The 63313-nt window shown below is 39.4% G+C and overlaps 1 protein-coding gene across 18 annotated transcripts; it reads right to left on the reverse strand.

The window, feature by feature from the left end:
* Positions 1 to 1740: 1740 nt before the first annotated feature.
* Positions 1741 to 59100, reverse strand: LOC100415299 (uncharacterized). 18 transcript variants are annotated; one of them, XM_078353321.1, is made up of 7 exons: positions 58274 to 58837; positions 29997 to 30225; positions 29586 to 29642; positions 14510 to 14611; positions 13023 to 13149; positions 12453 to 12548; positions 1741 to 5440 (listed from the first exon to the last, which is right to left on the reverse strand). In XM_078353321.1, exons 5-7 carry the CDS (start codon positions 13054 to 13056, stop codon positions 3915 to 3917), a joined length of 1656 nt encoding a protein of 551 aa, XP_078209447.1. In that variant the 5' UTR covers positions 13057 to 13149; positions 14510 to 14611; positions 29586 to 29642; positions 29997 to 30225; positions 58274 to 58837; the 3' UTR covers positions 1741 to 3914. The 18 variants fall into 18 exon arrangements, with proteins under 18 accessions (XP_078209447.1, XP_078209436.1, XP_078209490.1 ...); XM_078353310.1 differs by having other exon boundaries at positions 14510 to 14678; XM_078353364.1 differs by lacking the exons at positions 29586 to 29642; positions 29997 to 30225; positions 58274 to 58837 and adding exons at positions 13575 to 13661; positions 15304 to 15363; positions 28223 to 28374.
* Positions 59101 to 63313: the final 4213 nt, after the last annotated feature.

Consider the following 63313-nt stretch of genomic DNA (forward strand, 5'->3'; position numbering starts at 1 on the left):
TTCCTGATTTTGCTCTCAGCTTGGATGTTATTGGTGTATAGAAATACTATCATTTGTGCATGTTGATTTTGTATTCAGGCTTTACTTATTTTTTAGGCTCCGTGTTTTGGTGAAATCTTTAAAATTTCTTAGGCAAATTATATAATCACTGAAGATAATCTGACTTCCTCTTGTTCTATTTGGATGTCTTTTATCTATCCTGTTACACTGCTCTGGCTAGGACTTGCAGAACTATGTGAAATAGAAGTGTTTAAAATGGATATTCATGTCATTTATTGAAATGGCTTGTCTGGGATATATACTCTGGTTCTTTGGCATGGTCGAGAAAGAATCAGGACATGGACACACACACAAGGAGTGGGTTTAGGAGCAAAAAGTTTAGACAAAAAAAAAAGGAGCAAGAGAAGGCTTCCTCACACTGGGAATGCAGGTCATCTAAGAGGTTCTCACTTCATGTAGGAATGCAATCAATTTTGTACAGAGGCTTGAGGGGGCTGTGATTAATTTGCATAGGACCCAAGGGATTGGTTTGACCAGATGTGTAATTTACACAGCCACCTTAGTCTTTATTATGCAAATAAGGTCCCCACTCTGCAGCAGCCATACTTGTACACATGGTTTCACCTGAAGACTGCCGTGACCCGAGCACGTGATGACTGGAAGGAAGAGGGTAGGAGACGCCATATTGAATGTAACTGGCTTCCAGGTACATAATTTCTTAAACACAATTTCTTAATAACTCCTGTACTATTATGGAGAATTCATTTAGCTTTTGCCTGTTCAGTATGTTCAGAATTTGTCAGATTGTTCCTATTATTTTGACATGTTTCTTCAATGCCTTGTTGAGAATATTTTTATGAACATTGAATTTTCTTGAATGACTTTTCTGCATTTATTGTGATAATCATAATTTTTTGCTTTTATTTTTACATGAAGATATACAAAACAGAAGAGCTGTGATGCAAACATAGTCGAAATACACATAAAAAGGCAAAACTGAAGATAATTAGAAAGAAAAAGCAAAATCTCTCTTTAAATTCAGCAAGAGTCAGCTTTGTATGCTGGAAAAATGTCCTCTCCACATGAAGAGTCAATATTATTTCTTCACCATTGATATTTTCTTTGACTTGAAGTTACAAACTCCAGGAGGAATACTTACAGATTATCATTAAGCACCTGTTATACAACAAGCACTGTCATGTTTGCTTGCTGCATTTATATATTTAAAAAATCATCCTGACTTACGAAGCCTCCCCTAGTATATACTTGAACAAACTGCAATAAAAATACTATGTCAATTAAAAAAACTGAAAGCAACAATAATTAAAGTAGTCTTATATAGGATTCTCCAAGCAAAATAAATTTCCAACTAAAAATACAAATTAAAACACTAATGGTGAATTACATCTAAAAATTGTGTGCACTACTAAATTTTATAAACTATTATAATCTTTGATGAGCTCACATAATGAATACTTCAAAAACTATAAAACAAAATAGTTATAGGAAACAAAAAAAAATTATGGATCTAGCATGAATACCAGGCAAGCAAAACAGAAATTACCAAAGGAGAGTCTGAAGCATAAGCCCTAGGATCTTATAGTCATGAATTAAATACAAAGCAGAGTGTAGATCTGCTTTACACATATTGAGGTTTTCAGTTTTCTAGTTAGTCACCTTATTAAAATTATTTTTTGTTCTCATTATTCTTCTGAAAATACAAATTCATAGACAAACATAATTTCCTCACACCTTTTATTTGTAGAGCAACATATGTATATCTTTATGTACATCAAAACCAAAAGTATGTGTTTGCCGGAAGAGAGATCATATGTTCAAAGAAAAATTTATGACAAAATTTTAAAAATAAAATTTAGGACTCAGAAATATAGATTTTATTTGTACTTCTATACAATTTTATTGTGATCGTAAAAATGACCCTGTAGTAACAATTGTACATTTCAAAACAACTAAAAGTGTACACAGAACTGGATTGTCTGTAATATCAAGAATAAATGCTAGAGGTGGTACCTCATTTACCCTGATATGATTATTACACATTGTATGCTTGCATCAAATTATGGCATAAATATATATACAATGTACTGACAAACACTTAAAAAATAAATTTAAATTTTAAAAAGATAATTTAACCTATGGGAACAATATTCTTTAATGTATTTGCAGTTTAAGCCACTGGAAAAGATTATTAGAGCTGTAAGTCCACTATGTTACCATATAATATGTTGTTACCATTTTTCACCCCACACCCTTGAGTAAGGTGGAATAGGTTCAAGTTAGTGGCATAACAACATTTAATTGAATTAAGACACGAGTCTTAACATGTTAAAAATAATGTTAATTAAAAAATTAAGTTCACACATAATCTAAATTTTTAAAGTACTGCATTTTGTTACATAAAAGCACAATCAACAAAATGATACATTACTAATTTTGATTTAAAATTTAAAATTTTTCTCACTATAATGCAAAAGAATATTAGGCTGAACATCTACCTCAAGCAGCACTTAAGATTCTACGTTAACCACAAAGAGCATCTCTACTTAGATTCTCCTCATGTGTCTTATCATTTTCTCACTCTTCCATAGAAAGGGTCATAAATAATGCCCACTTAGAAAACAGAATCTCTTATCTCTGATGCAGCAACAACTGATCACTGCTTTCACATGAGAATACAACAGGAATGAAGAAAAACATAAATTTGAGTTAAATTACATAATTGCATTTCAAAAAATCTGTAATTTTCTTCAAGAAAAAGGATACTTTGAAAGTAATTATAAATCTCCAAACAATCTTTGTCTTTTAAAGTTACACATAAATAACTTACCTAACAATTTTACTTGTGGATTATTTCCTACTCAACACTCTAGTGTAATATCTGAAGTGTCAATGCCGTTTGCCTTATGATTTCTATGATGAATTCTCTGCTATTTACATAGACTTAATTTTAGATTAAACATTTATCATATTTACTGCATCTGCAAAAATATATTTTAGTATGAACTCTGTTTTCCAAGCTGTTTTTGGGGGAAAACAAAAACAAAAACGTTTTTTCATATTTATTACATTTGCAGGGTTTTTCTCCAATAAAAATTCCCTGATGCTGAACAAAGTTTGAGCAACTGCTTTAGGGTTTTCTTCTAGTACAAAATGTGTACAATAAGATCTATCATAAAAGTGAAACTACTACAACCTTCTACAGTCGTAATGTTTTTCTTAAGAATACTCTTCTTCGCCGGACGCAGTGGCTCAGGCCTGTAATCCCAGCACTTTGGGAGGCCGAGGCGGGTGGACCACGAGGTCAAGAGATCGAGACCACCCTGGTCAACATGGTGAAACCCCGTCTCTACTAAAAATGCAAAAAATTAGCTGGGCATGGTGGTGTGTACCTGTAATCCCAGCTACTCAGGAGGCTGTGGCAGGAGAAATGCCTCAACCCAGGAGGCGGAGGGTGCGGTGAACTGAGATCGCGCCATTGCATTCCAGCCTGGGTAACAAGAGCGAAACTCCATCTCAAAAAAGAAAAAAAATACTCTTCTTCATGTTGAAGACCTATATTTTCTGAATCTTTTGAAAGTAATTACATTTTATTGAGTATGAACTCTCTGATGATGCTGAATAAGATGTGAGCAGATATAAATGGCTTTTCCACATTTATATAGTTTTTCTCAAGTATAAGTGCTTTCCTGTGCAATAAGGTGTGAGCATTGGTTAAAAGTTTGCCACATTCTTCACACTTGTAGGATTTTTCTCCAATATAAATTATCTTACCTACAATCAAGTGTAACAACCATTTAAAGGTTTTGTCACATTCCCACATTTCTAGGGTTTCTCATCAGTACGGTTTACATTTAGAAAAGTTTGAGGTGTAGTCAAAATCACTGTCACATCTTTCAGGTTTGTAGTTTCTCTTGAGTATAATTTGAGGATTTGTTAAAGGGTCCACCACATTCTTCATGTTTGTAGGGTTTCTCTCCAGTATAAATTATCTGATGTGTAATAAGAGTTGAGAAGTTGTTAAAGGCTTTGTCACATTGTTCATATTTGTAGGGTTTCTCTCCTGTGTAAATTATTTTATGTGTACTAAGGTTTGAGGACTGGTTAAAAGAATTACATCCTTCACATTTGTAGGATTTCCCTTCAGTATGAATTATTTTATGTTTAGTAAAAACTGAGGACTGGTTAAAGGCTTTGCCACATTCTTTACATTTGTGGGGTTTATCTCTAGTATGGATTATTTTATGTTTAGTAAGAGTTGAGAATACACTAAAGGCTTTGCCACATTCTTCACATTTGTATGGTTTATCTTCCATATGATTTCTCTTATGTTTCGTAAAAGCTGAGGACCAGCTAAAGGCCCTGCCACATTCTTCACATTTGTAGGGTTTCTTTCCAGTATGAATTATCTTATGTTCAGTTAGGGTTGAGGATTGTTTAAAAGCTTTGCCACATTCTTCACATTTATAGGGTTTTTCTCCAGTATGAATTCTTTTATGTTTAGTAAGGGTTGAGGACTGGTTAAAGGCTTTGCCACATTCATCACATTTGTAGGGCTTCTCTCCAGTATGAATTATCTTATGTTTAGTAAGGTTTGAGAACTGGTTAAAGGCTTTGCCACATTCTTCACATTTGTAGGGTTTTTCTCCAGTATGAATTATCTTATGTTTTTTAAGAATTGAGAATACTCTAAAGGCTTTGCCACATTCTTCACATTTGTAGGGTTTATCTTCCATATGAATTCTCTTATGTTTAGTAAGAATCGAGAACTGGTTAAAGGCCTTGCCACATTCTTCACATTTGTAGGGTTTTTCTTCTGTATGAATTCTTTTATGTTTAGTAAGAGTTGAAGACCGGTTAAAAGCTTTGCCACATTCTTCACATTTGTAGGGTTTCTCTCCAGTATGAATTATTTTATGTTTAGTAAGATTTGAGGACCGGTTAAAAGCTTTGCCACATTCTTCACATTTGTAGGGTTTTTCTCCAGTATGAATTATCTTATGTTTAGTAAGTGTTGAGGACCAGTTAAAGGCCTTACCACATTCTTCACATTTGTAAGAATACTCTCTAGTATGAATTTTCTTATGTTGAGTTCGTGGTGAAAGCATGCAAAATGATTTGCCATGGTTTTTACATTTGAAATGTTTCTTTCTAGTATGTCTTATCTTACTTCTATTTAAATTGGAAAATTTATGTAAGACTTTCACAAATTTATCACACTGAAATATTTTGCTCTCAGTTGTCATCATACATTGGTTATAACCTCCTTTGTACACCTTACATGCATCCACGCTTTTACAGTCTTTTCTTAGCTGTAAACTCTCATGTCCATATTTTCCATATGTTCTCAATATCCCTTTTTGGAAGGAATCTTTTATGCTCTTCTCTGGCCAAAGGTCTTGGACAAAATGAGAACAAATAACTGGAAAAAGTAAAAATAAGTTACTTCACTTACCAGACTCAGATGAATATACTTGACAAATTTAACCCATAAAAGTATACAAACTACATAAGCAAGATGGCAGAGCAATATACCACAGGCCCTAATTCCTTCACAGACATATAAATGTAACAAAATCATACTGACCAAAATACATTTGTGGAAAATTTATAAGTGAGTTCAGTGTGTGCAGTGCCCCAGGTGAGGACAATGTAAAGCCACAAAGAAGAAAACTGTGTTATGTTTACACAAAACAGCTCTTTCTGCTCTCCAATAAAACCTATTGCCTTTAGAAGTAAATTGCCAACTCCTGCTTTCTATTTTAAAAGGCAAGAAAAATACTGGCACATGCATCTTTATTTCTAGCCTTTCCAGTGTGACACTGGTTTCTGTTTACCATGTCATAAAGTGCTGAAAGAAATGGTGGTATACGAGGCCGGGCGCAGTGGCTCACGCCTGTAATCCCAGCACGTTGGGAGGCCGAGGCGGGTGGATCACGAGGTCAAGAGATCGAGACCATCCTGGTCAACATGGTGAAACCCCGTCTTCACTAAAAATACAAAAAATTAGCTGGGCACAGTGGTGCATGCCTGTAGTCCCAGCTACTTGGGAGACTGAGGCAGGAGAATTGCCTGAACTCTGGAGGCGGAGGTTGCAGTAAGTCGAGATTGTGCCATTGCACTCCAGCCTGGGTAACAAGAGCAAAACTCCGTCTCAAAAAAAAAAAAAAAAAGAAATAGTATACTTTGGAATGACAGTTTGAGTCTGTTGAGACCAAAGGTAAACATTACAGCAGCAGAGAGAATGCAGTACCAGACAGGGAACATGTGTAGCAAGTGATTACTGACTTAAAAAAAAACACAAATAAACTCATTTAACTAAAAAGTAAACACAAAATTTCAGACAAGATGCAGCCTAAGAACATGTCTGAGAGACTCCCAGAGTCCCCAGCCAAGACAATTGGTTTAAGATTATATGCAGGACAAAGCTACATAGTAAAGATTGTAACAGGCAGCTTTTTTTTTTTAAGTCAAAATCTCAAAGATTACAATGTATATAAAATATTAGGGCAACATGGCCCCATCAAAAAAATTATAAAATTTTTAGAAAGCAACCACAAAAAATAAAAATTTATAAAGAAATTTGAAATAAATTGAATACTCAATGAGTGAAACAGAAGCACAGATAATTTTTGAAAATCAGATAAATGAGGATAACAGAAATATTCAAAATATCAACCCCCCCCCAGAAGCTGTGGAAGCAAAAAATACAAAATCAATAACTGAAAAATCATAAAAATGAAGAAGCCAAACAAAATAGGATACACAAAAAGATACTTATGGCAAACACATATTTAAGCACAAACTTCAGAGGTTAGACAAGAAGAGAACCTTGAGAACTGCAAAATAAAACAAAAAATTTTCCCAACAAAAATTTTGCAGACCAGAAAGGAACTGTGTGATATAGTTAAATCCAAAACAAAATTAAAACATGGAATGTAAAACTTATTGGGGGCCCAGGTACAATGGCTCATACCCAATGGCTCAATCCCAGAACTTTGGGAGGCTGAGGTGGGAGGATCACTTGAGGCCAGTTTGAGACCAGCCTGGGCCAAATAGCAAGACCTCATCTCTATAAAAAATAAGTAAATCATCAACAAATAATAAATATTTTAAAACTTACTGGACACCATCAAGTAGATCAATATATTCATGGAAGAAATCTTAGAACACAGAAAAATAGTAGTACAGCGGATACTTGAACAAAAAAGACTGAGAACTTTCCAAATTTTGATGTAATATGAGAAAAAATATTCCCTCTCAGTAACACTTGGTTAGAAATTATTTTACTTTAAAAACAAAACACTTTCCAAAATAAAAGGTAAGCGTGTTCATTATCCCTGGCACAGTTCTAAAAGAAATGTTACATGATGGCCAAGCACCATGGCTCATGCCTGTAGTTCTACAGCTTTAGGAGACCAAAGCGGTCAGATCACTTGAAACCAGTTCGAGATCAGCCTGAGCAACATCGTGAGATGCTGCATATAAAAAAATAATAAATGCTAAAATGAGTCCATTATGTTGAAAAATAAAATAATGCTGGACAGTACCATAAAACCATATATAAATATAAAACTCTCTATTAAATGTAAATAGAGACACACATAGAATTCTTTTTTTTTTTTTCTTTTGAGACGGAGTTTCACTCTTGTTACCAGGCTGGAGTGCAATGGCGTGATCTTGGCTCACCGCAACCTCCACCTCCTAGGTTCAGGCAATCCTCCTGCCTCAGCCTCCTAAGTAGCTGGGATTACAGGCGCGCGCCACCATGCCTAGCTAATTTTTTGTATTTTTAGTAGAGACGAGGTTTTACCATGTTGACCAGAATGGTCTCGATCTCTTGACCTCGTGATCCACCCGCCTCAGCCTCCCAAAGTGCTGGGATTACAGGCTTAAGCCACCGCGCCCAGCCTAGAATTCTTTACTATCATAATGATGGGGCATCAAACCTTAAAGTTCTTCTACAGAACACAAAAAACAAAATATAAATCTGCATGAATCTGTTAATAGAAACACAATATAAAATAATTTGTAATATTAGTAACAAACTGCAAAGTGTTTTAAGATGTTTTATATAATCTTCATTTTCAAGATGATTACAAAGATATTTATAGAAACTATACAAAACAAAAAATAAAGCATGACACTAAGAGATTAGAATAAAACTTTAAGCAGTGAAGCAGCAAATGAGAAAAAACATATCTAAAAAACACAAGAAACAGTAACAATGAAACTAGTAATAGTAATATCATTTCTTTAAAAAATTATTTTAAATATAAATTAATTAAACTAAATAAAAAGAAATGTAATCTCTGGACTTTAGGAGGTCAACGTGGGCTGATCATTTGATTCCAGGAGTTTGAGACCAGCCTCAGCAACATGGCAAAGTCCTGTCTCTATAGAATATACAGGTAGCAAGACACAGCACTCTGGGAGGCCGAGGCGGGCAGATCATGAGGTCAAGAGATAAGAGACCATCCTGGCCAACATGGTGAAACCCCGTCTCTACTAAAAATACAAAAATAAGCTGGGTGTGGTGGCACGTACCTGTAGTCCCAGCTACTTAGGAGGCTGAGGCAGGGGAATCACTTGAACCTGGGAGGCAGAGACTGCAGTAAGCCGAGATTCTGCCACCGCTCTCCAGCCTGGAGACAGAGCGAGACTTCGTCTCAAAAAAAAAAAGTCTGTAGATATGGGTCTACATATGCTGCCCAAGCTGGCCATTTGGGCTCAAGCAATCCTCCTGTCTTGGCCTGCCAAAATCTGAGGATTACACATGTGAGCCACCACCATGCCTAACCTAAAATGTAAATTTAAATAGATTTAAGATGGTAAATTTTAGGTTATGTGTTTTTGCAATTATTTTTTAAATAGAAAAACTAAAAAATACAGAATTATGAATCTCTCCAAAAATTACCTTCAAATTACAAAAGTGTTTCACAAAAAGGAAATATATAATATTTATCATTAAATGCATGATGGAAAGAAGACTATTTCCATGACTACTCACTTAGACAAGATAAAACAACCATTGAAAATCAGCTAAGAAAGAATATACACAAGATAAGCCATAACCAAAATTAAGGTCATACTTATAGATAAAAACACACATATATAATCAGACTGTGATGGACATACAGTTGACTTATTTCTTAATTAAACCCCACATTCACTTAAAGTGCACAAACAGAAGTACAAATTGCTAAAATTGTAAAAACAAAAAACAAAATAAACTTATAAAAAACCTACACTAAAAACAACAATGACAAAAACAAAATACTAATATGGAACTGTAAAACAATAAGAGAAATGTTTACTCATAAAATCTGGTTTGCAATAATGATGTACCGTTAAAAAGAATTTGTCACCAGGTGCGGTGGCTCATACCTATAAAGCACTTTGGGAGGCCAAGGCGGGTAGATCATGAGGTCAAGAGATTGAGATCATCCTGGCCAACATGGTGAAACCCCTTCTCTACTAAAAATACAAAGATTAGCTGGGCATGGTGGTGCACGCCTATAGTCCCAGCTACTCAGGAGGCTGAGGCAGGAGAATTGCTTGAACCCAGGAGGCCGAGCTTGCAGTGAGCCGAGATTGCGTCACTGCACTCCAGCCTGGTGACAGAGTGAGGCTCTGTCTTAAACAAAACAATAAAATAAAAAGAATTCATCTAGATAACTGCAATATTTGACTCTAACTGTGTACTCATGGAAGACAAGTATTTGAATCATTGGCATGCACTGTATGGCAGTAAAATTTCACAGAAAATGCAGTCTAATCATAAGTAGAAGATTCTAATGAAAATCTTTTAATAAGTATTTTCAAAAAGAGATAATTTTTATATTTTAAATATATGCGATTCTTACACAAGATGAAACTGCTGCAATCCAACTTTAGAAAAGAATAGCCTTATATTACCAAATAGAGAAAAAATTTATATTTTACAGAATATGGTTAGTGTCTCTGATATAAAAACAAGCATTTTGGGGATACATTATGTTATAATTTAGATATATGCTAAAGAAAGTGGGTGAAAATCCTATTTCTTTTTGCCTGCAGCAAATTTAAATTTATAAATAACTATTTTAGTAATTACGGAGTGTCTACTAATTATCTAACTTACTTCAGACATAACATGTAAATTCTAGCACATTGTCCTAAAGGTCTGAATCTAAAATTACAGACAAATTTAAAATAGAAAATAGAAAGTAAAAATGTACAGGAAGAGTGACATCAGGAAGACAGGAAAATAAAAGGTGTATTTCAAGACCAAAATGGTTTGTGAAACAAGAGCCCCATCTCAAAAATAAGTGCATTTTAATAGAGTTTTGAGATCCAGGGAGAAATTGTGAAACTGCTAAACCCAAGACTGAGGAGTGTTTTTTTCAGAAGGTAGGCCCTCATTTAGGTGGCAACTACAGGACTCCTGTTCTTGGCTACCGTCCAGAAAATGGCCCACTACCCTTTACTATCCAGTAAATAGAAAGTTGCTGTTTATAGATTACATAATCTTATACAGAGAAAATCATAAACATTTAAACCTGTCTAAATTAATATGCAGTAAATTAGCACAATATATAAGTTGTGGCTCTATACACTTAAACTACCTGATATAATAGATTTTTTAAAAATCTAGGGACTCCATGTTTGGGTCCCCTTCCACAACACTCCCTTTGTGGAACTGTTTTTCTCTCTCCTGGATTTCCCCTTTGGGGTCCCCTTCCACACTCTCTCGTGGAAGCCTGTCTTCCCCTCCTAGACTCCATCTCTCTCTATTCCCTCCCTTACGCTCAGTGTGGAAGCTGCTTTCCTCTCCTGGATTCCATCTTTCTGGATTCTCTCACTCAGTGTGAGAGTTAGCTGTTTCTTTCTCTCTCCTTCTCCTGTTTCTCTCTCTAAATAAATCACTTTCTACAAACAAACAAAAAAAATCTATTTGGTCCCACTGAGAATTCTGAACTTACTGTGTAACAATCCCAAACTTCTCCCAGCCACCATCTGGAAGAGGTCCTGCCCTTCCAGAGGTCTGGAGGAAGACACACATTTGTAGCCATGCAGGAGGCCTGCAGACCTTGGCCTTTACTGTGGTCCCTGAAGCAGTTTAATGACCCAGTTCCAACTCCCTAAGCCACAGTTTACGGCCAGTTCTATCTACTGAGCAACCTACAGAGGGGCCTGGGGAAATCCTCTCTGGTACTTAGTGAAAGCCATACTTATCCACATATAAGGTCCACCATATGCAGATTCGACTACAGAAACCTGCTCTAGAGTCTGCCCTATAGAGCAAAGTCCTGGAGGATATTCAGTCTGTCAAAAAATGGAAATTACAAATACCCAAGCCCCTTGTAACAACCCAACTAAAGGTGGACTCTAGTGCAGACCCAGCAGCCTTGTGAACAAGCTACACCCATCTCTACTACAAACTCACAGGACATCCCATCACCCTGGGAACCCAACAAAAGAAGATATTTTACCTTCTGAAACCAGTTTATAAAAACTTAAAGAGATGTTTGTTCCTTCAAATTTATAGACACCAATGCCAAACTATATTGTGTCAATGTCAATGCTTTTAACATAGCACTGGAAGTATATGACAAAAGAATTACTTAAAAAAAATGTAAAAGCCATTGAAATTGAAGACAGGTAAGTAGAAAGTTGCTGTTTATAGATCACATAACCTTATACAGAGAAAAATCATAAACATTTAAACCTGTCTAAATTAATACTCAGTAAATTAGCACAATATATAAGTTGTGGCTGCATACTCAAATTACCTGATATAAAAGATTTTTTTTAAATTTTATTTATGATAGCATTAAAATACATGTTTCTGGGCTGGGGGTGGTAGCTCACGCCTATAATCTCAGCACTTTGGGAGGCTGAGGCGGGAGGATCACAAGGTCAAGAGATCTAGACCATCCTGGCCAACACAGTGAAACCCCGTCTCTACTGAAAATACAAAAATTATCTGGGTGTGGTGGCACACACCTATAGTCCCAGCTACTTGGGAGGCTGAGGCAGGAGAATTGCTTGAACCCGGGAGGCGAAAGTTGCAGTGAGCTGAGATCACGCCACTGAACTCCAGCCTCAGCCTGGGCGACAGAGCAAGACTCCATCACCAAAAAAAAAGTTTAACATAGAGCTTCTCAAAATTACGCAGGTATTTGTGTGTCCCCAAAAGCAATAAAAAAGCAGTCAAATTACAGTCTCTTATTGCCATGAAAAGGACTTTGGTTCTCACTGTAAACTTGAAGGAAGATCACCTTAGAAAATATAAAAGCATTAGACAGATACCATATGTGAGAGCAAACTAAAAAAATTCCCAGGCTTCCCAGAAAGTATTTCCTTTGGAAACAGTTTCGCAAATCACATTTTAAAGACGCCGTCTCCTTAACTTTTGGACCTGTCATCTGTTGTACTTATATCTCACCTACCTGGGGGTTTGGCTACCATTGCATGACTCTTCATATTCCAGGGCTCTTTTCCTTGCTCCAGCCAGGTGATCAGGTCTGGCTTAGAGACAGCAATACCTGTTTTATTAAAAATCAATAACATAAATCTTGCTTATATTCTCCAATTACCAACATAATAATGTGCTCAGTAAAGAGGATGTAATAGACTAGTAAATTAATTCCAAATACTAGTTTATGAAGGAAATATCTAAATATTTTTAAAATATTTTAAATTTGTAGATCTTTAATTTAATACTGCCCAGTACTACTGAATCAAAAACTTGGTGATGACAACACTATTTTATGCCAATAAATTTCTGGAATTAGCACTAATCTAGAGTGAAGAATATACATCAGCCTAGAAATGTGGAAAGTTCAGGTCAAAATGAAACATCTTGAAGAAGTTCTTTTCTACACTAACAAATCCTTGTTTTCTTCAAAACTGTTATCTGAAACTCATTTATGCAAAGCACAAATTACCAGAAAACATTTTACAAAAAGAAATGAAATCTTTAGGGCATGCTAGGAATTGCATATTGAAGTTATCCTCACCCAGGAAGACCAGGTTTCTGTAGTTCTCTAACATCACATCTCTATATAAATTCCGCTGCACAGTGTCCAGGCATTGCCACTCCTCCAGAGAGAATTCTATTTTCACATCCCTAAATGTCAGTGGTCCCTGAAAAACACACATACACAGACACACATATATTTACTAAGTGGCCATGGGCAGAATTTTTTATTTGACTTAAGGTGAGAGAGTAATGAGAACAAGTTCTGAGTCACAGGAATGACTGAAATTATCCAATAAATAATTTCCACGAAGAAAGATTTTCTAATGTACTCTCTAACTCTGAGAAAATAGAATGAAGATCCACAACACCAGTATATATATGATACTTTTCTGGATGATAAAGTATAAAATTAAGGGCATGAACACAAATATACATTTTTGAGTGTATATATTTCAGATGGAAAAGACATGATGTTCGAAGGTATCTCTCAAACTTTAATGTGTACAATAAACCAGAGATCCTGTTATGCATTTATCTTTTCAGAAGATGTAGAATAAAGTCTGAGTTTCTTGACTTCTAAGAAGCTCACCAGTAATGCCAATGTTTTTTGCCCAAGAAGAATATTTTGTCAAGCATTCAGTAAGTGGAAAGAGTGTGTTTTCCCAGTTTTTCTGGCCTGTAAACAAATATGAGAGCCCTCATTTTCCAAAGACCCTTATATGCAAAGATAACCTAATAAAGAAGGGCAGCTACCAGATGAACTGTAACAGTTTATGCACATCAGCTGCATAAAGATACTTAATCATCGGCCGTGTGTAGTGGCTCACACCTGTAATCCCAGGGCTTTCAGAGACCTAGCCAGGTGGATCACCTGAGGTGAGGAGTTCGAGACCAGCCTGGCTCACATGGTGAACCCTGTTTCTACAAAAAATACAAAAAATCAGCCAGTTATGGTAGTACGTGCCTGTAAGCACAGCTACTTGGGAGGCTGAGGCGAAGAATCGCTTGAAACCAGGAGGCGAATGTTGCAATGAGCTGAGATCACGCCATTGCACTCCAGCTTGGGCAACAAGAGCAAAACTCCAACTTAGAAAAAGAAAAAAAAGATACTTAAAAATCAAGAGAAAAATTACTAACTCTATAGTGAAAAAAATCTGTCAGGGAGCTCTTTAGCTAAGTGAATCATTAACATCAACTAAACTAGGACAAATTTTTATAACGTGCTGATGCACAGAGGACACAGCATCACTGCTGGGCTGCTGCTTCCCAAAAAAGTAAATTGTAGCCTGAATTTAACCATAAAGAAACATCCGTTTTATGCAAAGTTCAAGATATCTCCCAAGTTCTGCCATTTTTAACTGTAATTTTAAATAGTTTTTCTTTAGCATCCTAGAGAGCACCTATCTCCTAATAATTTTCTTCACAACTTTCTGGGTAATAAATGCCATCCTGTTTCAAAAAACATTTTCTTAATCCTGTTCTGCATAGAGCTAATGGAGAACACAGATGAAACCTCAGTATTACCTGTCCTCCTTCTTCACTAAGGACCTCAGGTTTTCCCCAATAGGAATCTTGAGTATATTCATCTTCCCATGTTCAATGGCCACAAAGGGAACATTTTTAACACTGCAGATCATAAATTCATGGTGAGAATTCTACATGGTGTATTAGAAGACATGATGTAGAGAAGGCTCTGGCATACAAGAAAGAAGTATTTTTCAGATACCTGACTATAATAAAAACATTTTTAAGTAGTTAGAACAAACTCATTAGGGAGGAAAAACACAAAGAAGTAAAGGTTTGTAAGTACTAAACACATGGCATTCCAGGAAGGCTGAACATAGCTCTGAATCTGAGACATGTTTAGCTGAAAAACGGTCATTTTTCCCTCTTTCTTCTCCTTCTCTGGGATTCTTTCTCAGATGAGATTCTCTGGACATATTACACCTGCATCCTGAGAATATCCCTTTAAAGGTGCCAGCACCATCTGTTTACCTGCTACCACTGCACCCGCAGGCAGAAGGACCAAGACCTGCAGAAAAAGTCCACCCATTTCTGTCCTTTATAACAGAAGAGATTCAGGAAAAATAAGCCGCTCTATGGAGATAAAGATGTAAGTTTCTCCTGTCCTGTCCTGTCCTCAGGTGCCCTCCCCTGCCACAGACACTAGCAATTTTTGCTAAAGTAATGAAAACATGGGCCACTCTGCCCTTTCCCTACCAAACCCAAACAGAACAGGCCCTGTGACCACCCTTTAGTACAAAGGTAAATCATTCATGAATGTATCTTGAACCCCTCATACTTGATTCTGGTCTCACCTTAAGAGTCACATGAGGCCCTTAAAGCAATATGGATCCTTCCAGAACAATAAATAAAACCTGTGGGGAGGGCACAAGTAGAGATTCTGTAAATTGGCCATGTAATCTTAATTAGAAGCCTGAGCTGATTAAACACTTAGCTAAGTATTATCTCTCAAGCATTGATGAGCTTATAAATCACTTGATTTTAGCCCCACTCTATGTAATGTGATTCTGCAGGTTTGAAAACAGTCCGTGAATGGGTATTTTAAACAAGTCCTCTATAAACGCTGATGTCGTTCCCCCGATCTCATTATTAGCACTAGTAGAGAAAGCAGGCGCATCACAGAGTCCCCTTATGTTCAGCACTCTTGTAACAACACAAATACTTCTGGTACAAATAAAGAATCTCCATCCTAAAGCATCACATTCTTTGCTGGCTCTTTAAAGTTTATAGAGAAAACAGAGGGCAGCAATGTCCAGTTAAGTCTGCATTTGGAAACAACCTTTACACATGCACTAATGCAATGTTTATTAAGCAGGTACTATGTCCTCAAGAGTATGTTGCAGAGCACTGTGCTGGGAATAACACATTATGTGATTTAATCCTCATACCACGCTGGAGTTGGTATTAAGTGTTTACTAATTCTCAGAATGTAGATAAAGGGCCCAGTGTTTTTATTTCTTCTTCTGTCACTTTTTTGTTTGAAAAATGTACACAATAAAAGCTAGATATAGACAGATGAGAGGAATAAAGAAAGCAAGAGTTTAATGTAGTCTGGGAAAACTTTTATTGTATTTATATTTACTTGTTTGTGGCTTGTGAGCAACTACGGGGTCTACAGGAATAGAATACACAGTAAGTTGCTAACTGGCACATCTCTGCAGGCACTGATTTTAATATAAAATTAAGAAATTAAGGGCCTAAAATATTACTTTATTTTTCCCATTTATCTGCTTTTAGATTTCAGGAAATTCTGAGCAACAGCTCTAGAAAAGCAGCAGAATTAATCACCCAAAACTCTGATCTCTTTTAATCAGTTCTGTGAGGCAAAACTGAAGGGTAAAGCCAGACCTAAATAAGGCCTCCACAAAGGGTGAATCTAAACAGATTTGGGGCAGGGAGACAACACATGTAGAATTCTGCTCTGTATGCCACTGGGGTATTTCTGGTTCTGTTTTACCTAAGCTTACCTAAAAGAAACTTAAATTCCACAGTTTGTGTAATTTTAATCTTTTTTAGCCACTGCCCTGTCAATTTTATAACATATACTAATAAGCAATTTCTCTTAGGGCTTTCCAGGGTAGTTTTATTAGAAGATAAACATGTATTCTTAACAAGGTAAAAGAAATAGATATAATAACAATTCTTCTGTCCATAAACATCCACTCAAATGATGATTTCATAAGTCACAATAATACAAAGTGCCCCAAATGAAGCCCACGTGTTTTGTTTTGGGATGACTCATTTCTCTTATACTGAGACAGAAGCAGAATTAACTACTCTTGTCAGCCTGTCACAGTTTTACTCTGGACATCCTCAAATGTCTCAAAGATGCTGAGGTGATTGCGAGAGGGTTCTCAGTGATCCTGGGTTGATGGTCCAATACTAAGCCAAGCAGCAGAGACTCAGTCAGATTCTAAATAGAAAACAGAACTGCCTGGGTGGAGCTCCAGAACCTGGATCACCTGTCCTCATCAGGCAGCCTTTGGGTAAGAAGAAGGACAAGAATACTTCAGTATCACATTTTTTACAGGTAGGTATAGTTGTGGTCATGGCTCTGGACACTTTGTGGTCTTGAGTACATGGATACATGGATACATGACAGATTCTGCCATCAGATTCTATTTACACTTGGCACCTCTCACGTAACAGTAACAGGTCACTGAACAAGATGTGAAAAGCTCACATAGCCACTCTCTCAAAGAAGGGGGCTTTAAGATGTCCATGTTGACATCTCACAATGCAGAGAATACCTCCTGTTGGTTTTCTGTACATTCTCAATCCAATGTCTGCTCCTGTCTTGTAAATCCCAGGCAGAGGCCAGACCTTATGTGCAGATTCTAGGTGGGGTCAACCTGGCTCTGCATTCTTGAGTGTCACAGCAAGAAAAGTACAACTAAAGGAGAGATCCCCTCATAGAGACTGTTCTGGCACATTCTAAATAATACATCCTTAATTTCCTCCTTAATAGCAAGAAGTTAAGAAAACGTGATCAAGTAGTCAGTTCATTTGGGCGGAGCTTGGGAACTGTAACCTGAGAGCAAAGATTCAAGTTGCCTGAAATATAGCAGCAGTTACAAGTGGATTTCTAAAGGCAAAAATAGAGAATGGGCTGATACAAAATTGTTTGTCAGGAATTCCTATTTACCAAAAATAACCTTGTTTACTGCTTGATACACACTGTTAAGCTATATAGGTTGTGGGTCATAGGGTTCAGTGAATAACCTTGATTATTGATTGATATACATTGTTTAGCTGTATAGCGTGTGTGGGTGTAGTGTTCAGTTTGGCATTAATCAACAGCTACTTGTACCAATAGCAAGCAGTTTCAAGAGATAAATACATAGCTTAAAGAAAGGAAAAAGACATAATTGTTGGCCAGGCGCGGTGGCTCACGCCTATAATCCCAGCACTTTGGGAGGCCGAGGTGGGTGGATCATGAGGTCAAGAGATTGAGACCATCCTGATCAACAAGGTGGAATCCCGTCTCTACTAAAAAATACAAAAATTAGCTTGGCATGGTGGTGCGCGCCTGTAGTCCCAGCTACTCAGGAGGCTGAGGCAGGAGAATTGCTTGAACCCAGGAGGCAGAGGTTGCGGTGAGCCAAGATCATGCCATTGCACTCCAGTCTGGGTAACAACAGCGACACTTCGTCTCAAAAAAAAAAAGACATAACTGTGGTCTCATTTTAATGTTTCTTTGAGCCTTATAACTGAAAGGATTTGCGTTTCTCGCTTAAAAAGTTTACTGCAAGATCCAGATTCAGAATATGGAGCTGCTGCTTTAGGTCCTGGATGGGTTTAGCAGCAGCAGGTGTTACCTGCACATTTGTGGACATCTTAACAAAAAGGAGGAAGAATAAAGTGGAGAGACTACATATCAACTCAACTTACAGATGCTGCTCTGATTGGGTTTCTGGGCCCCATGGTCTCTGAATCAGTTTCAGGTCTAAAGATACAAGAGTCATTCAAAGAGGTAAAATGATTGACTGCTGCCCTGGGAAGTTTGGAGAAATCTGGTCTAACTGCTCTAAAAGTGACTGTAGAGGACTACAGATACCAAATAAGCAGAGACACAATTCTGCCTGCCTATTTAGGGGACAGAATATACTTCGCAGCACAATCGTGAGTTGACTGGCTGCCTAGGAGGGAAAGTAAAGCTTGGTTGGCACCTTGTATGTTTATATGACGTCTGGCAATTCTAGACAATGTTTGGGAAACAAAATTAAAATCAAAATTTTCTGCAGCCACAGAGAAACTCCACAACGATAGAATAGAAAGAAAATTGTTTTATTAACAACTAAATTAGAATGTGACATGCATCACAGTCAATCTGCTTAAGAGATTGCAAAGACACAAAGTCACCATAGTTAGACCACGAACAGATTAATTTACAGCCCCATGTTATACACAGTTCATCCTAAATTCATCCGGCAATTGAGGAGGCCATCCGTGTAAGCTAATTGGTCATATTCAATGAAAAAATAAACTTTTCACATCTTCATGACAGAGGGCAGTTTTGCAACTTGAAGCCAGGTGCCTGCTGAAGGTAGGTTCTCCCTCTCCTACAGAAATGGCTGAATATGGTGCTATCTTTTTGTCTATTTATTTTTTAAAGCAATAGCTCTCTACTCTGAGCATTCAGCTGCAGCATTTCAGCTTGCTGTCTCCTAGTGGCTGGTATCTTCTCTTGACTCCTACCATCTGCCACTGATATGCCCACAGCACACAGCTCACAGCTGGCTGATCACATCTTACGTAAACTTCTTTTGCCACAGCAGCACTCCAGCGCCACATCAGACAGTGAGGCGTGAGCTGCAGGAGGAGAGCCTGCAGGCCTCCTAGGTCGGATAGTACCTTCACAATAATGGGAACAGGAGCACTGTTTCAGCCTCAGTTTCTATTTATAATGGTGACATGGAAAATACAATACTACATTTCCAGCCTGATAGCTCCAAGAGTTCTCACTGTGACAGGCCAACTCATTCACAGACACCATGGGATAGTAATATTGCTTCTCACACAGACATACAAAGCATTCAAGAGAAAAACAGCTCTCAGACTGAGAAAGAGTATGTGGAGAGAAAAAAAGAAGTTAAAATCATCTTAAGAAAAAATTCAGATAAAAGATTGATCAAGTCAGCCAGAAAATATTCCCCTAAAACGTGTATCTCTGTAAACAGCCAAAGTGCATAGCTGTCCTTAGCATGTGAAACGTGAACATTATGAAGACAAGGGACATATTCTCAGCAGAATTTTATAAGGTTTCTCTTCTATCTCTGCTGCTCTCTCATCTCCTAGCCATTGAATGAGGGTTCTATACTGAAGTACATCTGACAGTTTCCACTGAATTTTTTGATAAAGAATTGGAATCTGACTTTGTTCATACAGTAAAATATATTTGAGCTTGTAATATGGCTAACTAAAGAGCTATTATGGTTCTCAGGTGGCCACAACACCTTTACTTGTCCTGTAATAGCAGCACTCCAATTTAATAAAATGGAAAACACTAAAATCACGCTCATCTGTTATTATTCCTATTTGATAAATTAATATGCCTGTCATACTAGTATCTACTGTAACAATTTGGTAGTGGATTTTATTTGAATATTAGATATAAATAAGTATAAATAATTTTAATGTACCAGTCATTAGGTAGGTAGAATTTCAAAAACTTGTCTGTAAACATAATTCAATTAAAACACTTTATATTTTAAAAGCATAAATAACAGCCTGGGCACGGTTGCTCACACCTGTAATCCCAGCACTTTGGGAGGCCGAGGCAGGTGTGTCACCTAAGGTCAGGTGTTCAAGACCAGCCTGGCCAACATGGCAAAATCTCATCCTCACTAAAACTACAAGTATTAGCCTGGCGTGGTGGTGGACACCTGTAATCCCCACTACAATTGAGGCTGAGGCAGGAGAATCACTTGAATCCGGGAGGCAGAGGTTGCAGTGAGTTAAGATCGCACCATTGCACTCCAGCCTACACAACAGAGCAAGAATCCATCTCAAAAGAAAAAATAAAATACAAATAACAATATTAAAATGAAATTTAAGGGTGGCCTTAAATTCTTAATATTGTAGAAATAGTGTTTAATTTACATAAATGGGGTTTGTCTACAAACACTACGCATAACTATGCTAACTTTTCTGAAGTAATAAATAGCAAAATACAACTACAGACTCCACTGTTCAGTGGTCTTGCTTTTGCAGTGTACATACTTTAGCCTAAAAATATTAGATAATTACCTAAGATAATCAGTTTTCCATCAAAGGAAATGACTCTATCTTTTACTCCTTATCATTCTTTATTGCTGAATTTAATCCTATCTTTGTGCTCAACTTTCATGTGCTCTTAAAATTAACTTAAACCCAAACAAGTCTGTGTCTACTTTATTTATTTATTTTTGAGATGAAGCCTTGCTCTGTTGCTCAGGCTAGAGTGCAATGGCACAATCTTGGCTCACTGCAACCTCTGTCTCTTGGATTCAAGTGTTTCTCCTGCCTCAGCCTCCTGAGGCTGGATTACAGGTGGGCATCACCATGCCCAACTAATTTTTGTATTTTTAGTAGAGAGGGTTTCACCATGTTGGTCAGGCTGGTATCAAACTCCTAACCTCATGGTCCCCCCACCTCAGCCTCCCAAAGTGTTGGGATTACAGGTATAAACCACTGTGCCCAGCCCTGTGTCTACCTTAAAACAGTAAACGTAAAAAAAAAGAAAAAAACTTTTACCAAAGCAATGAATCGGAGATCCTAGATAAAGACAACTTTGAGCCAGAGAGTAACAAAAGGCTTATTTAGCTATTAATATAATTTACATACATTTCAAAAAAATGTACATTAAATTTAAATACTTTTAAGAAAAAAAATAAGCAAAATATTATTTTCAGATATATAGGAAGTAAGAATAAAAGGTTCCTCTTTAAAGCTTTCCTCTTAGTTCATTACAAATAATAGTTTCTTCAAAGGTTAATTTAATTTCAAGCTTTGCTAATAATCTTAAAGTAACTGTTAGCCATAATAAAGAAATAAGTGCATCCCATGTTCTTAGTTCTTACACTTTAACCTAGATATTTGCCCTGACATGCCTGGACAAGCCCAGGCAACTCTAGCTCATAGCTTACACCCCTTCCTTATCTGAAAATGTATTGCTTCTCGAAGCATTACTCAAGTTACCTCCTCTTTTCCTGTGTTCTCCTCTGCCTTTACTTCTTTAGAAAATTTCCAAGTTTTTAGCCAATCGGATCAAACATAGAATGTGAGGTCAGTGCTGGCCAATGGAAACTGGACACAGTAGTAGGGCAATTGCATCACGTTATTAAAGTTATAAATGTCCCTGTCTCCTTTGTTCAGGTGTGCACACGTAGCAAGACTGCCAGCAAGTTACATCCTTCCTGCAGGAAGTAAAACTAGCCTTGCTGAGTAATCCATTGTCTCTGTGTGGATTTTTTCCAATGTCATAAACCCATTTCTAGCAGGTAGAAGAATTAAGGCTCTTATTTCTAATTTATATTTTCTCCTACAACAGCCAGGTCCCTGGACATGTTCTTAAACTCTTGAACATCCGATTTGGAGTCGACACTGGCTTTAGGAATCTAAGGAGTAGTAGTCTTGGGCATACTGTATGCATTTGAAATAATGTTCACAGGGGAAAAAAGCAGAAAAGAGAAAGATGTTATAAAAATTCATGAGTGCTATTTTTTAAAAATTCATGAGTGTACATGAATAAAACAAGTTCTCAGAGACCTAAAAAGAGACTTAGACTCTGACACAGTAACAGTGGGAGACAATACCCCACAGACACCTGGTGAAACCCTGTGTCTACTAGTAACACAAAAAAATTAGGCAGGCATTGTTGCACGCACCTGTAATCCCAGCTACTTGGGAGGCTGAGGCAGGAGAATCACTTGAACCTGGGAGGCAGAGGTTGCAGTGAGCCAAGGTCACACCACTGCACTCCAGCCTGGGCAATAAGAGTGAAACTCCTTCTCAAAAAAAAATTAAGAAAGAAAAAATCAGTATCATTAAAATTGCCAAGCTGCCCAAAGAAATTTACAAATCTAATGCTATTTCCATCAAGTTACCAACAACATTCTTAAGTCTTTGCAGCAAACTGACAAACAACTTCAGCAGTTTCAGAATACGAAATAAAGGCACAGAAATCAGTAGCATCCCTGTACATCAACAATACCCAAGCCAAAAGCCAAATTAAAAACACAACCCTATTCACAACTGCCATGAAAGGAATAAAATAACTGTGAATAATAGCTTACCAGAGAGGTGAAAGATTTCTATGATAAGAATTACAAAACACTGCTTCAATAAGTCAGACATTATACAAACAAATGGAAAATCATTTAATGCTCACAGATAGAAAAGATCAGTAACAGCCAGGCACAGTGGCTCACACCTGTAATCCCAGCACTTTGAGAGGCCAAGATGGGCAGATCATCTGAGCTCAGGAGTTCAAGACCAGCCTGACCAACATGGTGAAACCCCACCTCTACTAAAAACACAAAATTAGCCAGGCATGGTGGCACATGCCTGTAATCCTAGCTACTTAGGAGGCTGAGGCACGAGAATCACTTGAACCCGAGAGGCAGAAGTTGCAATGAGCCAAGATAATACCAATGCAGCCTGGGCAACAACAGCGAAACTCCGTCTAAAATGAAAAAATTGCCAAACTGCCCAAAGAAATTTACAAATCTAATGCTATTTCTGTAACTACCAACAACATTCTTTAGAGAACAAAAAAAAAAAAAAATGTTTTTTAATTTATATGGAACCAAAAAAGTACCCAAATAGCAAAGGCAATCCTAAGCAAAAAGAACACAGCTGGAGGAATCACATTCCTCAACTTCAAACTATACTATAGTACTACAGGAACCATAGCAACATGATATACCACCAGTACAAAAACAGACTCAGAGACCAAAGTAATAGAATAGAAAACCCAGAAATAAATGTGGCACACCTATAGTCATCTTATTTTTAACAAAGCTGACAAGAGAAATGTGGGAAGAATTCCCTATTTAATAAACAGTTTTGTAATAACTAGCTAGCACTATGTAAAAGATCATAAAACTGGACTCCTTACTTACATTATATCCAAAAATAAACACAAGATGAATTAAGGACTTAAATGTAAAACTTAAAACTATAAAATACCCTGGAAGATAAGCTAGGAAATACCATTCTAGACATAGAAACTGGCAACAGTTTTATGATGAAGATACCAGAAGCAATCACTACAAAAGCAAAAATCTATAAATGGGACCAAATTAAAGAGCATCTTCACAGAAAAAAAAAAAAAAAAAACACAAGAAATTATCAACAGAGTAAACAAGCTAGAGAATAAAGAAAAATATTTGCAAACTATGCTTCTGACAAAGGTCTAATATCCTGAATCCATAAGGAACTTAAGAAAGTCTACAAAAATATAAAATAAAAACAATCTTATTAAAAAGTAGGCAAAGGACATAAAATATGCCTTTCTTTTTTTTTTTTCTTTGAGACGGAGTTTCGCTCTTGTGGCCCAAGCTGGAGTACGCAATCTTGGCTCGCTGCAACCTCCGCCTCCTTGATTCAAGCAATTCTCCTGCCTTAGGCCAGGTGCAGTGGCTCACGCCTGTAATCCCAGCACTTTGGGAGGCCGAGGTAGGTGGACCACAAGGTCAGGAGTTCGAGATCAGCCTGGCCAATATGGTGAAACCCCGTCTCTACTAAAAAAATTCAAAAATTAGCTGGGCATGGTGATGGGTGCCTGTAGCTCCAGCTACTCAGGAGACTGAGGCAGGAGAATTGCTTGAACCCAGCAGGTGGAGGTTGCAGTAAGCAGAGATCATGTCGCTGCACTCCAGACTGGGCAACAGAGCAAGACTCCACCTCAAAAAAAAAAAATTGTGGCTAACAAGCATATGAAAAAAATGCTCATTCACTAATCATTAGAGAAATTAAAAAAAAAAAAAAAAACCACCACAATGAGATGCCATCTCATAATAGTCAGAATGGCTATTACTAAAAAGTCAAAAAATAATAGATGTGCTGGCAAAGTTGCAGAGAATGTTTATATTCTGTCGGTAGGAGTGTAAATTAGTTCAACCATTTTAAAAAACAATGTGACAATTCCTCACAAAACTAAAAACAGAATTATCATTTAACCCACCTACTAATTAGGCATATACCCAAAGAATATAAATTATTCTATCATAAAGATTCATGCATGTTCATTGCAGCACTATTCATAGTACCAACGATATGGAATCAACCTAAATACCATCAATGGTAAACTCAATGGGCAGGGTGATGCAGGTGGATTGCCTGAGCTCAGGAATTGGAGACCAGCATGGGTAATGTAGAAAAACCCTGTCTCTACAAAAAATACAAAAACAAAAAGAAAACTTAGCCAGGAGTGGTGGTGCATGCTGTAGTCCCAGCTACTTGGGGGGCCTAGGTAGGATTGTTTGAGCCTGGGAGATTGAGATTGAGGCTGCAGTGAGCCAAGATCACGCCACTGCACTCCAGCCTGGACGAAAGAGTAAGACCCTGTCTCCAAAAATAAATAAAAGATTTAACAAAAACAAAATATAGGCCAGGCACAGTGGTTCATGCTTGTAATCCCAGCACTTTGGGAGGCAGAGGTGGGCAGATCACAAGATCAGGAGTTCAAAACCAGCCGGTAAAACCCCTCTCTACTAATAATACAAAAATTAGCCAGGCATGGTGGTGCACACCTGTAGTCCCAGCTACTCAGGAGGTTGAGACAGGAAAATCCTCGAACTCAGGAGGCGGAGGTTGCAGTGAGCTGAGATTGTGCCACTGCACTCCAGCCTGGGTGACAGAGTGAGACTGTCTCAAAAAAAAAAAATTATATATATAGTACATGAAAATAATGGCATACTCTGTGGCTATAAAACAAGAACAAGATCAATTTCTTTGCAGAAATATGGATGGGAGCTAGAGACCATTCTCCACAGAAACTAATGCAGAAACAGAAAACCAAATGCATGCTGTCATTTATAAGTAAGAGTTAAATAATAACAACACATGGAGACAAAGAGGAACAACAGACACTGAGGCCTAGTTGAGGGTAGAGTGTGGGAGGACAAAGAAGATCAGGGGAAAAAATACCCATTAGGTTCTATGCTTAGTATCTCAGGGACAAAATAATCTACACCAAACCCCCATGACACTATTTTACCTATATAACAATCCTGCATGTGTACCCCTGAACCAAAAATAGAAGTTAAAAAAGATCCATGGGTAGGGGAGAGTGCAATGTAGGTAGGACTGGTTTGTGCTACAGACAGTGGCCCATGTGGGGGCTGTCCTTTGATTTATTCATGTCCATGCAGGCAGATGATATTATGAATAGGTGGTGTAGAACCCTAGGTTGGTGAAGAAAGCAGGCTGCTCCTGCAGATTCAGTGTCTGAGAGTGGGGATATGTGAAGAGACGTGTAGAAACTTTTGTGGGCAAGAAACAATAGGTTCAAAAATGCTGTGGTGAAATTCCTGAGGGTGGTGCCTACTCCCAGGAGGGGTTTGGACACATCAGTATCTAGTGGATATGTTTGTGAGTGAGTGGGAATCATGTGGTGGCAGCTATGGAAAAAGGGTGTCTGTAATCAGAGCTTCTTTCCTCTACGATTTCAGCCCTCTCTCACCATAGCAGGAGACCTGGAATCCTAGGACAATGGGCAGTGTGACAGCCTGTGTACAGGAGAGCAGAGCCTCCCATTCCCAGACACCCAGAGTTCCATTCCAGGCCAGGCCTCTGTGGTATCTCTCTTCTGGCCCCAAATCTGTAGATTGGTGAACACCAAGCAATTCTCCAACACCGACTCATTTTCTAGTGTTTGTATTCTGATATCATCCAGAGTCAGCACGCATCCTGATTCAGGGCGCAGTCCCACAACACTGTCCTCACTGCAGATCTCAGCCACAAACCTCATGGGTCCATCTGTTCTTCTAAGCGACTGCTTAAAAACTGGGGACTCCCATAACCTCCCTCCAGTTCAGTAACTTGATAGAGCTGTTCACAGACCTCAGCAAAACACTGTACTTACATTGACCAGTTTATTATAAATGATACAACCCAGGAAAAGTCAAGTAGAAAAAATGTATAGGACAGAAAAAAATATGTGGGGAAAAATGAATCACATAGATAATCCTGGTAAATAGCTGTGATTAATAAAATTCTCCATTCTTTGTGTTCTCCAGGAACTGTCTATGGAAAGAAACACCTTTCCCGTTATAACTTAGATGGTGCTCTCTTTTCTTACCTATCACATAGCCAGATACAGACTGAACATTTTCTTTTTCTCATTAAGTCAGCTGAATTTGGCTTCAGTGGTCAAAAAAATAATACTTCTTAATCAAACTTAAGTTTATCTCCTTCCCACAGACTCCTGCACTTTGAGCTTCCTTCAGTCTAAGCCAACATACAACCCCATTTTATATCCCTCCTAAGAACATACTGACTTCAGGGTAAAACATTCTCTCATCTAAAATCTGATTTTTTTGGTGACAGAGTCTCACTTTGTCACCCACGCTGGAGAGCAGTGACACTCAATTCACTGCAACCTCCATCTCCCAGGTTCAAGCGATTCTCCTGCCTCAGTCTCCCCAGTAGCTAGGATTATAGTCACCTGCCACCACACCCAGCTAACTTTTGTACTTTTAGTAGAGATGGGGTTTCACTATGTTGGCCAGGCTGGTCTTGAATTCCTGACCTCAGGTCATCCGTCTGCCTGTCTCCCAAAGTGCTGGGATTACAGGTGTGAGCCACTGTGGCCCCCTGAAGTCTGATTCCTTCCATTTGCCGTTCCCCTCCCACCTTCTTTCTAATCTTTTTTGCTCCTCCCTATGAAAGAAAGCCCAGGGCCGGCCTCGGTGGCTCAGCCCTGTAATCCCAGCATCTTATAAAAGTGTTTCCTTCAAGCTCCTCCCATGGACCACGAACTACTAACCACGGCTGGGTGCTCTTCGATTCAATTCTTTAATATTGGGTGGCTATGGACATTTGTTGGCCAGCAGCAAGAAAGCCACTCATACCCTGGATTCTACCTCTGCAGCCTGTCTGCACCTGAACTCTCCTCCCCACATCAGTGGAAGCCTGGAACTCTCAGAAGAGCAGACCTCAACGGCCGCTGTCACCTTCACCAGAATGATGGAATTAATTCATTCACACACCTTAAAAAATTCTTTCCTTAAAGCTCCTCCCATGGACCACGAACTACAAATCATAGCTGGGTGCTTTATGATTTTTCAATGTTTGATTAACATATTCGCGGTGACTTCCATGCATTTTTAATAGAAAAAAGCAGGGACTGGGAGCCCCACGGACCAAAGCTCTTCCCATTCAGGAACCCCGCACCCCGCGTCAGGATTCTCCCCCGACGACCCTCCCGTGGTCCCCGCACGCTCGGGGAGAGATGCGGCCCTGCGGGTGCGGAGCTGCCCGGAGAGGGCTCCAGGCCGGGGCACAGTCGCTGCCCAGGGAGGAGACGGGACGCCCGGGGTCCGGCTGTCAGCCCGGCCGCCATCTTATGGCTGAAGGGGACCGAGGGCCGGGCCGCGCCAAGGAGAACTCGGGCAGCGCGGATTGTGGAGCCCACTCCGGGGAGGCCCGAGTCCCGCCACAGCCACTTCCCACCGGTTCCAACCGGGCCCTCCCCGTCTCTCGGGATGTCGGACCCGGCACTCTCACCATTTCTGGGCTTCCAGGGGGTCCCGGCGTCTTAGCTGTGGATCTCCCAGAACCTGCGGGCAACGGGGCCGCGGAGGCCGGGCCTTTAGAGCAGAGGACGCAGAGCGGTAAAGACCAGACGCCAAGCTCCGGCGGCAGCGAGACACAAAGGCCCCGCCAAATCCCGGAAGCTGCGCTGGCCGCTCCAGCTGCGTGCCTGATTGGACGGTTCCCAGCCCAGCGCACATGATTGGATAACGGTTAAGACCCCGCCCCATCAGGCCCTGAGTGACAGAACATGAGATCAGATGCCGGGCTGACAGCCGAAGCTGCAGCCGTTTCAGACAGGGCTTCCTCCCTGGGCTGAGCCAGGCCCATCCCGCAGAGTATTTGCATTTAACCTTGTGAATAAGGCCACATGCATTTATAAGTAATATATTATATGACTGTTCACAAATGCAAATGGTGTAATGCCAATTACTCAAAATTTTCCAATTTTACAACCTTCCTGGCTTCTGTTTTTTAAGCAGGCAGCCTGAACTTTTAAAAAGAAGGCTGTTCTCTGAAATAAAATGTGAGCGACACGTGAATTTTAAATTTCGGAGGAGCCAAACTTTAAAAAGAAACAAAAAAACAGGTGGAATTGATTGTAACAATTTAATTAACCCAGTATATCTAAAACCGTATCATTTTAATATGTGATCAATATGTAATAATTAATGAAGTATATATATTTATTTGGAACTAAATCTTTGAAATTAACTCTGTATTTTACCTTTCTAGCACATTGCAGTTCAGACCAGCCACATTCCAGGCAGCCAGTAGCCACACACCGCCAGTAGCTGCCACATCGAAGTGCAGCTCTGACAGCAGAGGGGTGAAGGGCCTGAACATCCCTTTTCCGCCAGAAGTAAGGGGGGACAGCCTCCCTTTACCAATACCTCTCTTCAGTGTTGAGGGCGGAACAGAGAGTGACCATAGAAAGAGCAGAGGGCAGCAAGAATAAAATAACCACAGGTTCACCACTGCTGGCCACTTGCTGCCCATCTTTCTTCCAGAGATCAGACAGTAAAATAAAGATGATGAGGCCACTGGAGATTAAAACTGTATGTCTTCAGGTCTCTCCCCACTCATCACTTCCAGTGTTTAGATATGAAGAAAACAGATTAAAGGCAAACTTGTTTTGCTATTTGGCTGGCCCTAGTGCCCAGGCTGTGTTTATTTGTTTTCTCCTGCACCTATCACATGCAAACATGTCTACATGTATTTCTGCATTACTCGATATTATCTTACAAAACATCCAACTTTAAATCAGAAAAAAAAAAAGATCAGTACTTTTAGGGTGCCCACTGATAGAAGGTAACTATAACAACCAGTAACCAACCTGTCATTGAGTCCTGATATCCCGTCTGCACTGGGTTCACGTATTAGTCAGGTATTGCTGCGAAACACACCAACAAAAACTTGTCTGGTGGTGGTTCTTTTTTTTGAGACGGAGTTTCACTCTTGTTACCCAGGCTGGAGTGCAATGGCGCAATCTCAGCTCACCGCAATCTCCGCCTCCTGGGTTCAGGCAATTCTCCTGCCTCAGCTTTCCGAGTAGCTGGGACTAGAGGCATGCACCACCATGCCCAGCTAATTTTTGTATTTTTTAGTAGAGATGGGTTTTCTCTATGTTGGTTAGGCTGGTCTCGAACTCCTGACCTCAGGTGATCCACCCACCTCAGCCTCCCAAAGTGCTGGGATTACAGGCTTGAGCCACCACACCTGGCCCATCCAAGACTTCTTAGCTCACCATTGAGATGGTCAGTCATTTAGGCTGGGCTCCGTGGAGCAATTCTTCCAGTCTCAGCTGAGCTCCTTCAGACACGTATTATCAGCTGCTTGTTAACTAGGCAGCTGTGCTTCTGGGTGTGCACTTCTGCTTCTGGAGCCGTCTACAGGAGCACCTTGCTTCTCCTCCCCATGATTTGTTATCCTCCAGCTGCCTAACATAGGCTCTTTTTCACGGAGATGGCAGCATTCTGAAAGAAAAACAGAAGCATTCAAGGCGCACACTAGCACACTGGCATGGTCACAGGTTTTTACTGCCTTGAGCAAATAAAGCCAGCCGGATCGAGGTCTCAGAAAACAGATTCTGGATCTCGATGGGAACAGCTGTAGAACACCTGGCATTGGGCATGGATACAGAAGGGATAAAAAATTGCTACTATTTTTGCAATCAGTATCATTCTGCCTTTTTTTTTTTTTTTTTTTTTTTTTTTTTGCATATGTGATTTATAGAACTTGTCCACATCAAGAAACTTGTTCAAAGACTCACAGCTACTAAGTGGCTGGGCTGATTCAGGAACAACTCTGTCTGACCCCAAAGCCCATGCACCTGCATAGATCACACTACTAAAGTAGCTGCCTTAGACCCTTAAATTCCTCGAGAGTGACACTTCTAGAATAGATGCCAGATTCCTTTCAAATCTGTGCCCATTTAGTACTGTTTAATTATTGGTAATACTCCTCTCAAGAACTGCAGATGCACACAGTGGCTCACGTCTGTAATCTTAGCACTTCGGGAGACTGAGATGGGAGAATCATTTGAGCTCAGGAGTTCAAGTGCAGCTTGGGGAAACGTAGTAAGATCTTGTCTTCATGAAAAACGTTTGAAAAATTAGCCAGGCATAATGGCCTAATGGTGCATACCTGTTGTCCCAGCTACCTGGGGAGCTGGGACAGGAGGATTGCTTGAGCATGGAAGATCAAGGCTGCAGTGAGCCATAATTGAATACACCACTGCATTCCAATCTGGGAGACAGAGTGAGACCCCATCTCAAAAATTAAAAAAAAAAACAAAACGCAGAAGCATTTCGAAAGAATGTAGAATAATTCGGGAAAATAGCTGAAGGATGAGTTTAGAAAATCAAAGCCCAACACATTATTTATTTTTTATCGTAAAAAAAATTAAAAACTTAAAAACAACCAACTTTAGAGATATTAAATTTAACAGTTCAATTGAGCAAAAAATAATTGCAAATCTGGCAGCCTGTGGATCTAGAGTAGGCTCCAGCACAGCCACCTGGTCAAAAATGATTTATGGACCGAAAAAGCAAAGTGACCCACAGAAAATGCAAATGAGGGACTGAAACAGCCAGAATGATTGCAGCTTGGGATCTGCGTTATTTGAACATTGTTTGAACAGTTGACTTTTTTTATTGGCAAAAACACAGCGGTTGGCACAAGAATGTGTTACAGCCTACTTACATATCTACTTAGGTTTCCGTTTACTGTCTTCAAAAACATCTATTGACCAAACTCATACAGGAAAGGGGGCAGGTTGCGGCTATAATTTAATTTAACAATTTCTCCCTTTTTGTTACCTTCGCAATTTTCAGATACAGATAAACACTTTGGACATTGATATCAATCTGTCACCATTAATAATGTACTTATGGCCAGGCATGGTGGCTCACACCTGTAATCCCAGTACTTTGGGAGGCCAAAGCAGGTGGATCACTTGAGGTCAGGAGTTTGAGACCAGCCCGGCCAACATGGTGAAACCTCATCTCTACTAAAAAATACAAGAATTAGCTGGGCGAGGTGGCACACACCTATAATCCCAGCTACTAGGGAGGCTGATGAAGGAGAATCGCTTGAACCCAGGAGGCAGAGGTTGCAGTGAGCCAAGATCATGCCACTGCACTCCAGCTAGGGTGACAGAGCAAGACTCCATCTCAAAAAAAACAAAAAAAAAAAGAAGTACTTACTTAGTCTCAAATTCCACTGTGTGTTTTGTAAAGTAGAAACAAGAACTTCAGATTATTATTTTTTTAAACCCTTACCATAAGAGGACCTCGTTGTATGGAAATCTGCTGTTTACAGAAGAAAAACAAAACCTGGTCTATAGATCTTAAGAATCTACCTCTTTCCTTGAATTATCACTTTATGTGGCATTTAGTATGAGTGACTCCATTTTGGTTTGGTTTTGTCTATTTGGGCTTAGTGCAGAAGCTCAGTCAGGAAGAGTGACCTCCAATAATTTTGTTTAAAAAATTCCCCCCATTTGGTTACGTTCTCAAGTGGGTCAGATTTTAACCAAAACTCAGGGCCTTAGTGCCAATTAGTTTCCATTGTTTTGGGTTTTTGTCCTTATCTATTATGTTATTCATAGGTTATGGTGTCCTCATGGTCACATATGTCTTTGAGTTTTTGTCATTCCAGTTAATGAGAAACCATTTGGCATTCTAGAGATGACTTCATGCAAACATTTATAACTTTTGAGAGAATATAGTGCAGTAGTGAGACTCCTATTTTGACATCAGGAGGGTAATACCAAGAGGTTGATATGCTTTTTAGCTAGGGTCCTCATGAACAACCAACTAAAATTAAATAAATCAAATAATTAGCTAGATAAAAGATCTATTCATTTCAACCAAGCATTCTGTTCATTAATCTCCTACAACTGAATCTCTCTAACATCCAATGTATTTTTCTATATGCAAACACAAGTATTAGAACTGCACAGACTCGTCTCTGTTTATCCAGTAAGTAATCTAGAGAAATTCATTATTTAGCACAACTTTAATGAGAAAGTTTAAAGGCTATTGTGTAACCATGGCCTTTACAATAGAATCTACTATAGACCTAACTATGGGGGATAAATGTCTAACCATTGCCTCATTTACTCTAAACCGTGAGAAAAAGACCTAAAAGTTAGGTCTCATTTACTCCTCTCTGAATGAGAGGAGTAATGGCTCCCTGACAATGCTCTTTAACCTATTCTGAATAAGTTCTCTTTAACTTATAAAGTAGGTTAAGATCAGCATCCAGAGTAGCTGGGATTACAGGCACACACCACTATGCCAGGCTAATTTTTGTATTTTTAGTAGAGACAGAGTTTCACCATGTTGGCCAGGCTTGTCTTGAACCCCTGATCTCAGGTGATCCACCCACCTTGCCCTCCCAAAGTGCTGGGATTACAGGCGTGAGCCACCACACCTGGCCCAGATAATTTCTTTATCCGGGTGATTTTTGAGATTTTGGTGCACCCATCACCGGAGCACTGTACACGTTACCCAACGTGTAGTGTTTTATCCCTCAGTGCTCTAGTGCCCTTCCTTCCTAGTCCCCAGAATTCATTACATAATTCTTATGACTTTGCATCCTGTAGCTTATCTCCCACTTACAAGTGAGAACATACAATGTTTGGTTTTCTGTTCCTGGGTTACTTCACTTAGAATAATGGTCTCCAGTTCTATCCAGGTTGCTGCAAATGCCATTATTCTGTTCCTTTTTATGGCTCAGTAGTATTCCATGGTATATGTATGGATGTGTGTGTGTGTGTGTGTGTATCACATTTTCCATATCCACTCATTAGTTGATGGGCATTTAGGTGGCTCTGTTTTCGCAATTGCAAATTGTGTTGCTATAAACAGGCATGTGCATATGTCTTTTTCTTTTCTTTTTTTTAGATGGAGTCTTGCTTTGTCACTGGGCTGGAGTGCAGTGGCGTAATCTTGGCTCACTGCAACGTCCTGCTCCCGGGTTCAAGCAATTCTCCTGCCTCAGCCTCCCGAGTAGCTGAGACTACAGGCTCGCGCCACCATGCCCAGTTGATTTTTGTATTTTTTTAGTAGAGACAGGGTTTCACCATGTTGGCCAGGATGGTCTCGATCTCTTGACCTTGTGATCCCCCCACCTTGGCTTCCCAAAGTGCTGGGATTACAGGTGTGAGCCACCACGCCTAGCCACATATGTCTTTTTCATATAACGACTTATTTCCTCTGTGTAGTACCCAGTAGATACTCTTTGTCACTTTATGTGAATTCAAATTATTATCTGTGGTCACTTGATTTTAACATTAAAAATCTTCATTTAATATCTTCTGTAAGATGGGTTGGCTAGCACCAAATTATCTCGGTGTTTTTGGTCTGGAATGTGTTTATTTTACATTTAGTTTTAATAAATATATTTTCTCAATATAGGATTTCTTTTTTAAAGACGGGATGTCATCATGTTGGTCAGGCTGGTCTTGAACTCCCGACCTCAGGTGATCCATCCGCCTTGGCCTTCAAAGTGCTTGGATTACAGACGTAAGCCACCATGCCCGGCCTCAATATAGGATTTTTACATGACAATTTTTTTTTTGAGGAATAAAAAAAATTTCAATTGAACTTGAAAGGCTTTCAAGAGTTATTAGTTTTAGCCAGGTGCAGTGGCTCATACCTGTAATCCCAGCCCTTTGGGAGGCTGAGGTGGGTGGATCACCTGAGGTCGGGAGTTCTAGACCAGCCTGACCAACATGGAGAAACCCCATCTCTACTAAAAATACAAAAATTATCCGGGTGTGGTGGTGCATACCTGCAATCCCAGCTACTCAGGAGACTGAGACAGGTGAATCACTTGAAATTGGGAGGTTTCTGAAAAATTTTTTTTTTGTCATACATATCTTCTTAAATCTACACAAGGCAGACTACAGGTTTTTCTATTCAAATGACGTTATTCATAAAACGACACTACTCTAAAAGTTAAATATTACAACAAAGATGGGGAAATACATTTTACCAAACTGCTTATTTTTCAAAGGAACATATTCATTCTATGCAAAATAGCTTTTAATTTTTGTAAATAGCTCCTTTCTTTCATTATGTGTCAGAACAACTTCATGACTTGTGAAATCTCCACAGTGTTTACCTTAACAAATTGGTCAGTTAAGTCAGTAAACTCAATTACATTCATGATAAAAAGCAAAGAAACAGTAAAGAAAAATTAGCTTAAATAAGATTCTTTAATTGAGAAGAAAAAAATTGAATGTACTGATTAAATAAAATGTAACTTAATAACATTTATTATAAAATAATTCAATCAATTATTTTGTAAGCATTATTAAGTGTCATATAAATTAGTCTTATAATTCCTGAGGTCACAAGTTAAAATTCTTTGTGATCTTTGGAATAAGAGAATTATACATCAGGTCTAGCATGAGAGAACAACAATTATACATCAGGTCTAACAGTCAAGAACAAGCAGAGAATCTGTGTAGGGAGGTTCTGGAAAAAGGAGCAAGAAGACTGTAGAAAAATAAATGTATTACAATGCAGAGAAAAGAGTTCGGCTTTCAGAATTTTTGAGGTTTCCAGTTTGTTAAAAAATTATCAATGCTTTTGAAATTATATTGAGTTTCAATTTTTTTTCTCAAAATAGGTAGACACACTCAAATAAACATAATTACTTGTTCCATAATTCTCTTAAACGTGAAGTTTATCTTTAGAGTTATATATTTGTACATTAAACTCCACGTAAATCAAAACCAATATTCTGTATGTGTTTTGCAGACCACAGAGATTACATGTTAAAAAAACTAAGATAAAATTTAGAGAGGAACGATCCAAGATGGCCGATCGCTAACATCCCGGGATTGCAGCTCTCAGGGAAGGCGCGGAGAACTAGAGGACGCCACACTTTCAGACAAATTCTGGTCGCTCACGGAGCAGAAGATCCCCCAGTGGAGGAAACACACGGGTGGCCAGCGTGACTCTCGTGGCCGGCGCAGCGGTTCCGCGGGCACCTCGGGGCGGCAGCTCTCGGAGCAGAGTAAACAGGTTCGGAGGACCCACACGGGCCCCCAGCACAACACCAGAGCCCGGCGCAGCGGCTGCGACAGCACCTCTGTGCGGCAGCGCTCGGCACAGAGTAAACGGGACCGGTTCCCCTTCTGACCGAGGTTTGGAGCCCTGGGAAGGCAGAGTCACCTACTACGGACACAAGAAGGAAGCCAGACAGGAGAATCCTGGGCAGAAAAGCACCAGCGTTAAAAGTTTTAACGCTGCTGCTCTGGCCCTGGGACCTAATCTGAAAGTTGGTAATTTCAAAGACAACAGGAGAATAAATTTACAATGACAGGAAGAAACCAGCGTAAAAAAGCTGAGAATACTCAAAGTCAGAACACCTCTCCCTCTAAAGATGATCACAGTTCCACATCAACAATGGAACAAGGCTTGATGGAGAATGAGCACATCCTGATGACAGAATCACTCTTCAAGGAATGGATAATAACAAACTTCGGTGAGTTAAAAGACCATGTTGTAGCCCAACGTAAAGAAACTAGGAACTTTGAAAAAAGGTTTGATGAAATCCTATTGAGAATAGACAACTTAGAGAGGAGTATGAGTGAATTAATGGAACTGAAGGATACAATACAGGAACTCCGAGAAGTATGCACAGGTTTAAACACTCGAATTGTTCAAGCAGAAGAAGGGATATCAGAGGTCAAAGTCCAACTTAATGAAATAAAACGTGAAGAAAAGATTAGAGAAAAAAGGATAAAAAGGAATGAGCAAAGTCTCCAAGAAATGTGGGACTATGTGAAAAGACCAAATTTACGTTTGATAGGTGTACCTGAATGCGACGGAGAGAATGAATCCAAGATGGAAAATACCCTTCAGGAAATTATTCAGGAAAATTTTCCCAAACTAGCAAAGCAGGTCAACATTCAACCCCAGGTAATACAGAGAACACCACAAAGATATTCCTCAAGAAAAGCAACCCCAAGGCACATAATCGTTAGATTCACCAGGGTTGAAACAAAGGAGAAAATACTGAGGGCAGCCAGAGAGAAAGGTCAGGTTACCCACAAAGGGAAGCCTATCAGACTTACAGCATATCTCTCAGCAGAAACTCTACAAGCCAGAAGAGAGTGGGGGCCAATATTCAACATTCTCAAAGAACAGAACCTTCAGCCCAGAATTTCATATCCAGCCAAACTAAGCTTCACAACTGAAGGAAAAATAAAATCTTTTATGAACAAGCAAGAACTCAGAGATTTTATTACCACCAGGCCTGCTTTACAAGAGCTTCTGAAAGAAGCATTACACACAGAAAGAAACAACCAGTATTAGCCTTTCTAAAAATACACCAAAAAGTAAAGAGCACCAACATAAAGAAGAATTTACACCAACGAATGGATAAAACAGCCAGTCAACATCAAATGGCAGTAACCCTAAATTTAAATTGACTAAATCCCCCAATCAAAAGACACAGCCAAAACCCAATGGCATGTTACATCCAGACCTGTTTCACATGCAAGGATACACAAAGACTCAAAACAAAGGGATGGAGAAAGATTTACCAACCAAATGGAGAGCAAAAATAAATAATAAATAAATAAAAAGCAGGAGTTGCAATTCTCGTATCGGATAAAATAGATTTTAAAGCAACAAAGATATAGTGGTAAAAGGATCAATGCAACAACAAGAGCTAACGATCCTAACACCCAGATACATAGAGACTTAGACACAATGAGACAGAAAATTAATAAGAATATCAAGGACTCGAACTCAGATCTGGAACAAGTAAACTTAATAAATATTTATAGAGCTCTCCACTTCAAATACCTAAAATATACATTCTTGTCAATACCACATCACACCTACCCATAAGCTTAAATGAAACATTGATTGGCCATCATTAATACCCAATTTTTTTCAAAATAAAGCAATATTTCCACTTACTCTCCCTCTTTCTCTTCCTCTTTCTTCCTCTCCTTTACTTATTTTTTTTTCTTTCCTTCTCTGAAAAAAAAAGAAATCAACTTGTAAACCTCTAGATCCAGGTCAGCAATGTCTCTCTCATTGCTTGATTTCCTTCCTTCCCTTCCCTCCCTCCCTCCCTAAAAAAAAAAAAAAAGAAAAAATTTAGAAAACTGTCCTTTAAGATTCAAAAATATATGGCTCTTAATTCTACTATTATATTATTTTTATAATAACTAAGATTATGATCCTGTAGTTATAAGAATAAAAAAATAACGTAATCTATGAATTCAAATTATTTGACATTGATTTCAAAATCAACTGTATTTTATTATTTTAATGTGCAATTGGTAAAATCGATGTATTTCTTCAGATTTTTAATGTTTTTCTCTCTGACTATAATTTAGTAGACTATTACACTAACCTTTTTCTCATGAATTATGTACACTATAATACAATATATATAATAATACAATATTCATAATATATGCAATACTACATATGATTTGTAAAATATAATATAAGTCAACCACAAACAGCCTCTACACTTAGATTTTCTTCATGCATCTTAAATTTTGGTATCCATAATCTTTCATGAAAAACGATAATGATGCAAATCTAATATGGAAAAATTTATCATGGCTTTAATGCAGTAACAATTCATCAAATGCTTTTTAATAAATGCCACAAATAAAGGCATAACATCAAGTGATGAGAGTTTAATTACATCGATATTCATATTTCAAAAAATCTGAAATGCTTTCAGTGTAAAACAATAAACTTTATAATTATAACTCTTTGAAGATCAAACTTGCTTTTTTTAGTCTTATGTAAAAATAAATTATGTATTTTAACTTTTTTTTGAGACAGTCTCACTCTGTCACTTAGGCTGGAGTGTAGTGGTACTATCTTGAGCCATGGCAACCTCTGCCTCCCAGGTTTAAATGATTCTCCTACTTCAGTCTCTCAAGTAGCTGGGGTTACAGGAGCCAAAGCACTCTGGTTCTGCTAATTTTTTCTTTTAATTATAGACAAAACTTCATGATGTTTACCAGGCTGGTCTTAAACTTCTGACCTTGAGTAATCCATCTGCCCTGGCCTCCCAAAGTGCTGAGATTGCAGGCATGAGCCAACGTGCCTGGCCTTAACCGTTGGATTAACCTCTACAATCAACTCTCTGTTTAGTGTCTACAATGTTAGTGCCTTAGTGATTACTCCTGTGAATTATCTGAAGATTACTTTAGCTTTATTTTCTTTTTACATTTACTGAATCTGAAAAATAGCACTTAATGTGAACACTCTGATGTTTTCTAAAAATATCCTTTAATGTGAACACTCTGATGTTTTCAAAAATATCATTTAAGGTGAACACTCTGAGATTTTGTAAAAATATCATTTAATGTGAACACTCTGATGTTTTCTAAAAATATCATTTAAGGTGAACACTCTGAGATTTTGTAAAAATATCATTTAATGTGAACACTCTGATGTTTTCTAAAAATATCATTTAAGGTGAACACTCTGAGGTTTTGTAAAAATATCATTTAATGTGAAAACTCTAATGTTTTCTAAAAATATCATTTAATGTGAAAACTCTAATGTTTTCTAAAAATATCATTTAATGTGAACACTCTGATGTTTTCTAAAAATATCATTTAAGGTGAACACTCTGAGATTTTGTAAAAATACCATTTAATGTGAACACTCTGATGTTTTCTAAAAATATCATTTAATGTGAAAACTCTAATGTTTTCTAAAAATATCATTTAATGTGAAAACTCTAATGTTTTCTAAAAATATCATTTAAGGTGAACACTCTGAGATTTTGTAAAAATATCATTTAATGTGAAAACTCTAATGTTTTCTAAAAATATCATTTAATGTGAACACTCTGATGTTTTCAAAAATATCATTTAAGGTGAACACTCTGAGATTTTGTAAAAATATCATTTAATGTGAAAACTCTAATGTTTTCTAAAAATATCCTTTAATGTGAACACTCTGATGTTTTCAAAAATATCATTTAAGGTGAACACTCTGAGATTTTGTAAAAATATCATTTAATGTGAAAACTCTAATGTTTTCTAAAAATATCATTTAAGGTGAACACTCTGATGTTTTCTAAAAATATCATTTAAGGTGAACACTCTGAGGTTTTGTAAAAATATCATTTAATGTGAAAACTCTAATGTTTTCTAAAAATATCATTTAAGGTGAACACTCTGATGTTTTCTAAAAATATCATTTAAGGTGAACACTCTGAGGTTTTGTAAAAATATCATTTAATGTGAAAACTCTAATGTTTTCTAAAAATATCATTTAAGGTGAACACTCTAATGTTTTCTAAAAATATCATTTAATGTGAAACTCTGATGTTTTCTAAAAATATCATTTAAGGTGAACACTCTGATGTTTTCTAAAAATATCATTTAAGGTGAACACTCTGATGTTTTGTAAAAATATCATTTAATAGGAACACTCTGATGTTTTCTGATATTTTCAGAACAGTTTTTCTCCATTTATTATATTTTTAGTGTCTGTCTCCAATACAAATTCTCTAAAGTTGAATAAAGTGTGAGCAACTGTTTGAGGGTTTCTCTCCAGTATAAATTCTCCTGTGTACAAGACGATCCATGAAATAACTAAAGGCATTGAACCCGGTCTTTGTATTTGCAGTGTTGTTCTTTAATAAAATTTTTTGCAACCTAAGTCTTTATTTTGTAAAATGTCTTTAGACAGTAATTACATTTATAACACTACAACTCAGTATGAACTCTTCCATGTCAAGTAGGATGGCAGGTATTAGAGACATTGCCACATTCTTCACATCTGTTAAAATTTTTCTGAGGTTTAAATTTCCTCATGTACAGTAAGGTGTAAGAACTGATAAAAGGCTTTGCCACATTCTTCACATTTGTATGGTTTCTATTTGGTATGAGTGGTTTTATGATCAGCAGGATTTGAGTGTTAGTTAAAGGCTTTGTCCCATTTTACACATTTTCAGGGTTTCCCTCCAGTATGAATGTTCTTATGTTAATTAAAGTGTGAGCTCTGATTAAAGGCTTTGACACATTCTTTACATTTGTAGTAGAATCTCTCTCCAGGAGGAGTTACGTGATGTCTAGTAAGGCATGAAAACTACAGAAAAGCTCTGCCACGTGCTTTCCATTTGTACGGTTTCACTGCAGTGTGAATGTGCTTATGTTGAGTAAAGTACAGAAACAACTGAAAGGCTTTGCCACATTCTTCACGTTTGTAGAATTTCTCTCCACTACAAATTATTATACCGTTAGTAAAGGTTGAAGACTGTGAATTTGTCACATTTATAGGATTTCTCTCCAGGATGAATTCTCTTACGTTGAGTAGGGGATGAGAACCACTTAAAGAGTCTGCCACATCTTTCACGTTTGTTGGGTTTCTTTTCAGCATAAATTCTCTTAATAACAGAAAGGCTAGAGCAAGATTTAACCACCTGGCTACATTCATTGCATTTGTAATGTTTCTCTCCAAGATGACCTCCCTTGTTTTCAGTTAAGTGTGAGCACTTATTAAAGCCTTTGCCACATTATTTACATTTGTAGGGATTCTATCTGGTATTGATTCTCCAATATTGACTTCGAATTTAAGACATTCTTTTAAATTGTTACATATCTTTACATTTAAAATCTTTCTCTCCAATATGTCCAGTATGTCTTATGTCTATTTATTATTGAAGATTTACTAAAGACTTTCATGTATTTATTACATTTAAAGATTTTGCTATGAATAATGGATGAACATTGGTTAAGTCCATTATAAGATGCTCCATATGCTCACCCACACTTTTTCAGTCTTTTCTTAAAGGTAAATTCTGAAAATTGCAACTGTCATGTCTTCTCACTGTTACGCTTTGGAATTAATGTGTTATGCTTTGCCCTGGCAACTTGTCTTTGCTTTCACCGAAGACACCACTCAAAGAAAGAAAAAAGAATTATCCCATTTACTAGACCCAGGTGAATATGCTTTACAACTCTAATGTATAAAGTTCTACCAAGTCCATAAGCAAGATGGCATAATAAAATACACTTCCTTTCTCCTCTCCAATGCAGCTTGATGTCTCTAGAAGTAAACTTCTGGCTGCTCCCTCAAAAGAGAAAGAAGATACTGGCAGAGATGTCCATACTTCTAGCTTTTAGGGAATCTGTCAAAGACTGTTTTTTTGTCTCCTATAACACACAGTGCTAAAAGGAACAGTGCTGTACTTTGAACGACAGGCTGCTTTTGCTGAGAGCAAATATAAATAATTCTCACAGCAGCACAGAGAGGTCAGTACCACAAATAAACAATAGGTGTAACAAGTGATTATAGTCTCTTAAGAAGAAACACATACAAACTTCATTAATTTAAAAAATGTGGCCGGGCGCGGTGGGTCAAGCCTGTAATCCCAGCACTTTGGGAGGCCGAGGCGGGTAGATCACGAGGTCAGGAGATCGAGACCATCTTGGTCAACATGGTGAAACCCTGTCTTTACTAAAAATACAAAAAATTAGCTGGGCGTGGTGGCGCGTGCCTGTAATCCCAGCTGCTCGGGAGGCTGAGGCAGGAGAATTGCCTGAACCCAGGAGGCCGAGATTGCGGTAAGCCAAGATCGCGCCATTGCACTCCAGCCTGGGTAACAAGAGCGAAACTCTGTCTCAAAAAAAAAAAAAAAAAAAGTACACAAAATTCCAGAGTAGACACATCCTGAAAACAGGTCTGAGAAGGTTCTAGAATCTCTAACTTGGTCAATTGGTATCAGACTCCCCCATGACAAAGCCACTTCATAAAAACTGTGACAGGAAGCTTTTTGTAAATGCACAAATTTCCATAAAAGTTTACAACATATACAAAGTTTCGTGGTAATATGGTCCCCAAAACTGACTATAATATCCATGTATCAACCCTAAAGGAATGGAGATATACTAATTACCTGAAAAATTCAAAATAATTATGAGTATGTTCAATGCATGAAATAGGAAAACAGACAAGTAATGAAAGCAGGAAAATGAAAATAGCAAAAAGATTAAAATTATAAAAAGAAACAAAAATTATGGAGCTAAAGAATATATTAAGATATAATGACTGAAAAATCCTGAAACATGAAGAAAATGATTGTAAAAAATGAAGAAGCGCCGGGCGAGGTGGCTCACACATGTAATCTAAGCACTTTGGGAGGCCAAGGCAGGAAACTCATGAGTTCAGGAGAGCTGACCAACATGGTGAAACCCCATCTCTACTAACAATACAAAAATTAGCCAGGCATGATGGCACGTGCCTGTAATTTCAACTACTCAGGAGGCAAAGGCAGGAGAATCGCTTGAATCTGAAAGGTAGAGGTTGCAGTGAGCTGAGATCATGTCACTGCACTCCAGCCTGGGTCAAGAAGCTTAGCATATTTTAGGATAAACACAAAGTGACTCAGAACAAGACCGATTATAAACAAAAATTTTAAAGTCATAGATAGGCCAGGTGTCGTTGCTTATGCCTGTAATCCCAGCACTTTGGGAGGCCAAGGTGGGTGCATTATCTGAGGTCAGGAGTTTGAGACCAGCCTGGCCAACATGGAGCCAGATGTGGTGGCAGGCACCTGTAATTTCAGCTATTCAGGAGGCTGAGACAGGAGAATTGCTTGAAAGCGGGAGGCGAAAGCTGCAGTGAGCCAAGATTGCTTCACTCCACTCCAGCCTGGACAACAGAACGAGACCCCATCTCAAAATAGATAGATGATAGATAGATAGATAGATAGATAGATAGATAGATAGATAGATAAAGTCATAGACAAATATGGAATCTTGGAAGCAGCAAGAGAAATCTAATGTGTTGTCTATAAGTTTGTTCCAATGAGATTGGCAGTGGATTTATCCACAGAGTCCCTACAGGCCGGAAAAATAAAGTTAGAAGATATAGTCAATGTCCTGAAAGAGAAAAAAATTCCAAGAAAGAATATGATGGTCAGAAAAATTCTTCTTCTTCTTCTTCAAAAAAAAAGTACAGGATAACCAGATGCTGAAAATGTACATCACAGTAGACCTGCCCTACTAAAACTGCTAAAGGGTGTCCCATCCATTGAAAATAAAATGCTAGAAAACGACACATCATATGAAAATACACACCTCTCTGCAAAAGTCATTAACACAGATATAAAACTGTAGTGACAAAATGATGCAGAAAAGACTGACTGTACTCATAAACGTGAGAGACAAAAGAACAACTATAGTCATAAACACTTGTTAATATAAAAAGATACAATTAGTGACATCAATAACAAAGTTGAGGGAAGGTGTACTTTTAAAAAATTGGATGCAACTGAAGATCTTTCCAGTTTAAAATATTTTGTTGTTACTTTAAGAGGTCTTATGCAATGTCCGTGGTAAACATAAATAAACCTAGAAAGATATTCAATAGAAAATGAGAAAGAAATTAAAATATGTCAATACAAAATAAATGAGATAGCGAAGAAGGCAAAGTGAAAGGAAGAGAACACAATAACTACAATAATCAGATAAAAATTCATAATACGGCAATAGAAGTCCTCTTCTTTCAGGATATTATTTAAATACTTAGGAACTAGCTTTCCCAATTAATAATCATATATTGCCAAAAAAAAAAGAAAGAAAGAAAATTTTGAGGCCAGGCACAGTGACTCACGACTGTAATCTCAGCACTTTGGGAGGCCAGACCGGTGGATCACGAGGTCAGAAGTTCGAGACCCAGCTGGCCAAGATGGTGAAACCCCATGTCTACTAAAAATACAAAACTTAGCCAGGCATGGTGTTGCATGCCCTGTAACCCCAGCTACTTGGGAGGCTGAGGCAGGAAAATCACTTGAACCCGGGAAGCAGAAGTTGCAGTGAGCCAAGATTGTGCCACTAAACTCTAACCTGGACGAGAAAGCAAGACTCCATCTCAAAAAATAAGTAAATAAATACAAAGATATTTCAGGCCAGGCATGGTGGCTAACTTCTGTAATCCCTGTACTTTGGGAGGCCAAGGCAGGTGGATCACTTGAGGTCATGAGTTCAAGACCAGCCTGGCCAAAATGGTGAAACCCTATCTCGACTGAAAATACAAAAATTAGTCAGGCATGGTGGTGAGTACCTATAATCCCAACTACTCGGGAGACTGAGCCATGAGAATCGCTTGAACCCCAGAGGTGGAGGTTGCAGCAAGCTGAGATCGCGCCACTGCCCTCCATCCTGGATGAAAGAGTGAGACTCTAGGGCGGGCTGCAGTGGCTCACGCCTATGATCCCAGCACTTTGGGAGGCCGATGTGGGTAGATCACGATGTCAGGAGTTGGAGACCAGTCTGACCAAAATGGTGAAACCCCATCTCTACTAAAAATACGAAAAAAGTTAGTGGGGCATGGTGGCAGGCACCTGTGACCCCAGCTATTCAGGAGGCTGAGGCAGGAGAATCACGAACCCAGGGAGGCAAAGGTTGCAATGACACAAAATGGTGCCACTGCACTCCAGCCTGGGTGACAGAGTAAGAATCTGTCTCAAAAAATAAATAAATAAAAGACTGAGACTCTGTGGAAAAAATAAAAGATATTTCAAAAAACAAACAAAAATATATTTCATGCAAACATTAACTGAATGAGAGCATAGAGGTCACAATTAGACAAAATACATTTTAAGTCAAAAGTTGTCATATTTCATAAAATATACTTTAATCCAAAGCTACAAGAGCCAAAAATTACATTAATAAAAGAGTTCATTTGGCCGGGCGTGGTGGCTCACGCCTGTAATCCAAGCATTTTGTAGGCCAAGGCGGGCGGATCGCCTGAGGTTGGGAGTTCAAGACCAGCCTGACCAACAGGGTGAAACCCCGTCTTTAAAAAAAAGAGAGAAAAAAAGAGTTCATTTATTGAAAACCTATGACAATTGTATATGTGTGTCTGTGTGTTCATTTGAGTATATATCTATATCTACATCTGTATCTCACATCAGGGTTTCTGATTTATAAAGTAAACATTGACAAAATTAAAGTACAAATACACAAGAAGCAGAAGATTTGAAACACTGTAAAACCGCACCTAATAGATGTATAGCAAACACTCCACACAACAAAATACACAGTCTTCTCATTATCTCATAAAACATTCTTCTTAATAAACTCGATATTGATGGAACGTATCACAAAATAATAAAAGCTATTTACAACAAACCAACAGCCAATATCATACTGAATAGGCAAAAACTGGAAGCATTCCCTTTGAAATCTGGCACTAGACAAGAATGCCCTCTCTCACCACTCCTATTCAATGTAGTACTGGAAGTTCTAGCCAGAGCAATCAGGCAAGAAAAAGAAATAAAGGGTATTCAAATAGGAAAGGAGGAAGCCAAATTGTCTCTATTTGCAGACGACATGATAGTATATCTAGAAGACCCCATCGTCTCAGCCCAAAATCTCCTGAAACTGATAAGCAACTTCAGCAAATTCTCAGGATACAAAAATCAATGTGCAAAAATCATGAGCATTCCTATACACCAATAACAGACTTAAAGAGAGCCAAATCAAGAATGTACGGCCATTCACAATTGCTACAAAGAAAATAAAACACTTAGGTAACTAACAAGGAATGTAAAGGACCTCTTCAAGGAGAACTACAAACCACTGCTCAACGTAATAAGAGAGGACACAAACAGATGGAGAAACACTCCATGCTCATGGTTACAAAGAATCAATATCGTAAAAATGGCTGTACTGCCCAAAGTAATTTACAGACTCAACGCTATCCCCATCAAGCTACCATTGACTTTCTTCACAGAACTGGAAAAAACCGCCATGAACTTCATATGGAACCAGAAGAGAGCCCGCATAGCCAAGTCAATTCTAAGCAAAAAGAACACAGCAGGGGGCATAACACTACCGGATTTCAAACTATACTACAAGGCTACAGTAATCAAAACAGCATGGTACCAAAACAGAGATATAGACCAATGAAACAGAACAGAGGCATCAGAGGCAATACAACATATCTACTACCATACAATCTTTGATAAACCTGACAAAAACAAGCAATGGGGAAAGGATTCCCTGTTTAATAAATGGTGTTGGGAAAACTGGCTAGCCATGTGCAGAAAGCAGAAACTGGACCCCTTCCTGACACCTTACACTAAAATTAACTCCAGATGGATTAAGACTTAAACATAAGACCAGGCACCATAAAAACCCTAGAAGGAAATCTAAGCAAAACCATTCAGGACATAGGCTTAGGCAAGGACTTCATGACTAAAACACCAAAAGCATAGGCAACAAAAGCCAAAATAGACAAATGGGACCTAATCAAATGTCTACAGCTTCTGCACAGCAAAAGAAACAGTCACTAGAGTGAATCGGCAACCAACAGAATGGGAAAAAAATTTTGCAGTTTACCCATCTGACAAAGGGCTGATATCCAGAATTTACAAAGAACTCAAACAGATATACAAGAAAAAAACAAACAAGCCCATTCAAAAATGGGCAAAGGATATGAACAGACACTTTATAAAAGAAGACATACATGATGCCAACAAACATATGAAAAAATGCTTATTATCACTGGTCATTAGAGAAATGCAAATCAAAACCACATTGAGATACCATCTCACACCAGTTAGAATGGCAATCATTAAAAAATCTGGAGACAACAGATGCTGGAGAGCATGTGGAGAAATAGGAACACTTTTACACTGTTGGTGGGAGTGTAAACTAGTTCAACCATTGTGGAAGACAGTGTGGCGATTCCTCAAGGACCTAGAAATAGAAATTCCATTTGACCCAGCAATCCCATTACTGGGTATATATCCAAAGGATTATAAATCGTTCTACTATAAGGACACATGCACACAAATGTTCATTGCAGCACTGTTTACAATAGCAAAGACCTAGAACCAACCCAAATGCCCATCGATGATAGACTGGACAGGGAAAATGTGGCACATTTCCCATGGAATATTATGCAGCAATCAAAAATGATGAGTTTATGTCCTTTGTAGGGACATGGATGAATCTGGAGAACATCATTCTCAGCAAGCTGACACAAGAACAAAAAATGAAATACTGCATGTTCTCACTCATAGGCCAGTGATGAACAATGAGAACAGATGGACACAGGGAGGGGAGCACTACACACTGGGGTCTATTGGGGGAAATAGGGGAGGAACAATGGTGGGGGGGAAGCTGGGGAGGGATAGCATGGGGAGAAATGCCAGATGTGGGTGAAGGGGAGGAAGGCAGCAAATCACACTGCCACGTGTGTACCTATGCAACTATCTTTCATGTTCTGCACATGTACCCCAAAACCTAAAATGCAATAAAAAAAATAGAATAAAATATTCTTCTTGATACTCCATATGTTAGGTCATAAAAACAATCTTAACAAATTTTTTTAAATTGAAAACTTACTGATTATTATTTATAACCAAAATGGAATAAAATAAGGGAAGGAAATCTGAAACATTCACAAATATAAGGAAGTTAAGCAATACATCCTTGAGCACACTCTTTGTGAAGGATGAGATGGCAATATTATGAAGATGTCTTTAGGTAGATGATATACTACCTAAAGTGATCTACAGATTCAATGCAATCCTTTTCAAATTCTCAGTTTATTTTTGCAAAAATAGAAAAGAAACAACCCCCAAATCATATAGACTATGAAGTGAACATGGAGATTGAAACAATTTTCAAAATCCAAAAACAATGTTGGAAGCATCACACTTCTGTTTTTTTGTTGGTTTTTCTGTTTGCTTGTTTTGTTTTGTTTTGTTTTGTTTGTGATTCTTATGCTTCAGGCTTTCAAGTAGCTGAGATTACAGACATGGGCCATGAAGTCCAGCTAATTTTTGGATTTTTGGTAGAGGTGTGGTTTCGCCATGTCAGCCAGGGTTGTCTTAAACTTCTGGCCTCAAGCGATCCATCCACCTCACTCTCTCAAAGTGCTGGGATTACAAGTGTGAGCCACCATGCCCAGCCCACACTTCCTGATTTTAAAATACATTCTGAAGCTACAATAGCTAAAGCAGTTTGATGCTAGCATAAAGGCGGATAACTAGAACAATAAAACATAAGAGAGCACTCAGAAATAAAGCTTCACATACGCAGTCAAGAGTTATTTGCACGCCTGTATTTTTTGCAGCATTATTTGCAAAAGCAGCTTGGTTAAAGCAGACCAAACTTTCCTCATCAAATGAATGAATGAATCTAATTTGGAATGTAAAAAATAATAAAATATTACTCAGCTTTTCAAAAGTAGAAAATGTAACACAAAAAAGATAAATCTTAATAACATGCTAAATAACGTAGGCAGTCACAAAAAACCAGATATTGTCTGAATCCACTTATATGAGATATTGATAAACAAGAAATAAAATGATATTTGGAAAGGACTGGGTAATAGAAAAAAAATGGGCAGTTTGTTCATGTGTATTGAGTTTTGGTTTGGAAGATAAAAATGTTCTAGAGATATGTTGCATGATAATATCACTATACTTTACGTGACTGAAGTATACATTAAAAATATTTAAGATTATAAATTTTATATGGTTTTGAACACTATCGAAAATAAACAATAAAAACTAGATACAATAAACAATAAAACCTAAAAAGTTTCTAATTATAAAATTTTTCAAAAATTACCTTTGAATCACATTTCTCTCCTACAAAAATAATATGGATTGTCCAATACAAATATGTGGAAATTAAGACAATTTTCATGACTCAGCTCTGTGGGAGGCCGAGGCAGGCAGATCACCTGAGGTTGAGAGTTTGAGACCAACCTGACCAACATGGAGAAACCCCGTCTCTACTAAACGTAAAAAAATTGGCTGGGCATGCATGGTGGTGCATGCCTGAAATCCCAGCTACTTGGGAGGCAGAGGCAGGAGAATTGCTTGAACCCAGGAGGTGGAGGTTGCAGTGAGCTGAGATCTCACCATTGCACTTCAGCCTGGGCAACAAGAAAGAGACTGTCTCAAAAAACAAAACAAAACAAAACAAACAAACAAAAAAACCTCTATGCAAATAAACTAGAAAATCGACAAGAAATAGATAAATTTCTGGACACATACACCCTCCAAAGACAAAACCAAGAAGAAGTCAAATCCCTGAATAGACCAATAACAAGTTCTGAAATTGAGGTAGTAATTAATAGCCTACCAACCAAAAAAAATCTCAAGACCAGATGGATTCACAGCTGAATTCTACCAGAAGTACAAAGAGGAGCTGGTACCATTTCTTCTGAAACTATTCCAAACATTAGAAAAGCAGGGACTCCCTAACTCATTTTACTGATACATTTTGGTATCAGTATCATCCTGATACCAAAACCGGGCAGAGACACATTAAAAAAAGAAAACTTCAGGCCCATACCCCCAATGAACATTGATATGAAAATCCTCAATAAAATACTGGCAAGCTGAATCTAGCAGCACATCAAAAGATTTATCCATCATGATCAAATTGGCTTCATCCTCTGGTTGCAAGCCTGGTTCAAAATACACAAATCAATAAATGTAATTCATCACATGAACAGAAGCAATGACAAAAGCCACATGCTTAACTCAACAGATTCAGAAAAGGCCTTCAGTAAAATTCAACATCCCTTCCTGTTAAAAACTCTCAATAAACTAGGTGTTGATGGAACATATCTCAAAAGAATAAGAGCTATTTATGGCAAACCCATAACCAATATCATACTGAATAGGCAAAAGCTGGAAGCATTCCCTTTAAAAACTGGCAGAAGACAAATGTGTCCTCTCTCACCTCTCCTGTTCAACACAGCATTGGAAGTTCTGGCCAGGGCGATCAGGCAAGAGAAAGAAAGAAAGGGTATTCAAATAGGAAGAGAGGAAGTCAAACTGTCTCTGTTTGCAGATGACATGATTGTACATTTAGAAAAACCCCATCATCTCCCCCCAAAATTTTATTAAGCTGATAAGCAACTGCAGCAAAGTCTCAGGATACAAAAATCAATGTGCAGAAATCACAAGCATTCCTATACACCAATAACAGGCAAGCAGAAAGCCAAACCATGAATGCACACCCACTCATAATTGCTATGAAGGGAGTGAAACACCTAGAAATACAGCTAACAAGGGACATGAAGGACCTCTTCAAGGAGAACTACAAACCACTGCCCAAAAAATAAGTGAGGGCACAAAGAATCACAAAAACATTATATCCTCATGGATAGGAAGAATCAATATTGTGAAAATGGCCATATTGCACAAAGTTATTTATAGGTTCAATGCTATTCCCATGAAACTATCATTGACATTCTTCACAGAATTAGAAAAAATTATTTTAAATTTTATGGCCAGGCACAGCAGCTCACACCTGTAATCCCAGCATATTGGGAGGCTGAGGTGGGTGGATCACCTGAGGGCAGGAGTTCGAGACGAGCCTGACCAAATGGAGAAACTTCATCTCTACTAAAAATAAAATACAAAGATTAGCTGGGCGTGATGGCCATGGTGCATGCCTGGTGCATGCATTAGCTGGTGCATGCCTGCAATCCCAGCTACTCCGGAGGGTTAGTCAGGAGAATAACTTGAATCCGGGAGGTGGAGGTTGTGGTAAGCCAAGATTGCACCATTGCACTCCAGCCTGGACAACAAAAGCAATACTTCATAGAAGGAGAGAAGAAAGAAAGAAAGAAAGAAAGAAAGAAAGAAAGAAAGAAAGAAAGAAAGAAAGAAAGAAAGAAAGAAAGAAGGGAGGGAGGGAGGGAGGGAGGGAGGGAGGCAGGGAGGAAGAAAGAAGGAAAGAAAGAAAGAGAGAAAAAGAAAGAGAGAAAGAAAGAGAGAGAAAGAGAAAGAAAGAAGGAAGGAAGGACAGAAGGAAGGAAAGCCCTGGGGGGGGGGAGAGAGAGAAAGAAAGAAAGAGAGAGAAGGAGGGAGGGAGAGAGAGAGAAGAAAGGAAGAAAGGAAGGAAGGAAGGAAGGAAAAGAAAGAAAGAGAGAAGGAAGGAAGGAAAGAAAGAAAGAGAAAGAAAGAAAGAAAGAAAGAAAGAAAGAAAGAAAGAAAGAAAGAAAGAAAGAAAGAAAGAAGCCAGGCACAGTGGCTCATGCCTGTAATCCAAGCACTCTGGAGGCAAGGCAGGTGGCTAACCTGAGGTCAGGAGTTGAAGTTCAAGAAAGAAAGAAAGAAAGCAGGCAGAAAGAAAGAAAGAAAACATTTTTAGCAGGTCTCAGTGTGACATAGACTTCCATGTCACAAACACTGATGTTGACCTTCTCTTGCTGCCTTTGTGCACAGTATATGCAGAAAGTGCAGGCAGAGGTGATGAGGCTCAGTGTCTAGAGCTGAGCTGTTTGGGCTTGCTTGCTTGCTGGCCTGTGGCCAGGGGATCTCTGGGTTTCAGGTGCTGCCCATCCTGGATCTGCAACCCCCTACTCCTTCTCCCAGGCCCTGTGTAACCTGATGATTGGGCAAGTGACGGGCCCTGAGCATCCCAATATCATCCAGAAAGATCTGAATGCCACCTGGGGCTGGGCTGTGTGGGGACAAGGGCCATGGCTGCCTTGGCTTGTCACGGCCCCACCCACAGATGCACCTGCCCCGTGCTGCTTCACCAGCAGCCAGCTGTCCATGGCGCTGAGCCTGTCACACCATGCCTGCTACCTCATGCTGCTCTTGTGTAAAAAAACTATCCTAAGATGGTGTGGCTGGATGTGAGTACTGGAAATGGGGCAGCACCTTTGTCCGGGGGGATTAGGAGCTGACCAGATTCTTCTTGACTGCCCCCAGAACAAGTGGGTGCTGGTGCTGGATTGAACAATGCCCCTCGTCCCAAATGTGTTTGTACTGGGTCAATGAATACACAATGCAAGGGCCTAAATGAAGACATGTGAATGGTGTTACATGGACATCAGCTTGCAGCTGGGAAGTAGGTGCCTCTCATCTTCCCCAGCAGGTGTGGAATGTGTCCGTGCCCACGGTGTATGATCTGTCCTTCTTAACTTGTACACAACTTAGGGTCAGTTTTTTGGGTTTTTCTTTTTTTTGATATGGAGTTTCGCTCTTGTTCCTCAGTGCAGTGGCACAATCTTGGCTCATCACAACCTCCGCCTCCTAGGTTCAAGTGATTCTCCTGCCTCAGCCCCCTCGGTAACTAGAATTACAGGCACGCACCACCACGCCCAGCTAATTTTTCATTTTCAGTAGAAATGGAATTTCTCCATGTTGGTCAGACCGGTCTGGAACTCCTAACCTCAGGTGATCCACCCGCCTCAGCCTTCCAAAGTGCTGGGATTATAGGCGTGAGCCACCTCGCCCAGCCAAAAATGTTGTTTTCTTAAGCCCTCTGCCTTCTAATAAAATCTATACAAATACATACAAGCTTGAAACTACTATAAATGAAATCTTAGGTTTTTTAAAACCCATAAATAAACAAACGCAAAACAGCCGCTGTGTGAGGAGAGAGTGAGAGTCTAAAGCAGCTGACTACCAAACAGCCTCGCCAAGCCCCAGGCCAGGCAATCAACGCTACGAGGCCACGTGATGGTGACAGAGGGTGACAGCTCTTGTGAGTACTTGTCAGGCACTGTGCCAGCTTCTCACTCAGACTCTCGGAATGCCTCCTCAACAAAACCCTGTGAGGGGATGCCCTGTCTCACTAGCACACAGGAGCCTCCTGAGCTCTCCCTAGGAAATGGTTATCAAAGGGTGGAGCTGGGGGAAGCCCAGACAGAACCAGTGAGTCCCGGCATCTCCCTGGACTCCCTCCACTCCTCACATGGGCCCAGGGAGGAAGTAAGCAGCCTCCTAATCCCCTGGATAGGGTTCCAGTCCTGTAGGCCTGGACGCTCTCATTTCCTGCTGCCATGTGGCGTGACAATGCAAACCCAGACACCTGATTTGCCATCCTTCAATGCCAGACCAGGCTCAAAGGCCTTTGCTGACACAACCCAGAGGGTGCTCAAAGCCCATCTTGGCATAGTCACTCATAACGTAGTGGGACGAGCAAGGAGGTACAGGTAGGCCCAAATCCCCATGAGCCTGGCCTCCAGAGCCCACAGCCCTCCTTCAGGAGCCCTGCACACACAGCCCCAGGGAGCAGTGCTCAGATGGGCAGACAGGCCCACCAGCCCTGAGGACCCAGGAGACCCCCACATGAGGCTCTGGCCCACATTGCAGGGCTTTTGCACGACCGGCCCCCACTGCTTTCTGGTGAGTGTCGGAGTTGAATTCAATGTCGAAGGCCATGCAGCTGATGGAGCTGACTGCCTTGCACACATTGTCACTCCCCTCCTGACTCCAAGGGTCTGCTGCAGAGATACGACTTGATGGGAGGTAGCCCTGCTCCACCATCAGTGGGGCCGGGCAGCCCTGAGCCACGCCCCCCACTTTCCTGCAGAGATGTCTGCCTGCTTCTCTCGGGCTGAGTTATGCACCATCCCTGGCAAGGACCGGCCGCCAGGACCGGCTGGGCACTCTCCCCCAGCATCCTCAGCAGCCCCGCCTGTGGTGTCACTGGTGTCAATCTCCATGAGAAGATTATGGGAGGTTTTTTTTGGGGGGACGGAGTTTCGCTCTTGTTACCCAGGCTGGTGTGCAATGGCGCGATCTCGGCTCACAGCAACCTCCGCCTCCTGGGTTCAGGCAATTCTCCTGCCTCAGCCTCCTGAGTAGCTGGGATTACAGGCACGTGCCACCATGCCCAGCTAATTTTTTGTATTCTTAGTAGAGATGGGGTTTCACCATGTTGACCAGGATGGTCTCGATCTCTTGACCTCGTGATCCGCCCGCCTCGGCCTCCCAAAGTGCTGGGATTACAGGCGTGAGCCACCGCGCCCGGCCAAAAATTGGTTTTCATTGAAGAGAGTGCTTATCAATATAACTTTCAGATCAGTTAATATAAAAGGCATACAGTATCTACAGGTGAGATAATTAAATCAGCATTGTTTTTTGCTGTTTGTAAAAGGAAAAGCATTAAATTCTTACACAAAGTGTGGCAAATATAAAATTTGCTAGAAAATATGTCTTAGAAATTATTAAGAGAAGTAATGGTAAGTGAAGACTTTTACATTTAATTTTCCCTGATATAGCACAACATACATTTCTGCATGGAAATGTATGTTGTGCTATATCAGGGAAAATTATTATTATTAATTATTATTATTATTATTTGAGACGGAGTTTCGCTCTTGTTCCCCAGGCTGGAGTGCAATGGCGCGATCTCGGCTCACCAAAACCTCCACCTCCTGGGTTCAGGCAATTGGAAAATTATTTTTAAGTGTGAAGGTTAAAGGTTGCAAAGTAATAAAATGACCTCTGTGGATTTGATATTTTTAATATTTCTTTGCCATATTGATACTCAGAGGAATTTTTTACTCATGATTTTTCTTTAGTTGGCGAAGGTCAGTGTACAGTTTTTATTCTTAGTCACTTAACTGTAGTTAACTTCATGGTCATTTTGTCCAGAAAACTTTTGAAGATGATGGCAGCTTTTGGATTAAACCATTTTATGTTAATTTTATGCAAATTTGTTTATTGTGTTTACAGAATAGCCAGTTATGACAGCATAAGCAACACCTGCTTATGGTCTCTTTTATGCCATTACAATCTGTAATAAATAAATGTGTACTTATTCTGTAAAACTTGGTATTTGGAAGTATATATACATTGTCAAATGCTGTAAAAAAGATCTCTTAGGCCGGGCGCGGTGGCTCACACCTGTAATCCCAGCACTTTGGGAGGCCGAGGCGGGTGGATCACGAGGTCAAGAGATCGAAACTATCCTGGTCAACATGGTGAAACCCCGTCTCTACCAAAAATACAAAAAATTAGCTGGGCATGGTGGCACGTGCCTGTAATCCCAGCTACTCAGGAGGCTGAGGCAGGAGAATTGCCTGAACCCAGGAGGCAGAGGTTGCGGTGAGCCGAGATCGCGCCATTGCACTCCAGCCTGGGTAACAAGAGTGAAACTCCGTCTCAAAAAAAAAGAAAAAAAAAAAGATCTCTTAAACCTATTCCTTCTATTCAACTACAGTTATGTATTTTTTGACTGCCATCTTTTCAGACTCCCCTTTGTTCTAAGCAACTCGATGTCTGCTGATCACCCCTTTATTCTCTTCTTTAACAGGATTACGTTTTTTAGAAACCCTGTGTAAATTATGAAATAATAATCCTCGTGCCTGCCTCATTTTGACAAATATAATGTCCTCCAGGTTAACTCACGTGATTGAAAATAATAGAAATTTCTTTTTTAAACGTTAATAGTATTCCATTGTATATATATGCACATTGTCTTTATTCATAAATGTTGAACTGTTGACTCTGTATTTTGCTAGTTGTGAAGAGTATTGCAAACAACATAGAAGCACAAATGTTTCTTCATTCTGAATTCATTTGTTTTGGATATACAACCAATAGTAAAATTGCTGTATTATACGGAGGTATAATTTTAAATTTTTTGAGAAATTTTTGTTGTTCATAATGACTGTCCCCGTTCACATTCAGACAGTGTGCCAACATTCCCTTTTCTTCACACTTTGACACTTTCTTTTCTTTTTAATAAGAGTAATTCTAACAGGAGTGAGTTGATAATCTCCTAGTTTTTCTTTTTGCTTTCCTGATCATTGTTGATATGGAGCATTTTTTGTGTATCTCTTCGCCATTTGTATGTCTTTTCTTGAAAAATATTTAAGCCTTTTGCTTATTTTTAATAGTTACTTATCTTCCATTGTGTAGTCATTTAAGTTTTTTATATATTTTTGTTATTAATCCCTTGTCTCATGTATCATTTGCAAATATTTTCTCCCATTTTTTTTAGTTGTCTCATTCTGTTAATTCTGTCAGATTCAGTGAAGCAACTTTTTAATTTCAAGTAATATGACATGTATTTTTCATTTGATTTACTTGGATTTTGAGGTTAAATAATAAAAGTTATGGCCTAGATCAATGTTTTGGGCTTTCACTCTATATTTTTTATAGTAATTTTAAAGTTTCAAGCCTTACATTTAAGTATTTAATTTGAGTTAATTTTTATATATGGTGTGAGGAGAGGGTATCATTTTATTTCTCTGCATGTGGATATAAAGTTTTCTCAACTTCATTTTTTGAATATACTGTCCATTTTAATAGAAATTCTTGCCTATATCTAAAATAAGTTAGCTTAAATATGTGGATATATTTTTTATATCTTTTCTGCTCTGTTGGCCTATGTGTCTGTTTTTATTAAAGTACCATTCTGTTTTTGTTACTATAACTTTATAGTATATATTTTTAAATTTTGAGATGGAGCCTTGCTCACCCACCCAGGATTGAGTGCAGTGGTGCATTCTCAGCTACTGCAATCTCTGCCTCTGGGGTTCAAGAGATTCTCCAGCCTCCACCTCCTGAGTAGCTGGTAAATCAAGCACACACCACCCCATCCAGCCAAATAAATGTTTTTTGTATTTTTAGTAGAGATGGTGATTTATCATGTTGGCCAGGCCACTCTCAAACTCCTGACCTAAAGTAGATGTGAAAAACTGGAAACCATGAAGCTTTGAGCCCCACTCTTCTGCAGGAGCAGGTGGCTGTGCTTGGCATGGGCTCCTCATTGCTTAAAATGGAGCCCCCTCTTCCTGCTGGTGGTCTCAGGGGTGAGTCACAGGGGTGCGGTCGCAGCCAGGCCCGCGGAGGATGATGTCTCCTGGGCTAGGCTGGAAACGAGACTTGCAGCCAGACAAGTTAATGACTTCTGACCTGCCTCTGCCACTGCCAGGCTAAACGAAACGACTCCGGCCACATGGCTCTCTAAGCTGCCTTTTCCTTATCTGTAAAATGGAGACAATGATATCTCTTTCCCAGAGTAGCTATTGGGGTTTAGTAAGACGTCAGCCTGAGGAGTTGGCATGTGTGTTCTCTGGTGTTGCCCGATGGGAACAAATGAGAACAATTGTTTGTGAGTTTTCCCTGGTCTATGGGACCTTCCTGAGGGCACAGGGCAAGGACCAGTTGTCAGTTGGCTCAGGACCCAGCAGACACAGCACAGCCAGAATGAGAAGGGGCTGGGCCTGCATAGGGACTGGAATCCAGGCATCTGGCCCCAGTTTTTCTGGTTCTGTCTTCTTCCCCACCTTTTCCAAAGTGGCCCAAGGATCAGATTTGCCTTGATCCTTGTGGTGGCCCTGTCTGAACAAGCAGCCTCAGACTTTCTCTGGTGCCAGCTGTGAGACTCAGAGGGAAGAACTGGTCACCAGTTTCTGCTTCAAGTAGGTAGGGAAGAAAGGTGCCGCATGCAGCTACTTCGTATGGTCACCAGGCAGGCACTGCTCCTGCTTAGCGGTCACCTCAGCTAAGCCGCACAGGCACAGAAAGGAGTGCCTCGCCCCAGGCTCACAGCTGATAAGTGGGGTGTGGGGAGAGGGGGTGCTGAAATCCACATTTGTCTAAACGTTCAGACCCATGTGCATTTCTCCATTTAAGCCACACCCGTTCCCTCCTCGATGACAGCCTGGGCTGCTGCTCCTGCCTCTCAGTGGCCTCTTTTCTCCCAGCTACCTGCCCCTTAGGAAGCTCCATCTTGCACTTTCAAACCAGCATCCCGATCAGTCCTTCACCTACCTGTGCTTCCAGTGACTCCTGCTGTCATGAGAGAATGACCCTGGCTCCTAGGTGCCCATACCTTTGTGGCCCTGAGCATGCTGACGAAAATAAACCTGCATGCCTCCTTTCCTTCCGGTGAAAAGAAGTCACCTAAAAATAGCCGTCATTTAGGAGAAATCAGAGTATCCTCTTTCGTAGTTAAAAAACAGTATTCAGGCCAGGCGCAGTGGCTCATGCCTGTAATCCCAGCACTTTGGAAGTCCGAGGTGGGTGGATCACCTGAAGTCGGGAGTTCAAGGCCAGACGGACCAACATGGAGAACCCCTGTCTCTACTAAAAATACAAAATTAGGCAGGTGTGGTGGCAGATGTCTGTAATCTCAGCTACTCGGGAGGCTGAGGCAGGAGAATTGCTTGAATCCAGGAGGTGGAGGTTGCAGTGAGCCGAGATCATGCCATTACACTCCAGCCTGGGCAACAAGAGCAAAACTCTGTCCAAAACAAAACAAAACAAAACAGTATTCAACCCTAAAAAGAAAGAAAAAGATTCTCCTGAATGCTGCCACAATGGAAAATGAGCACTGGAATCTGATAGGCCTGCCAGGGTTGCTAAGGGAGATTACATGAGTTATTATGTGATTTGCTTAGCAACAGTGCTTGGCTCATAACTGCTCAGTAAAATCAGCTATTCTTATTTTTATCTGTAAGTAGAAGAGAAACAAGGAATGAATCCATGGCTCACCTTGGATGAGCATTCTCTCTGCTTCTGCAGGATGAGTTCAGTGTCATTTTCCAGGGACTTAATGAAGCATCCTTGTTCTTCTGGGGTGGTACCCAAGATTCACTGTCTCACGGCTACAAAAATCTAGGACACGGACACACAAGAGTGAGGTTAAGAGCAGAAGTGTAATAGGTGAAAGAGAATAGTTCCCTCTGCTGCAGAGAAAGGGGTCCCAAATGGGCTGCTGGATCCACACTGAAATGTAGGGGATTTTATAGGTGACTGAGCAGGGGGTGGTGTTTGATTTACATAGGGCACGAAAGATTGGTTGGACAGGTGTGTCATTTGTATAGAGCATGAAAAATTGGTTAGAACTAAATGTGTCATTTGCATAGGGTGCACATTTCTGGCCACCCGCACCCTAATCTTATATTACACAAGCAGGTCTTCTTCCTGAACTGCACCATGCTGCCCATTCCTTTACTATACGCAAAGTAACAACAACAACAAAATGGAGCCACACGTTGGACATGCCTGGCTCCCAGGTAGTCCTTTTCTATTGGCACAGCTGCCGGCTTTCACCCTTCCAATTCTCAGCTTGCTTATCTATGTTTGCAGCTCCATTTTTAGGCCGATCTTGGTTAGTAAAATATAATAATTTTTTTTGGCTGCTTTTTGCTTAAAGGGAAGCTCTGCCAGGACTCTTACGCTCACTATCTGCCAAATAATTTGTTTCTACTTCCTGTGTCATTAAGACTCATCATCACTCAGAGACCACCTAACCCCGTGACATTTTGATATAACCCCTTCCAAAAGTGTTTATTTTTCACAACTCTGAACACGCATTGCCTACCATTTTTTCACTGAACACAATGTATCATTAACATATTTCCATAACTTAAAAGAAGTTGTGTGCCAGAATAGTCCATCATTTTCTGTTTTCTTTCAGTAAATAGAAATCTTTAGAGATGGAAATTTTACTTACAAGTAGATATCAAGTAAGAGATGCAGCCTCTAGAGGGAGTAGCAACTCATGCATGCTGATTATTTGCTTACTCCTCTGGCTCCCTACTGAAGGCATCCTGAGGGCTGGTATGAACATGTCATGCCACATCCACACAGCACACAGTAGGCCCACCATAATAGGTTTTGTGGCCAGCATCGCAGAGGCAATGGTGAGTTGCTCTGTCCCTTTCCTTTCCTTTCCCTTCCTCCCTCCCTCCCTCCCTCCCTCCCTTCCTTCCTTCCTCTCTCATGAATCTTAGATCACGGAGAGAAAGGACAGCAGTGAACATAGGTGCTGACGATTCTGGTCCACTGAATCCCACCGTCCCTAGGACAGTAAATACCATCCCAGTCGCCACCAAGCAAGTCACCACAGCATTTCCTGTGTGTTCCAAAATGAATAAACGTGATGAAGCGTAAGTGCAAATAAAATGTCATTTATGGCCAGACGTGGTGGCTCATGCCTATAATGCCAGCACTTCAGGAGGCCCAAAGCAGGTGAATTACCTGAGGACTTTAAGACCAGCCTGGCCAACGTGGAGAAACTCTGCGTCTACTAAAAATACAAAAAAAAAAAAAGCCTGGAGTGGTGGCATGTGCCTGTAATCCCAGCTACTCAAGAGGCTGAGGCAAAAGAATCGCTTGAACCTGGGAGGCAGAGGTTGCAGTGAGCTGAGATTGGGCCATTTGCACTACAGTCTGGGCAACAAGCGGGACTCCATCTAAAAAAAGAAAAGTCATTTATCATGTTTTTAATCTAAACTGTCACCGCTTAGTTTACTATTTTAAGTTCTTTTTGTTCAGTAGGTTATTTATTTATTTATTTATGATGTAGTCTCGCTCTGCCGCCCCCACTGGAGTGCAGCAGGGTGTTCTGGGCTCACTGCAACCTCCATCTCCTGGGTACAATTAACTCTCCTGCCTCAGCCTCTCAAGTAGCTGACACTGCAGGCACGTGGCACCACACCTGGCTAATTTTTGTATTTTTTAGAAGAAACGGGGTTTCACCATGTTTGCCAAGCTGGTCTCACACTTCTGACCTCAAATGATGCAGCCGCCTTGGTCTCCCAAAGTGCTGGGATTACAGGTGTGAACCACTGTGCCTGACCAAACATTTGTTTTTCTAAAGCGGCAGCCACAGTTCCTGTCTGTCTACATGTATTTTGAACTTTTGTATGTTAAATATAGCATTAAAAAACTTTTTTGTGTTTTAGGTAATCTATGATTGGTATATGCAAACGAACTTTACACATTACTGTAGGGTTCAGCAAATGATGTATCTGATATGACATTTATATGTCTAGTTTTTGATGAATAAATCTTCCTTTAGAAAAAAATTGGGTTCTTTAAAAAAATGTGTCCACAACTTCAGGCTTATTTTATAAAATAGCACAACAGTAAAATATATATATATATTTTTTTAGCTCGGCATGGTGGCTCACGCCTGTAATCCCAGCACTTTGGGAGGCTGAGGCAGGAGGATCACCTGATGTCTGAGTTCCAGACCAGCCTGACCAACCTGGAGAAACCCCGAATCTACTAAAAATACAAAAGTAGCTGGGCCTGGTGGTGCGCACCTGTAATCCCAGCTACTCGGGAGGCAGAGGCAGGAGAATCGCTTGAACCTGGGAGGCGGAGGTTGTGGTGAGCGGAGATTGTGCCACCGCAGTTCAGCCTGGGCAACAAGAGCAAAACTCCATCTCTAAATAAATAAATAAATAAAATCGAATTTTTAAAAATATTTTTAAAAAAGTAAAATACTCTTTTGCCATTTCATAAAATAAGCCTGAATTTGCCATATTGTATAAATACTGGTACTCAAATAAAACACCTAGTATTCTAATCAAAATTATTTAGGCAGTATGTTTATATAATTTTATGATTTTTTAACTACAGTGATAGACATTCACAAATCTTTCATAAATCAAACATATTAGTATTAGCTTTTTTTTTTTTTAAGACAGGGTTTCATCATGTTGTCCAGGCTGGTCTCAAACTCCCGACCTCAGGTGATCTGCCCGCCTTCGCCTCCCAAAGTACTGGGATTATAGGCGTGAGCTACCACAACTGGCAAACAACCCTTGACTCAATTCTGCTCTATTTTTTCTTTTTCTTTTTTTTTTTTTTTAATAGAGACAGGGTTTCTCCACGTTGGCCAAGCTGGTCTCGATCTCCTGACCTCAGGTGATCCACCCACCTCGGCCTCCCAAAGTGCTGGGATTACAGGGGTGAGCCGCTGCACCCGGCCGGTATTAGCTAATTATTACTACTACTACTACCACTGTTATTATTATTGGAGACCAAGTGTCTCTCAGCCACCCCAGCTGGAGTGCAGTGGCACAATCTCAGCTCACTGCAACCACTGTCTCCCAGGTTCAAGCGCTTCTCCCGTCTCAGCCTCCCGAGTACCTGTGATTACAAGGACCTGCCATCATGCCCGGCTAATTTTTGTATTGTATTAGAGACGTAATTTCACCATATAGGCCAGGCTGGTCTTGAATTCTTGACCTCAGGTGATCCATCTGCCTTGGCCTCCCAGAGTGTTGGGATTACAGGCGTGAGCCACTGCACCCCACCTAGTATTAGTCTTTATGTAGTAGTTATATATAAAAGATCAAAGATCTGTTCAAAATGGATATTTTTAATTAATAATTTAGTGTTTTCTCTTTTCTTTTTTTTTTTTAGACAGAGTCTCGCTGTGTCGCCCAGGCCAGGCTGGAGTGCAATGGTGCAATCTCGGCTCACTGCAACCTCCGTCTCCCAGGTTCAAGCTGATTCTCCTGCCTCAGCCTCACAAGTAGCTGGAACTACAGGCATGAACCACCACACCTAGCTAATTTTTGTATTTTTAGTAGAGACGGGGTTTCACCATGTTAGCCAGGATGATCTCGAACTTCTGACCTCGTGATCTACCCGCCTCGGCCTCCCAAAGCGCTGGGATTACAGGCGTGAGCCACCGTGCCCCGCCTAATTTGGTATTTTCAAATAAATACACTAAATTTTTGTTTTAATCAGAGTAATTCTGCGGTGAGTGGATTAATTTTTTTTATGGTGTGTTTAAAAACTTTTAATTTAACCTAATAGTGATTGATGGGTAAACAAATTGATTTTTTTCAAATTTCATAGGTCTATTCAATTTTCAAAGATATATTTAATCAGAAAATTTTTGTCTTTCAATATTCTTTCAGAGATTCAGGTCTAGTTGAATCCGCTCAACCTGTTAATCAGTGTCAGGTACCAAATTCCAGTTCACTGTTTCAGAAGATTGCCTCCGTTTTAAAATCTCAGGCTGCCTGCTTAAAGGACCAGAAATTAGAAAGGTCATAAAATCTG

The sequence above is a fragment of the Callithrix jacchus genome, chromosome 2 (assembly GCF_049354715.1).
Source record: "Callithrix jacchus isolate 240 chromosome 2, calJac240_pri, whole genome shotgun sequence".
Taxonomy (NCBI): domain Eukaryota; kingdom Metazoa; phylum Chordata; class Mammalia; order Primates; family Cebidae; genus Callithrix; species Callithrix jacchus.

Excerpts from the sequence above, each read along its gene's own strand:
- LOC100415299 (XM_078353385.1), bottom strand. Across the intron at positions 12,549-13,022 it reads CAGAAACCTGGTCTTCCTGG|GTATTGCTGTCTCTAAGCCA; the intron begins GTGAGGATAACT and ends TTAATAAAACAG. Across the intron at positions 5,441-12,452 it reads AATGGTAGCCAAACCCCCAG|TTATTTGTTCTCATTTTGTC; the intron begins GTAGGTGAGATA and ends TACTTTTTCCAG.